The 70,860-nt window shown below is 44.0% G+C and overlaps 4 protein-coding genes, 1 long non-coding RNA gene, 1 pseudogene and 2 gene segments (V, D, J or C); 4 read left to right on the forward strand and 4 right to left on the reverse strand.

The window, feature by feature from the left end:
- Positions 1–2,565: 2,565 nt before the first annotated feature.
- LOC129838924 (zinc finger protein 34-like) lies at positions 2,566–9,199 on the reverse strand. Of its 3 annotated transcripts, none has more exons than XM_055906194.1 (7): positions 8,776–9,199; positions 8,315–8,517; positions 8,145–8,225; positions 7,583–7,678; positions 7,383–7,493; positions 7,092–7,212; positions 2,566–6,857 (listed from the first exon to the last, which is right to left on the reverse strand). In XM_055906194.1, exons 1-7 carry the CDS (start codon positions 8,804–8,806, stop codon positions 5,164–5,166), a joined length of 2,337 nt encoding a protein of 778 aa, XP_055762169.1. In that variant the 5' UTR covers positions 8,807–9,199; the 3' UTR covers positions 2,566–5,163. The 3 variants fall into 3 exon arrangements, with proteins under 3 accessions (XP_055762169.1, XP_055762168.1, XP_055762167.1); XM_055906193.1 differs by having other exon boundaries at positions 7,583–7,675; positions 8,770–9,199; XM_055906192.1 differs by having other exon boundaries at positions 8,770–9,199.
- A 266-nt stretch (positions 9,200–9,465) lies between these two features.
- On the reverse strand, positions 9,466–15,206 carry LOC129838923 (zinc finger protein 135-like). Of its 2 annotated transcripts, none has more exons than XM_055906191.1 (7): positions 15,092–15,206; positions 14,615–14,817; positions 14,448–14,528; positions 13,863–13,958; positions 13,663–13,773; positions 11,737–11,857; positions 9,466–11,466 (listed from the first exon to the last, which is right to left on the reverse strand). In XM_055906191.1, the coding sequence occupies exons 1-7, from the start codon at positions 15,120–15,122 to the stop codon at positions 9,728–9,730; spliced, it is 2,382 nt and encodes a 793-aa protein (XP_055762166.1). In that variant the 5' UTR covers positions 15,123–15,206; the 3' UTR covers positions 9,466–9,727. The 2 variants fall into 2 exon arrangements, with proteins under 2 accessions (XP_055762166.1, XP_055762165.1); XM_055906190.1 differs by having other exon boundaries at positions 15,086–15,206.
- A 48-nt stretch (positions 15,207–15,254) lies between these two features.
- On the forward strand, positions 15,255–19,972 carry LOC129838926 (uncharacterized). The gene is made up of 3 exons (XR_008756933.1): positions 15,255–15,338; positions 15,603–15,640; positions 17,518–19,972. It is a non-coding gene; the product is annotated as an uncharacterized LOC129838926 (long non-coding RNA).
- LOC129838921 (zinc finger and SCAN domain-containing protein 2-like) lies at positions 15,533–20,019 on the reverse strand. Its single transcript, XM_055906189.1, has 7 exons — positions 19,862–20,019; positions 19,320–19,522; positions 19,078–19,170; positions 18,858–18,953; positions 18,645–18,755; positions 18,347–18,476; positions 15,533–17,724 (listed from the first exon to the last, which is right to left on the reverse strand). The coding sequence occupies exons 1-7, from the start codon at positions 19,893–19,895 to the stop codon at positions 15,983–15,985; spliced, it is 2,409 nt and encodes an 802-aa protein (XP_055762164.1). The 5' UTR covers positions 19,896–20,019; the 3' UTR covers positions 15,533–15,982.
- A 7,234-nt stretch (positions 20,020–27,253) lies between these two features.
- On the forward strand, positions 27,254–28,423 carry LOC129838494 (uncharacterized; annotated as a pseudogene).
- Positions 28,424–31,551: 3,128 nt separating this feature from the next.
- LOC129838495 (uncharacterized) lies at positions 31,552–42,712 on the forward strand. The gene is made up of 7 exons (XM_055905486.1): positions 31,552–37,402; positions 37,588–37,695; positions 37,867–37,923; positions 38,102–38,269; positions 38,404–38,560; positions 38,653–38,753; positions 39,797–42,712. Exons 1-7 carry the CDS (start codon positions 37,391–37,393, stop codon positions 39,938–39,940), a joined length of 747 nt encoding a protein of 248 aa, XP_055761461.1. The 5' UTR covers positions 31,552–37,390; the 3' UTR covers positions 39,941–42,712.
- On the forward strand, positions 42,554–44,820 carry LOC129838382 (Ig kappa-b4 chain C region-like). The segment is given in 3 exon segments: positions 42,554–42,569; positions 42,956–43,072; positions 44,245–44,820. Coding segments are annotated over 3 exon segments (450 nt in total).
- A 22,995-nt stretch (positions 44,821–67,815) lies between these two features.
- Positions 67,816–68,702, reverse strand: LOC129838705 (Ig kappa chain V region K29-213-like). The segment is given in 2 exon segments: positions 67,816–68,447; positions 68,581–68,702. Coding segments are annotated over 2 exon segments (366 nt in total).
- Positions 68,703–70,860: the final 2,158 nt, after the last annotated feature.

The following is a 70,860-nucleotide window of genomic DNA, read 5'->3' on the forward strand; positions in this document are numbered from 1 at the left end:
ACGCAAGTATAAACACCATGGCACCACGTACCCGTAATACCGCTCAGGAAGGAGACGCGTTATGTCTCCTAGAGGTGAACATACTTTGGTGCGAAAAGTGCAAATCAATCCCAGAAAAGCAGCAAAATACCTTGTGAAGATGCTGGAGGAAACAGGTAGAAAAGTATCAATATCCACAGTAAAACGAGTCCTATATCGACATAACCTGAAAGGCCGCTCAGCAAGGAAGAAGCCACTGCTCCAAAACCGCCATAAAAAAGCACGACTACAGTTTGCAACTGCACATGGGGACAAAGATCATACTTTTTTTGGTCTGATGAAACAAAATAGAACTGTTTGGCCATAATGACCATCGTTATGTTTGGAAGAAAAAGGGGGAGGCTTGCAAGCAGAAGAACACCATCCCAACCGTGAAGCACGGGGGTGGCAGCATCATGTTGTGGGGTGCTTTGCAGCAGGAGGGACTGGTGCACTTCACAAATAAATGGCATCACGAGGCAGGAAAATTATGTGGATATATTGAAGCAACATCTCAAGACATCAGTCAGGAAGTTAAAGCTTGGTCGCAAATGGGCCTTCCAAATGGACAATGACTCCAAGCATACTTTCAAAGTTGTGGAAAAATGGCTTAAGGACAACAAAGTCAAGGTATTGGAGTGGCCATCACAAAGCCCTGACCTCAATCCTATAGAAATATTGTGGGCAGAACTGAAAAAGCATGTGCGAGCAAGGAGGCCTACAAATATGACTTAGTTACATCAGCTCTGTCAGGAGGAATGGGCCAAAATTCACCCAATTTATTGTGAGGAGGTTGTGGAAGGCTACCCAAAATATTTGACCCAAGTTAAACAATTTAAAGGCAATGCTACCAAATACTAATTGAGTGTATTTAAACTTCTGGCCCACAGGGAATGGGATGAAATAAATAAAAGCTGAAATAAATCATGCTCTCTATTATTATTCTGACATTTCACATTCTTAAAATAAAGTGGTGATCCTAACTGACCAAAGACAGGGGATTTTTACTAGGATTAAATGGCAGGAATTGTGAAAAATTGAGTTTAAATGTATTTGGCTAAGGTGTACGTAAACTTCCTACTTCAACTGTATATGCTACATATAACACTCATGTGTAACTTTAGGTATGTTCTCTGAACAACAGTGTTGTTTTCTATGTTTACTAAATGACCATGCCTTATGGTAGCCTAGTGGTTAGAGCGTTGGGCCAGTAACTGAAAGGTTGCTGGATTGAATCCCCGAGCTGACAAAGTAAAAATCTGTCATTCTGCCCCTGAGTAAGGCAGTTAATGTGGACATTGATTTAAGGCAGCCACCGCACCTCTCTGATTCAGAGGGGTTGGGTTAAATACGGAAGACACATTTCAGTTGAATACATTCAGTTGTACAACTGACTAGCTATCTCCCTTTCCCTAATGGGAAGTGACATACTTCAGTACAAACACCAGAGAATTAAGGACCCCATGGAAGCAAAACAAATATCAGGACAGTCCACCTGTTGGTTCTGGCATGAGCAACCGATCCTGTCGGTATTGTAGCTCAAAGACTTGTATGACTTTTAATAGGGTATAGTTTGAGATTTTTGCAATTAAGCCCTATTTTCTATTTACCCAGAATCAGATTATTTCATGGATACAATTCTTATATCTGTGTGCAGTTTGAAGGAAGTTAAAGGTCAATTTGTTTCTGGAGCCATTGCTAACTAGCGTTAGCACAATTACTGAAAGTCTACAAGGAGCACGTAGCATGCTACCTTCAACTTTTAACTTTTAAAAGGGTTTAGTTGCCAAAATCTTGAATAATGCCTTTAAACCATGTTAGTAAAAATGATGGCTCAATAGTATGTGTTATCTACACTACAACCTGTAACTTTGCATATTTCCCAGATGGGACATAGTACTTACTCCATGTCATACTCATAATCCAATGTCCGTCTGCACCTCCACCCACTCTTCATGGATGCTTCTGTAGGCCTCTGGAAATTATGTGCCAAATGCCATGGTTCCAAGAACAATCCTCAAAACAGGATGCATTTTGACTTGAAGAAACCAGCCTTTTACTTTGGGATCAACAACTGCAGGTTTGGGCTTTTTCTGGTCTGTAAGAAAAGGCAGATGGAAGTCAGTGGTTATCACTTTTAGATAGGTACGGTATAGTTATTTTCATGGTAACACAACTCCACAATAAAGTATTTTGATTTAAGCTAGGATTTATTTTAGCTAGGATTGCTTTTCTCCGATTTGATTTCGAGTGAGCTCAAACCTCTGGTGATTTACATTTAAAAAAATTAAATAGTCATGCTTGCTCAAAAAACTATTGAGATAAACTTATTTTAAATTCTTACCATAACATTTGATGACTATAAAGAATGTAACTAAAATCCCCCAAATAACAAAGGGGATCATCAATGTTGAATATTTTGAAGGGTTCTGCCATTTGTATTTATTTCTGTATTTGTTGATGAGTGTGTGTACTTTCCATCAAATGTGAAGCCATCCGTAACAAGAGCTACTCATGAGAAACAGCAATCAACAATTGAATCAGTCAAACATCTACAGTACCTTCCAAAGGTATTCATACCCCTTGGATTTCTTCACATTTTATTGTTACAAAGTGCGATTAAAATATATTTGTCAACAATCTACTCAAAATACTCTGTAATGTCACATTGTAATAATTTACATTGTAATTTACATTACATTTACATTGTAAAGATCAATACAAATTTGATAACTAAAATACAGTCGCTGCATACGGTAAGTATGAAGCCCCTTTGTTCAGACAAGCCTAAATTAGTTCAGGAGTAAAATTTGGCTTAACAAATCACATAATACGTTTCATGGAATCACTCTGTGTGGAAAAAAATGTAATGTACCGGGACATGTTTTATTGACTTACCCTTCCTCTGTCCCCCATGCATACAATATCTGTAAGGTCCCTCAGTCATGCGTTGAATTTCAAGCACAAATTCAATTGCAAAGACTTGGGAGCTTTATGCGGCTTTCAAAAAGAAGGGCAGTGATCGGTAGATGAGTAACAATAACAAATCAGACCAACACTGAGATGCAGTGCCGTAGACCGCTGCGCCACTCGGGAGCCCCTACACCTCAATTAGTTTGATGTAAATCCCTATCATAAATTTTAGTGTCATTTCTTTATATAGCCTTCACTTTCTTGTTCAGAACGTAAACGTGGGTGGGATAAGCACGGGTGTGGTTTCGTGACAATGACCGAAAGAGCAGCCAATCAGTTATTTGATAAACTCTTCCACCAGAAAGGCTGTGCTTTGTTGGCGAACAAGGCTTAAGCCTACTGTCGATTTAATTGAATCCTGACCTTTTGTTCGTATGAGGAATGCATGTGATTGCATTCATAGTTGTTATAACAATTTAAGTCATGTGTAATAGCGTTATTTATTAGGAATTCATACTTTTCAAAATAAATGACTATCAGACTCACTGCCCTTCCTCTTGGAATGAGGAATGACATGAGATTAAACAAAAAGATGAGGGATTGGGAGTTGGAGAACAACATTCAACAAGATCAAAATGTAATCTGTTCAATTCTGAAAAATAACGTATTCCTGTATTACAAACAAAAATACTTTCACAAAGACGGCTGGAATTCTGTCGGACCTGCATTGCAGTACAGTAGGGTACCGTAGCTCTTTTTCGCCACACACAAATAAATAATGTATGACCTAGCCTATTAGATTTCCCTCACAGGTAGATGCTTACAGTTTCCAGAATAACGCATGTGTGCGCACATGTTTTCTTAGTTTTGTTGCCTGCAAGTGTAGTTTGACTATTTTTTTGCCAGAGAAATGTGTGAAATAAATTCAAAAATAGATATTAGTCGGTAGTTCATATTTGGAGTGAACCAACATTTCACAGAAAAATAACAGACATCTGTTGCAATCTTGTTAGCTATAACTTAAAACAATATTAACTTAGTGTATTGCATACCACAAAATATTGTTGATGTCAAAAGACTGATGAGGCAAACTGACATCCACCGGATAAATCTCATGATTCATTAAAACATATAAATGACAACTCCAGCATAGCCATAACACGTATGTTCACACAATTTCTGATGTGCCTCCAAGAAGGGTAATGCTGCATCTGGAAGAAAAAACGGTCTCTGACGGTTTAAATGGCAGCTACAGGAAATACATGTTGCAGAACAGGAAACGTGTGGAACACGTTTCTTTGGAGACTGTTTTATGTCCAAAATAAACACCACAAATGAATGTAGCCTATAAGCTTTTGAATTAAACAAGAACATTGCGATAGAACAAGAAGCACAAATTGAACTACACTCTGTTGGAGTTTGGACCCTAAGATGGTCACTGTACCCCGCAAATACACCTGCAAACCTGTACATCTGACTATCAAACACTGATGATTATACTGCGAAGGAAGCCATGAGACTGTTTCCAAACCAGGGTTGGAGTCAACGACATATCAATTCAGTCAATTCAGGTAGTAACTGAAATTATTTTCTATTAGCAAGATCCTGAATTAAAATGTAGTTGACCCCCAATCCTGATCCAAGTCAACAGATTAAAACCACATTCTCTTGAGAGCATACTGCACCTGACAGTGGTTGTTTCACTGGTTTACTAGCACACCTCACTGAACATAGTTCCACAGATTCACAATATGAATTGCAAGTCCACAGATTTTCTGGGAGCCTTCAGACGCACAACCGGTTTCGTATGCATGGCTGTTAGGACTGCAAAGCTGGTACCTCCCAAAATAGACCATGTATGACATCCCATGATTTTAAATGACTTTAGAACCTGAACTTGATATGCTGTGTATCATGTTATAAGGGCCTGTATAGTCCCAGTATGTCTGATCAGAGGAGGGAGGATCATAGAGGAAGGGAGGAAGCTAAACTCAGTGAGCAGCAGTCCTGAACAGCAGAGATCCTCTTCGCCATTCAAGTCAATTATCTCACCACCCCAGAGATGTGACAGAATGGGGGAATGGTGGGATAATGCAGCATTCCTAAGACAACACAGAGGAACCCTGGGCTGCCCTACATAACAACCCTACAGCTAATTACATGGAATTGACAAAGTTGAATACTGTTGTATATTACTGTAGCCACAGTAAAGGGTGTGCAGATGTGAGAAAATCAACTCCTTTTGGAGGAATGTCTCCTGCGACGGCTGGTGTGACTGTTTCGTCGCGTGAGCTCAGATGGCTCGGAGTGCGATCGCTCGTGCGCCTTCAGGAGACGCAGGTACCTGAAGGCTTTTCCACACTGGCCACAGGTGTGGCCCTCCCCCGTATGTTTAAACTTGTGCTCCCTCAGGTGCGTGTGTAGTTTGTAAGTCTTCCCACACTCGTCGCAGCTGTAAGGGCGTTCGTTCGAGTGCAGCCCCCGCTTGTGTATGCGGAGGCCCCCGCTGTCTTTAAAGGTCTTGTCGCATATGTCGCATCTGTAAGGTTTCTCTGAAGAGTGCCTGCGTACGTGGGCCTGGAGTAGGCTGTTGTTGCCAAACATCTTCTGGCAGACGGGACAGGGGAGTTTGGGACTGGGGTCATGGTCTTTTTGGTGTCTCTTTAGGTCAAACTCATAGACAAAGGTCCTTCCGCACTGGGCACACAGGAACTGGCGGTTCCCGATGTGATAGCCCATGTGTCTCTTTAACAAGCTTGGCATAAAGAAGCGCAACCCACACTGCTCACAGGCGTACGGGCGGTCGCTGGTGTGCCAGCGCTGGTGGGCGGACAGTTGGAATTGGGTTGGGAAACTCTTCGGACAATGAGTACAGAAATAGGTATTCTCACTTGTATGACAATCCATGTGTCTTTTGCAGTACTGTACTTGCGTGAAACCCTTTCCACAGATGGTGCATTTGTATGGTCTTGCATCCGTGTGGACGCGATGGTGATTCTGAAGGCCAACCTTTCTCCGAAAGCACTTGCCGCACTCGTCGCAGCTAAAGGGCCGCACGTCAGAGTGAATTTTCATATGGTTGGTCAGGAGTGCCAACGTCCTGAAGAACCTGCTACAATCGGTGCACTTGAAAGGTTTCTCTCCGGTGTGTATGCGGAGGTGATCCTCCAGCCGTCCCCGAGACAGAAAACGCTTCCCACACTCTTGGCAGGAGTTGGTTGCAGGGTTTCTCCTTTTAGAGCACGCTACTCGTAGTGGCTTTTGCACCCTCTTCCTTTGGATAATGGAACTCTCAAAGAGATCGACCTCTGTTTCCTGACCCCCGATCACCACACTGCTTCCGAGACCTGTGTCGGCCGACTCCATCTCCTTGTCCAAATTATCATTTTGTGGAAGGGGTGGCAAGGAATGGAGTGATAAAGTGTAACTGGCAATATGGGAGACCCACTGGTCGACACTCGTTAGCTCGACCGGCTGGTTATCCGTGGCAGGGAGGACTATCTGTGAAGGAGAGGCTTCAGTGATGGAAGTACTCATCAGTGATACAAGCTGTTGCTGTCTCATCGTTTGCAGCATACTCCTTACTGTTGGTGCCCCTTTTGATGGTGCCCCTCCCACCAGTCCGCTAACACCTTGAGGACTAGAGCAGACCACAGCGCTCTCTGGCAGTGAATTCTCTTCTTCACCGCCACGCACTGCATCCTCTTCTCTCTCCACAGTACTATCTTCTGCAGCATGTGGCGAGTCATCTGACATCATTCCCAGATCCTCCAAGTCACTGAAGGAGGCAGGGTTCATGAGGCTTAGAGTGGCTTCTAATGATTCTGATCGCTTGTCAAGATCTGGCTCCATTGATGGCATTCCACAGGCGAGGCGGAAGGACAGCGAGGACAGCACACAGTCACCCACAGAAGACGTGACAGGTACTGAGGAAAAGGAAGGAACAAATATAGAAAAATGACATTCTGATTGGTTAAATTTGAAAGGAATGAGCATGTTTACATTAATACCATTGAAAAACTATTTCACAATCCTGTAAATACAGCTGGTTCAAAGTGATCCATGACAGTTTGGGGAAAAATACATTGTTCTTTGTTTATCTGTTGATAATTCTACTTAACATTAACAGGAAGGAGAATATATAATTAAAGTAAGCCTACCAAACAGAATCTTATTTAGCAGGTTCTGGTGCTGGAGGAGGATCTTCAGGTGCTCAGGATCAGACACAGACTGTCCACACTCCTCCAGGTCAGAGGGGGCAGCACTGATCATGGATGCTATCTGAGAAGGAGAGGTAGAAGCTAAGATCAGCAACCAGGGGGTTTCTTAGAGTGCGCAGGATGAAAAATATTATGGCATGTGTTGACACATATACATTTGTCTAACAATGTCAACATTAGATATAATTGGTGAATTGATAGTTATAGACTTGTTGTTTACCAGTTTATTACCTGGGAGAGATCTGGCACAGATAGCAGTCGTTCCAGTCTGAGGATCAAGCCTCCCACAAGGGCCTGCAGTGCTGTGTCATACTTGGAGCCATAATGTGTATGGAACTCCTCCTACAGGGAAGGAAAGAAAAAGTTAAAGTCAGTGTCTATGACATGACAAAGTGGACAGTGTGAGAGGAAAGGGAGAAACCCTGCCGAACCTGGAAGAAGTGCTTCCTCTCGTAAGGGTTTTTCAGCAGGGTTTGGACCAGCGCCACAAAGTTAGCCTGTGACTCATCCACTTCTGCATCTTGCTGCTGTAACACAAATTGGGAATCATTTGATACAAAGTACAGCCACTTCCGTCATCAGAATTACATGCTACTAAAAAGAGGGGTATTGAGTGTATGGGTGACAGGGTCTGTAGAAGTCACAAGTCTAGCCTGAGAACAACTTTTATCTCTTACCCTATCCATGTTTGCACTTTGCAGATCTATGGAATCAGATAGGTGACAGCAAAGCAAGACAGATGGCAGAATGCTCCCGCAACCCCACTGGAAGGTGTTAACACTTGTCGTTTACACTTATCCAGCCCCCTCAGATTTGTACACTGCAGAACTAAAGGCTATTTTCAAACCAGACCAACATCCAAATGTTACTTCTTTTAAGTAGTCGTCCGAGAATGGTATTGACAGCAATATTTTTGAATGCTGTGTTACAGGTGTGTTGTGAGTTTGTGCCACGGTATGGGGCGGAATTTTCACACAGGAGAAATATTCTTACCCCCAAGATGTTCATCTTTTCCAGGAGACGTTGGATGTCCTGAAGGTTGGGTGGGTCCTTGCGGAACAACTCCAAGATCATCTAAAATAATGGGACAAAAATTGTATATGATTTTTCTAATACACAGTTTCAAAACCACCCCTCCCATGACCACACAACATGTCACTCACCCTTGCTCTCAGGCCCAGGATGAGTTGAGCCCTCTGTTTGTAACTCAGCAACTTTGGAACGGCTTCAGTCACCACAGTTACAAACTCCTCGACCTTCCCATAGTGCATCACATTGCGTTGTTTCACCACATGCCATACAAATGAATACATCAGCCGCAGGGGAGAAACCAATAGTCGCAAAGAGGAGAGAGGAAGTGGGGGACCTATAGTAAGACGATAGAACAACATGTTAGCTTGTGTGGCTTCATCCTCTTTCTTTAGCAACATGGCTAATTAGCTAGCAAACTTAATTTAGAAGGCAAGCCGAAACGGACATTAGCTTTATACTTAGCTACCCATTGAAGATAGTCGCTAGCGCTCTGCACTGCAGTGACTTGGGTCTAGCCAGGTTCACATTTGTAAAATGGGTTAGATTGCTAATATATGGCTAGTAAGTGTCATATAATGTAACCTACCCGTACCGGCTGTACTCTTCTTGACTCGTTTGTCCATACCGGAATGTTACCAATGATGTACTATAAGCAGAAATCTAACAGTAAAGGTAACTAGCATGATAGATAGCTATCATCAACTCACTGACGAAAAATTATGAAAATGGCGACAACAACAGATGGAAAAGGAACCAAAACCAGAACAGTTTTGACCGGACTATTAACAATAATTTTGGCAGTTTAGCATCATTACCGCCACCTATCGTGCTGGAATAAGAGCCACAATTGAAACCTGCTCTTTTCTTGAAATTACATTTTAGGTAAAAACACATTACATTTACATTTAAGTCATTTAGCAGACGCTCTTATCCAGAGCGAATTTCATAATTTTTCTGTATATATATTTGGTTGAGTATGGATCTTTATTTTGTGGCTTAATTAACTTTTGTGGTTTAATGAACACTTTAAATGTATTATAAAATGTCATCACACAGTACAATTCTAGCATACATTTGGTTTCCCATGCTGTGAATGCTGCAAAACAAGAAAGTAGTGGCACACAATTTTGACTTTATTTGCCTTTATCCAACACCAAATGTTGTGCTTATTTTTTTGTAAAGGCTCCCTGCAATCATTGACTACTCTCAAAAAGAGAAATAAGCGAGTAGCTATCAATTTACATCTTGTGTCATTGGAATTTCAATAACCTATCCAAAAAAAGAAAAGCATCACAAACAAATGTTTTAATGACACAATCATTCATTGTTATCCAACAGGATATATGCTTGTTGCTGCATTAATTAAGCCAGATATTATACTATTTTTCAATGTTCAGTCTATTAAGGGAATCCTGAATTCTGGTCCAAAATCTAAAGTCTACAACAAAAAAATAGAAATATTATTACAGCTAATGGCAATTTGTCAGGATATTAAAACTAGCATCCCAGTCGGTGTCTGTGGAGGGCAGCCACTGTGCAGTAAATCAACTCATTTTGGAGGAATTTCTCCTGCGACGGCTGGTGTGACTGTATTTCCTTGTATGCTCAGATCGCTCTCCTGAGTGCAACCGCTCATGCGCCTTCAGAAGACGTCGTAACTTGAAGACCTTTCCACACTGGTCACAGGGGTGCCCCTCCGTCGTGTGGTGGATAATTATGTGCTCCTTCAGGTGCTGATTCAGCTTGTATGTCTTCCCACATATGTCGCAGTGGTAAGGGCGTTCGCCCGTGTGCAGACGTTTGTGACTGCTCAAGCTGCTGCTCTGTTTAAAGGTCTTGTCACATATGTCACATCTGTAAGGTTTTACAGAGGTGTGCGTAAACATGTGGGCCTTAATGAGTCCGTTGCTGCCAAACACCTTCTGGCAGACAGGGCATGGGATCTTGGGCTTGGGGCCATGGTCCCTTTGGTGTTTCTTCAGGTCAAACTCATAAACAAAAGTCTTTCCACACTGGGCACACAGGAACGGGCGGTTCCCAATGTGATAGCCCATGTGCCTCTTCAGCCCACTGGGATGAAAGAAGCGCATCCCACACTGCTCACAGATGAACGGGCGCTCCATGGTGTGCCAGCGCTCGTGGACAGACAGCTTGTATTGGGTTGGGAATCTCTTCTGACAATGGGTGCAGGGAAAGTTATTTTCACTTGCATGAGACTGGATGTGTATTCTGCAATAGAATGCTTGGGTGAAGCCCTTTCCGCAGATGGTGCATTTGTGTGGTTTCGCACCCATATGGATGGGCTGATGCTTCTTCAGGTCAGCCTTTTTCCGAAAGCCCTTGTCACACTTTTCACACTTAAATGGCCGCGCTTCAGAGTGATTTTTCATATGAGTGGTCATACCTCCTAAGGACCTGAAGGCCCTGCCACACTCAGTGCATTTGAAAGGTTTCTCTCCTGTGTGAATGCGGAGGTGATTTTCCAGCTGAGACGAATAGACAAAACTCTTTCCACACTCCAGGCAAATGATGGTTGCCTCAGGGATTTTCCTCTTCGAGGGTACCGTTATTCTTTGTGGTTTGGGCAGTCTCCTTCGGATAACAGCCCTCTCAAAGAGATTGACTTCTGTTTCCTGCCCCCCAATTTCCACACTGCTTCCAAGACACGTGTCACCTGACCGGATCTCCTTGTCTACATCATTGTTTTGTGGAAGGGGTGGCAAGGAAGGGAGCGAGATCGAGTTACTTGCAATATGGGAGACCCACTGGTGGACACTCGCTAGCTCGACCGGCTGGTTATCTGGCTGGTTCCCATTGGTGACCGTGGCAGGGGTGACAATATGTGAAGGAGAGGCTTCGGTGATGAAAGTATTCATCAGTGTTGCAAGCTCTTTGTGACTCTCTGTTGGCAGCATGCTCTCTACTGTTGGTGCCCCTCCCACTGGCCTGCTTACACTTTGAGGAGTAGGTGAGACTATGTCGTTCTTTGACAGTGCATTGTCTTCTTCACTGTCGAGTACTGAATTTTTCACCCGACCTCCGTTATCCCTGGCATTCTGGTCTTCTCTCTCCACAGTAGTTACTGCTCCAGCGTGGTCCGATTCAACTGACATCATTCCCAGATCCTCCAAGTCACTGAAGGAGGCAGGGCTCATGATGCTTAGAGCAGCTTCTAATGATTCCGCTGGTTCGTCAAAATCTGTCTGCATGGACTGCATTCCACAGGTTAAGCGGAAAGACAGCGAGGACAGCACACAGTCCCCTACAGAGGACGTGACAGGTACTGAGAAAAAGGGACAAATACAGAAAAATCTATGAATATTTTATATTACACCACATTCTGATTGTTTGAATTTGAAAGTATTGGGCATGTTTAGATTAATACCATTTCAAAATAATTCAAATTCCTGTAAATACAGCTGGTTCAAAGTTATCAATAGATTGAACCATGGCAGTTTGACAAAAAGGGAAAATTACATTGTTCTTTGTTCAGCTGTTGATAATTCCACTGAACATTAACATGGAGAAGATATACTAATTAAAGTAACCCTACCCAACTGAATCTTATTTAGCAGGTTCTGGTGCTGGAGGAGGATCTTCAGGTGCTCAGGGTCAGACACAGACTGTCCACACTCCTCCAGGTCAGAGGGGGCAGCACTGATAATGGATGCTATCTGAGAAGGAGAGGTAGAAGCTAAGATCAGCAACCAGGGGGTTTCTTAGAGTGCGCATTATGAAAAATATTATGGCATGTGTTGGCACGTATACTAACGTTCAAATGTTTAGGGTCACTTAGAAATGTCCTTGTTTTTGAAAGAAAAGCAGATTTTTTGTCCATTAAAATAACATCAAATTGATCAGAAATACAGTGTAGACATTGTTAATATTGTAAATGACTATTGTAGCTGGAAACTGATGATTTTTAAAGGAATATCTACATAGGCGTACAGAGGTACATTAACAGCAACCATCACTCCTGTGTTCCAATGGCACGTTTTGTTAGCTATTCCAAGTTTATCATTTTAAAAGGCTAATTGATCATTAGAAAACCCTTTTGCAATTATGTTAGCACAGCTGAAAACTGTTGCTCTGATTAAAGAAGCAATAAAACTGGCCTTCTTTAGACTACTTGAGTATCTGGAGCATCAGCATTTGTGGGTTCGATTACAGGCTCAAAATGGCAATAAACAAATAACTTTCTTCTGAAACTCATCAGTCTATTCTTGTTCTGAGAAATTAAGGCTATTCCATGTGAGAAATTGCCAAGAAACTGAAGATCTCGTACAACGCTGTGTACTACTCCCTTCACAGAACAGAGCAAACTGTCTCTAACCAGAATAGAAAGAGGAGTGGGAGGCCCCGGTGCACAACTGAGCAAGAGGACAAGTACATTAGTGTCCAGTTTGAGAACCAGACGCCTCACAAGTCCTCAACTGGCAGCTTCATTAAATAGTACCCGCAAAACACCAGTCTCAACGTCAACAGTGAGGAGGCGACTCCAGGATGCTGGCCTTCTAGGCAGAGTCGCAAAGAAAAAGCCATATCTCAGACTGGCCAATAAAAATAAAATATTAAGATGGGCAAAAGAACACAGACACTGGACAGAGGAAGATTGGGAAAAAAGTGTTATGGACAGACAAATCTACATTTGAGGTGTTTGGATCACAAAGAAGAACATTCGTGAGATGCAGAAAAAATTAAAAGATGCTGGAGGAGTGCTTGAAGCCATCTGTCAAGCATGGTGGAGGCATTGTGATGGTCTGGGGCTGCTTTGGTGGTGGTAAAGTGGGAGATGTGTACAGGGTAAAAGGGATCTTGAAGAAGGAAGGATATCACTCCATTTTGCAACACCATGCCATACCCTGTGAACGGCGCTTAATTGTAGCCAATTTCCTCCTACACCAGGACAATGACCAAACGCATAGCTCCAAACTATGCAAAAACGATTTAGGGAAGAAGCAGTCAGCTGGTATTCTGTCTATAATGGAATGGCCATCACAGTCCCTGGATCTCTTGCCTAGTTAATAAAGGTTACCCATCTCAACCCTATTGAGCTATTGTGGGAGCAGCTTGACCGTATGGTACGTAAGAAGTGCCCATCAAGCCAATCCAACTTTTGGGAGGTGCTACAGGAAGCATAGGGTGAAATCTATTCAGATTACCTCAACAAATTGACAACTAGAATGCCAAACGTCTGGCTGTAATTGCTGCAAATGGAGGATTCTTTGACGAAAGCAAAGTTTAAAAGGACAAAATTATTATTTCAATTAAAAATCCTAATTTATAACCTTGTTAACATCTTTACTATATTTCCTATTCATTTTGCAACTCATTTCATGTATGTTTTCATGGAAAACAAGGACATTACTAAGTGACCCCAAATTTTTGAACGGTAGTGTATATAGTTGTCTAACAATGTCAACATTAGATATGACTGGTAAATTGTTAGTTATAGACTTGTTGTTTACCAGTTTATTACCTGGGAGAGATCTGGCACAGATAGCAGTCGTTCCAGTCTGAGGACCAAGCCTCCCACAAGGGCCTGCAGTGCTGTGTCATACTTGGAGCCATAATGTGTATGGAACTCCTCCTACAGGGAAGGAAAGAAAAAGTTAAAGTCAGTGTCTATGACATGACAAAGTGGACAGTGTGAGAGGAAAGGGAGAAACCCTGCCGAACCTGGAAGAAGTGCTTCCTCTCGTAAGGGTTTTTCAGCAGGGTTTGGACCAGCGCCACAAAGTTAGCCTGTGACTCATCCACTTCTGCATCTTGCTGCTGTAACACAAATAGGGAATCATTTGATACAAAGTACAGCCACTTCCGTCATCAGAATTACATGTTACTAAAAAGAGGGGTATTGAGTATGGGTGACAGGGTCTGTAGAAGTCACAAGTCTAGCCTGAGAACAACTTTTATCTCTTACCCTATCCATGTTTGCACTTTGCAGATCTATGAAATCAGATGGGTGACAGCAAAGCAAGACAGATGGCAGAAAGCTCCCGCAACCCCACTGGAAGGTGTTAACACTTGTATGTCATTTAAACTTATGCAGTCCCCTCAGATCTGTACACTGCAGAGCTAAAGGCTATTTTCAAATCAGAGTACAGCACATATTTTACCCTCTTTTAAGTGATGTCGCTCCAGCCTTGGTTTTTCTGGTTTAATGGTATCGACAGTCATTCTTGAATATGTTGTGTTACATGTGAGTTGTTCACTGGTATGGGGTGGAACTTCCACACTTTCACACAGGAGAAATATTCTTACCCCCAAGATGTTCATCTTTTCCAGGAGACGTTGGATGTCCTGAAGGTTGGGTGGGTCGTTGCGGAACAACTCCAAGATCATCTAAAATAATGGGACAAAATTGTATATGATTTTTCTAATACAGTTTCAAAACCACCCCTCCCATGACCACACAACATGTCACTCACCCTTGCTCTCAGGCCCAGGATGAGTTGAGCCCTCTGTTTGAAACTCAGCAACTTTGGAACAGCTTCAGTCACCACAGTTACAAATTCCTCGACCTTCCCATAGTGCATCACATTGCGTTGATTCACCACATGCCATACAAATGAATACATCAGCCGCAGGGGAGAAACCAATAGTCGCAAAGAGGAGAGAGGAAGAGGGGGACCTATAGTAAGACGATAGAACAACATGTTAGCTTGTGTGGCTTCATCCTCTTTCTTTAACAACAAATACCTCCAGCAACATGCCTAACTAGCTAGCGAACTTAATTTAGAAGGCAAGCCGAAACGGACATTAGCTTTATACTTAGCTACCCATTGAAGATAGTCGCTAGCGCTCTGCACTGCAGTGACTTGGGTCTAGCCAGGTTCACATTTGTAAAATGGGTTAGATTGCTAATACATGGCTAGTAAGTGTCATATAATGTATCCTACCCGTACCGGCTGTACTCTTCTTGACTCGTTTGTCCATGCCGGAATGTTATCATAGCTATCAACTCATTGACGATTTTTTGTGTGAAAATGGTGACAACAACGGGACAGAGGGAAACGGAACCAAAACCAGAACAGAGTTTGGACCTGACTATTAACAATAAGAGTGGTAGCATAACAACATTACCGCCACCTACCGTGCTGGAATAAGAGCCGCAAGTGAATCCGGCTCTTTTCTTGAAAATATACATTTGAGGTAAAAACATAAATTTCATATTTTTTCTGTATAACGTTATATATCTGGATGAGTATTAATCTTTATTAATGAACTTTTGTGGCTTAATACAATCTTTAAATGTATTATAAAAAGTAATCGCACAGGACCATTCTAGCAAACATTTGGTTTCCCTTGCTGTGAATGTTTTCAACTTAAACAGCAAAACAAATGAGTAGTGGCACACAATAATGACTTTATTTGCCTTTATCCAACACCAAATGTTGTTCATATTTTTTTGTAAAGGCTTCCGGCAATCATTGACTGCTCTCAAAAAGAGATATGTAAGTAGCTGTCAATTTACATCTTATGTCATTGGAATTGCAACCTATCCAAAAAAAAGCATCACAAACAAATAGGTTTTAATGACACAATCATTCATTGTTGGTATCTAACAGGACATATGTTTGTTTCTGCATGAATTAAGCCAGCCATTCTACCATTTGTCAATGTTCAGTCTAGGGAATCCTGGATTATGGTCCAAAATTGTCAAGTTTATAACAAAAAAAACCAAGAACATGATTACAGCCAATGGCATGGCATTGTGACAAAGCTAAACTTGTGCAGAACAATAAAACTAGCATCCCAGTCAGTGTGTGTGTGGAGGGCAGCCACTGTGCAGAAAATCAACTCCTTTTGGAGGAATGTCTCCTGCGCCGGTTGGTGTGACTGTATTTCCTTGTCTGCTCAGATCGCTCTCCTGAGTGCAACCGCTCATGCGCCTTTAGAAGACGTGGTAACTTGAAGACCTTTCCACACTGGTCACAGGGGTGCCCCTCCGTCGTGTGGTGGATAATTATGTGCTCCTTCAGGTGCTGATTCAGCTTGTATGTCTTCCCACACATGTCGCAGTGGTAAGGGCGTTCGCCTGTGTGCAGACGTTTGTGACTGCTCAAGCTGCTGCTCTGTTTAAAGGTCTTGTCACATATGTCACATCTGTAAGGTTTTACAGAGGTGTGCGTAAACATGTGGGCCTTAATGAGTCCGTTGCTGCCAAACACCTTCTGGCAGACAGGGCATGGGATCTTGGGCTTGGGGCCATGGTCCCTTTGGTGTTTCTTCAGGTCAAACTCATAAACAAAAGTCTTTCCACACTGGGCACACAGGAACGGGCGGTTCCCAATGTGATAGCCCATGTGCCTCTTCAGCCCACTGGGATGAAAGAAGCGCATCCCACACTGCTCACAGATGAACGGGCGCTCCATGGTGTGCCAGCGCTCGTGGACAGACAGCTTGTATTGGGTTGGGAATCTCTTCTGACAATGAGTGCAGGGAAAGTTATTTTCACTTGCATGAGACTGGATGTGTATTCTGCAATAGAATGCTTGGCTGAAGCCCTTTCCACAGATGGTGCATTTATGTGGTTTTGCACCCGTGTGGATGAGCTGATGCTTCTTCAGGTCAGCCTTTTTCCGAAAGCCCTTGTCACACTCATCACACTTAAATGGCCGCGCTTCAGAGTGATTTTTCATATGAGTGGTCATACCTCCTAAGGACCTGAAGGCCCTGCCACACTCAGTGCACTTGAAAGGTTTCTCTCCTGTGTGAATGCGGAGGTGATTTTCCAGCTGAGACGGATAGACAAAACTCTTCCCACACTCCTGGCAAATGATGGTTGCCTCAGGAATTCTCCTTTTCGAGGGTACCGTTATTCTTTGTGGCTTGGGCACCCATCTCCTTCGGATAACAGCCTTCTCAAAGAGATTGGCTTCTGTTTCCTGACCACCAATTACCACACTGCTTCCAAGACATGTGTCACCTGACCGGATCTCCTTGTCTACATCATTGTTTTGTGGAAGGGGTGGCAAGGAAGGGAGCGAGATCGAGTTACTTGCAATGTGGGAGACCCACTGGTGGACACTCGCTACTTTGACCGGTGGGTTACACGGTTGGTTCCCATTGGTGACCGTGGCAGGGATGACTAATTTGACTATCTGTAAAGGAGAGGATTTGGTGAAGGAACTATTTATCAGTGATACAAGCTGTTGGTGTCTCTGTGTTGGCAACCTACTCCTTACTGTTGGTGCCCCTTTTGATGGTGCCCCTCCTACTAGTCCGCTAACACCTTGAGGACTAGACACGCTCTCTGGCAGTGCATTGTCACACACTGCATTTTTCACCCCATTTCCGTTATCCCTGGCATCCTCTTCTCTATCTACAGTACTATCTTCTCCAGCATGTGGCGAGTCATCTGACATCATTCCCAGATCCTCCAAGTCACTGAAGGAGGCAGGGTTCATGAGGCTTAGAGTAGCTTCTAGTGATTCTGATGGCTTGTCAAGATCTGGCTCCATTGATGGCATTCCACAGGCGAGGCGGAAGGACAGCGAAGACAGCACACAGTCACCCACAGAGGAAGTGAGAGGTACTGCGAAAAAAAATAAAAAAAATAACAATATTTAAGGATATTCTGCTAATTAAAAAAAATCCTACGCTTTTTTTTTTACATTCCTGTTTAAAAAAATCATAAAATGGTTCGTAATGAGCTGAAAGGTCCCGTATGTAGTTTTGTGTGCAACCCAACCAAATGTACATAGAAATGTGAGTTATAGATCTGTCTTTCTCATTGTAAGCAAGAATGAAAAGTGCTATATCAGTGTTATGCATGCTATTTCTATGCCTTCCATCCTTAAGTTTAGCTTTTTAATCTTTTTATTTAAGGTTTTGTAAACTAAATTCATACAGCTAAAAATATTATATTCATGATCATTGAAAATATATTTCACAGTGGTTCATATTGTACAGCCATTATTTAAATTGCTTTTTTTGTCACATACTGAAAGTAGGAGAACATTACAGAATTTTACCAACCAGGTAATGGCTGAGCGATTTCTCCACATTGTACTTTAAATTTTCTATGTCAAAAATAAAACTTGTAAAGTTTTTTTTTTATAGCTGTTTATAAATCTACTGTACATACACAGAGAGGATAACAGATACTGATTGAAGTAGAGACTCCAAAGCTTTCTATGGACTGTTTTCAAGCCTACCATTTTTGTTTAACTGGATTTTATTTAGCAGGTTCTGGTGCTGGAGGAGGATCTTCAGGTGCTCAGGGTCAGACACAGACTGTCCACACTCCTCCAGGTCAGAGGGGGCAGCACTGATAATGGATGCTATCTGAGAAGGAGAGGTAGAAGCTAAGATCAGCAAAGGTGGGGTGGCTTAGCATGTGAGGTCAAGACAATAATATGGCATGTGTTGACATAAACTGTTATCTAATAATGACAAAATTAGGTATGATCAGTGAACTGTTAGTTATAGACTTGTCATGTACCAGTTAATTACCTGGGAGAGATCTGGCACAGATAGCAGTTGTTCCAGTCTGAGGACCAAGCCTCCTACAAGGGCCTGCAGTGCTGTGTCATACTTGGAGCCATAATGTGTATGGAACTCCTCCTACAGGGAAGCAAAGAGTGACAGTGTCTGAGAGAAGCTACCTGAATGATGAGCCGCTAAAATCAAGTCAGACGAAAGGGAGAGAGAGAAAGTATGTCAAACCTGGAAGAAGTGCTTCCTCTCATAAGGGTTTTTCAGCAGGGTTTGGACCAGCGCCACAAAGTTAGCCTGTGACTCCTCCACTTCCATATCTTGCTGCTGTAACACAGAATGTGAATAATTTGATACAAGAATAACTTATCTGGTTATCTGAATTGAGCTATTAAAATGAGCAGCTGTTACATCCTTTGAATGTATGCAGGAGAGAGAAAAATATTCTTACCCCTGCGGATGCACTGATGTTAATCTTTCCCAGGAGACGTTGGATGGCCTGAGGGTTAGGTGGACAATCGTTGCGGAACATCTCCAAGATCATCTAATTAATGGGAATCATGGCGATATTGAGTAAACTTGCAACTTCCCTGCCCTCCTTACACACATATAGTTTCTACTGGCATTGTTATAAATGTGTCAATCAAAGCATAATCAACTACTCCTCCCATGACCACACATCATGTCACTCACCCTTGCTCTCAGGCCCAGGATGAGTTGAGCCCTCTGTTTGAAACTCAGCAACTTTGGAACGGCTTCAGTCACCACAGTTACAAATTCCTCGACCTTCCCATAGTGCATCACATTGCGTTGATTCACCACATGCCATACAAATGAATACATCAGCCGCAGGGGAGAAACCAATAGTCGCAAAGAGGAGAGAGGAAGAGGGGGGCCTATGGAAAGAAGAGGGACCCAATAAATATTTAGGCTGTACTGGTTGTTGCATAACAAAAAATCATATTCGTCTACAACATCAAGGCTATACAAAATATTATGATAAGACTATACCACAGATGAGAGTTGTAATCTTTGGTTTTACTATATTTAGCAGCAATAGCTAGCTACATTTAGAAAGAAAGCCAACATGATATTAACATGAAACGAATGTAGTTAGCTATGTTACTTTACAGTTCACTTGGGGCTGCCTGTATGTTGAATTTGAGCTACTCTAGCTTACGTTAGCCAGGGTTAATAGCATAGACTGTAACGTTACTTTTAGAAACAACCCCTACCCGTACTGGCAGCCGCTTTGACGCGTTTGTCCATGATGGAAAAGTTGTTATCAAAAGTATGTATGGATAATTAACAGCATACAACTGTATATCAACATGCAATAAAATAAATGTGGAACTGGAAACAACAACCGTACATTCAGAAAGTAATTAGTGTCTCGTCAGCAACACTAGAAAAGTATTTCCGGGTCACTGTTTCGGGAAATTTCAAAATAAAAGTAACCACGAAATAGTAAAAAAAGTAATTCACCTCTATTTCAGTGGCGATTTTAGCATGTAAATCTTGGTGGGGCAAACACATTTTTGGGGGGATGCATGCCAGCAAAGCCACTACACAACTCAACACTAAACAATACATGAATTGCACTATAACGGTGACAAACAGTGCCCACAAACTGTTAGGGCCGATATCAAGCTGTCCCAACAGCAGTCCCGACACCTTAGCACTGCTACACCTTGCTTTCAGCGGAGCCTTGTCTGGCAGCGAAACAGTTCATTCAGACTCATTTACTGCCTTTAAAAAAAACATTGCTGATATGGCTGATTTGCCTAAACAAATGTGATTTCTACTGACAATTGAGATGTACACACTATGGCATAAGGGGAGGAAAAGCGGATAAGAGGCAATCCATAATTTCGATTAAGACATGAATGAGCGAGTGACAACAGACGTAGTCAATATAACTATTTGTTCAGCCTTTTTGAAATGTGCAGCGACTGAATTCAGAACATGGGCCGTTCTTACAGTGTACTCCCTGTACAACATGTCAGAACCGTAGGATAAATAAAGGGGGCATATAAACAGACAATTAAATGATTTAATGATTTACTCGATGATTACATTTCTCTAAAACAGGTTATAGGCTACATGTGCATCACCATCTTAGAATAGTAGGGGAAATTAAGAGGTGGAAATAGACCAAATTATTAGGGTGAGGCACATTGAATGCCATTTGGGCTCCCGAGTGGCGCAGCGGACTAAGACACTGCATCTTAGTGCTAAAGGTGTCACTATAGACACCCTGGATCGAATCCAGGCTGTATCACATGATGGACGGTGTAGGACGTCATTGTAAATCAGAATTTGTTCTTAACTGACTTGCCTAGTTAAATAAAACAAAAATTGTGTCTTTGCGTGTCAAAAAACATACATGTCATATAAGACAATTTGACATGTTAAATAACACAATTCTATTATATAATGTTGTTTGGCTGAATTTGCACATGCAAGCCAAGCACCACCACTGCTATCAGTAGCACTGTCAAAGCTGTACAAAAAAAGTTGTCAAACAAGCACACACCGGCCACGAACGATGTGTTTACAATACCACGTTGGTGAAATTAGACTACCGTACATTTTCAGGGTTAGCCACATGGGCTACTAACAGCTTACTACACTTAGTATTACTTGCTTAGCTACAGTATACATACAGTTGAAGTCGGAAGTTTACATACACTTAGGTTGCAGTCATTAAAACTAATTTTTCAACCACTCCACAAATTTCTTGTTAACAAACTATAGTTTTGGCAAGTCGGTTAGGATATCTACTTTGTGCATGACACAAGTAATTTTTTCAACAATTGTTTACAGACATATTATTTCACTTATAATTCACTGTATCATAATTCCAGTGGGTCAGAAGTTTACATACACTAAATTGACTGAGCCTTTAAATAGCTTGGGGAAATAATGTCATGGCTTTAGAAGCTTCTGATAGGCTAATTGACATCATTTGAGTCAATTGGAGGTGTACCTGTGGATGTATTTCAAGGCCTACCTTCAAACTCAGTGCCTCTTTGCTTGACATCATGGGAAAATCAGCCAAGACCTCAGAGAAAAATGGTAGACCTCCACAAGTCTGGTTCATCCTTGGGAGCAATTTCCAAACGCATGAAGGTACCACGTTCATCTGTACAAACAATAGTACGCCAGTATAAACACCATGGGACCACGCAACCATCATACCGCTCAGGAAGGAGACGCGTTCTGGGATCCTAGAGATGAACATATTTTGGTGCGAAAAGTGCAAATCAATCCCAGAACAACAGCAAAGGACCTTGTGAAGATGTTGGAGGAAACAGGTACAAAAGTATCAATATCCACAGTAAAACAAGTCCTACATCGACATAACCTGAAAGGCGCTCAGCAAGGAAGAAGCCAGTGCTCCAAAACCTCCATAAAAAATTCAGACTATGGTTTGCAACTGCACATGGGCACAAAGATCGTACTTTTTGGAGAAATGTCCTCTGGTCAGATGAAACAAAAATATAACTGTTTGGCCATAATGACCATTATGTTTGAAGGAAAAAGGGGATGCTTGGAAGCCGAAGAACACCATCCCAACCGTGAAGCACGGGGGGTCGCATCATCATGTTGTGGGGGTGCTTTGCTGCAGGAGGGACTGGTGCACTTTACAAAATAGATGGCATCATGAGTATGGAAAATGATGCAGATATATTGAAGCAACATCTCAAGACATCAGTCATGAAGTTAAAGCTTGGTCGCAAATGGGTCTTCCAAATGGACAATGACCCTAAGCATCCTTCCAAAGTTGTGACAAAGTGGCTTAAGGACAACAAAGTCAAGGTATTGGAGTGGCCATCACAAAGCCCTGATCTCAATCCTATAGAAAATTTGTGGGCAGAACTGAAAAAGCGTGTGGGAGCAAGTAGGCCTACAAACCTGACTCAGTTACACCAGCTCTGTCAGGAGGAATGGGACAAAATTCACCCAACATATTGTGGGAAGCTTGTGAAAGGCTCCCTGAAATGTTTGACCCAAGTTAAACAATTTAAAGGCAATGCTACCAAATATTAATTGTGTTTGTAAACTTCTGACCCACTGGGAATGTGATGAAAGAAATAAAAGCTGAAAATCATTCTCTCAACTATTATTCTGACATTTCACATTCTTAAATTAAAGTGGTAATCCTAACTGACCTAAAACATGGAATTTTTACCAGGATTAAATGTCAGGAATTGTGAAAAACTGAGGTTAAATGTATTTGGCTAAAGTGTATGTACATTTCCGACTTCAACTGTATCTCCCTTGAATTTTACATAATATATGCAGTAGCCGACAAGACATTTTTGGACTCACCTTGTGAAGGTGGCACAGCGGTCCTTTGTGGGAAAATTCTGTCATCAAACTTTGTCATCAAAGTCTGGCATTCTCTGCATTTTTGGTGGGAACTCTGACAAAAAACACACAGCCACTCTGTTGAATAGCAGGATAACGTTAATTGTTGCTTTGCAATGCTTGCAGTTAGCCACTGATTCCTTCCAAACTACTCATTGTTGAGTTTGCTATTTCCAACTTGTTGTGTAATCTTTATGTCCAATGGCCGATGAGCACCGATACGTTTTATCTATAATTTCTCTTCCTTATTTCTCTTCATTTGACAAGGATTAAAAAGGATTTGCCAGTAGATTGTCGACTTTATTCATGATGATGATTGCCAGCTAATACTTTGAAAGGAAGATGTTGACTTGATCAGTCCAATCAAAGCTACTGTACATATAACGTGATTTTACATAATTTTATCTTTTGCCAATGACCTTGAGCCAACTTGGAATGGCACTTGTCATATAACTCTATGGCAGGACCCCAAGGGCTGAAATTTTGGATGTCTACCATTATCAAGGACTTAAACCTGGCGATGACGTACTTTCCCCATGATTGACAGAACACTAAGCCAATCACGGTTCAATGCTCCTATTTGCTGCTGGCTCTCCCCACCACCACTACAGAAAGCACTGAGCTTGGCTGAAATACCTGCATTTTTGAGCTGCCTTACTCAAGAAAACAAAAAAGAGACCATGTGTGTATGCAGCTTTATTAACTGAATGACATGTATCTATTTTTTACATTGTTTGCAAACTGATATGTGACACGTATTAATTCCAAAATAACATGCAAAACGGACAAGCTAAAAAAACACATATACACTACTCAAAAAAATAAAGGGAACACTAAAATAACACATCCTAGATCTGAATGAATGAAATATTCTTATTAAATACTTTTTTCTTTACATAGTTGAATGTGCTGACAACAAAATCACACAAAAATGATCAATGGAAATCAAATTTATCTACCCATGGACGTCTGGATTTGGAGTCACACTCAAAATTAAAGTGGAAAACCACACTACAGGCTGATCCAACTTTGATGTTATGTCCTTAAAACAAGTCAAAATGAGGCTCAGTAGTGTGTGTGGCCTCCACGTGCCTGTATGACCTCCCTACAACGCCTTGGCATGCTCCTGATGAGGTGGCGGATGGTCTCCTGAGGGATCTCCTCCCAGACCTGGACTAAAGCATCCGCCAACTCCTGGACAGTCTGTGGTGCAACGTGGCGTTGGTGGATGGAGCGAGACATGATGTCCCAGATGTGCTTAATTGGATTCAGGTCTGGGGAACGGGCGGGCCAGTCCATAGCATCAATGCCTTCCTCTTGCAGGAACTGCTGACACACTCCAGCCACATGAGGTCTAGCATTGTCTTGCATTAGTAGGAACCCAGGGCCAACCGCACCAGCATATGGTCTCACAAGGGGTCTGAGGATCTCATCTCAGTACCTAATGGCAGTCAGGCTACCTCTGGCGAGCACATGGAGGCCTGTGCGGCCCCGCCAAAAAATGCCACCCCACACCATGACTGACCCACCGCCAAACCGGTCATGCTGGAGGATGTTTCAGGCAGCAGAACGTTCTCCACGGCGTCTCCAGACTCTGTCACGTCTGTCACATGTGCTCAGTGTGAACCTGCTTTCATCTGTGAAGAGCACAGGGTGCCAGTGGCGAATTTGCCAATCTTGGTGTTCTCTGGCAAATGCCAAATGTCCTGCACGGTGTTGGGCTGTAAGCACAACCCCCACCTGTGGATGTCGGGCCCTCACACCACCCTCATGTTTCTGACCGTTTGAGCAGACACATGCACATTTGTGGCCTGTTGGAGGTCATTTTGCAGGGCTCTGGCAGTGCTCCTCCTGCTCCTCCTTGCACAAAGGCGGAGGTAGCGGTCCTGCTGCTGGGTTGTTGCCCTCCTACGGCCTCCTCCACGTCTCCTGATGTACTGGCCTGTCTCCTGGTAGCGCCTCCATGCTCTGGACACTACGCTGACAGACACAGCAAACCTTCTTGCCACAGCTCGCATTGATGTGCCATCCTGGATGAGCTGCATTACCTGAGCCACTTGTGTGGGTTGTAGACTCCGTCTCATGCTACCACTAGAGTGAAAGCACCGCCAGCATTCAAAAGTGACCAAAACATCAGCCAGGAAGCATAGGAACTGAGAAGTGGTCTGTGGTTAACACCTGCAGAACCACTCCTTTATTGGGGGTGTCTTGCTAATTGCCTATAATTTCCACCTGTTGTCTATTCCATTAGCACAACAGCATGTGAAATTTATTGTCAATCAGTGTTGCTTCCTAAGTGGACAGTTTGATTTCACAGAAGTGTGATTGACTTGGAGTTACATTGTGTTGTTTAAGTGTTCCCTTTATTTTTTTGAGCAGTGTATATTTATATATATATATATGCAGTCATAGTAAGTAAAAAAAAATCTCAGGAAAATAGCTATCAGCAAGTCAGTGTCAAGTGCTAGTGTTAGTTAACAAAAGTATTTTAAGGGGGGATTATTTAAAATACTAATTGAAGAGGTAGGGTTTAAGATGTTTTTTGGAAGATGGGCAGGGACTCTACTGTCCTAGCTTCAGGGGGAAACTGGTTCCACCGTTGGGGTGCCAGGACAGAGAAGAGCTTGGACGGGGCTGAGTGGGAGCTGCTCTCCCGTGGGGTTGGAAGGGCCAAGAGACCCAGAAGTGGCAGAACAGAGTGCTTGGGGTGTAGGGTTTGAGCATAGCCTGAAGGCAGTGCCTCTTGCTGCTCCGTAGGCAAGTACCATGGTCTTGAAGTGGATGCGAGCTTCGACTGGAAGCCAGTGGAGTGTGCGGAAGAGTGGGGTGACATGGGAGAACTTGGAAAGGTTGAACACCAGGCAGGCTGCAGTGTTTTGGGTAAGTTGCAGGGGTTTGATGGCACAAGCGGGGAGCCCAGACTACAGTGAGTTGCAGTAGTCCAGACAGGAGATGACAAGTGCCTGGATTAGGACCTGCATTGCTTCCTGTGTGAGGTAGGGTCGTACTCTATGGATGTTGTAGAGCATGAACCTGCAGGAGCGAGTGACTGCTTTGATGTTTGCAGAGAACGACAGGGTGTTGTCAAGGGTCACGCCATGGTGATTTTCACTCTGGAAGTGGGACACCACTTCCAGCCATGATAAAGAGGTGAAATAGATATCTGCCAGGCATGCAGAGATGCGTGTCACCACCTGAGTGTCAGAAGGGTGGGGGGAGAAAAGTAGTTGAGTGTCTTCCGCATAGCAATGATAGGAGAGACCATGTGAGGATATGACGGAGCCGAGTGACTTGGTGTATAGACAGAAGAGGGCCCAGAACCAAGCCCTGGTGGACATCGGTAGTGAGAGTACGTGGTGCAGACAAAGATTGTCTCCATGTCACCTGGTAGGAGCTGCCTGCCAGACAGGATGCAATCCAAGACTGTACAGAGCCTGAGACACCAAGCTCTAAGAGGGTGGAGAGCAGGATCTAATGGTTCATATTTTCGAAGGAAGAGGATAGATCTAGAAGGATGAGAACAGAGGAGAGAGAGTCAGCTTTGGCAGTGTGGAGAGCCTCCGTGACACAGAGAAGAGCAGTCTCAGTTGAGTGACCCGTCTTGAAGCCTGACCGGTTTGGGTCAAGAAGATCATTCTTAGAGAGACAGGGAGAGAGTAGGTCTGAGACAGCACGCTCAAGTGTTTTGGAAAGAAAATCAAGAAGGGATGCCGGTCTGTAGTTTTTGAGGTCAGAGGTGTCAAGTGTTGTTTTCTTGAGAAGGGGAGCAACTCAGAACATTTTGAAGTCACAGGGGACGCAGCCAATGGTCAAGGATAAGTTGATGAGGGAAGTGAGGAGTGGGATAATCAAATCAAATCAAAGTTTATTTGTCACGTGCTCCGAAAACAACAGGTGTAGACCTTACAGTGAAATGCTTACTTACAGCCTGTAACCAATAGTGCGAAAAAAAGGTATATATATATGTGTGTGTGTGTGTGTGTGTGTGTGTGTGTGTGTGTGTGTGTGTGTGTGTGTGTGTGTGTGTGTGTGTGTGTGTGTGTGTGTGTGTGTGTGTGTGTGTGTGTAAAAAAAAAAAAAAAAAGTTAAAAAAAGTAAAAAAAAAAAACAGCAGTAAAAACACATTTGAAAATACCAGTAGCAAGGCTATATACAGACACCGGTCAGTCAGTCTTATTGAGGTAGTATGTACATGTAGTAACCTGGTATGTTTATGTTTACCAATAGATGGCAGTATTGACTCAAGACAAGGGTTTGCTTCCCGCTATCCGTAGCTATTTCCTATGTCTACCTATTTAACTGTGATTAAGAAAGCTTCAGGTAGTTTAAGCCAGGTGCATAAGATAATGTAAATCTAAGTTACAATTAAATACTAAACCGTACGTAAGTCTCATGAGTCGTAATTCTAAGAAGCCTTTAAGGATACTACATATTTGGCGATGAGGATAACTATGGAGAACTGCGTTGGATTTTTTTTGCCACGAAGTTAACGGAGTGTTTGGCGTGCGACGCGGGAGGTGAGACTCAAGTGAGCGGTGGAAGATTCTGAAGGATTGATTCCCTGGATACGGGTAGGACAAATTATTGACTGTGTGAGGGGAGAAAGAATCGGAAAATATGGCTTTGGCAACAATAGGCTCGCTACCACCATTTGATCCTAAAAATCAGGAATGGGAGGAGTACTGTGAAATAATGGAACATTTCTTTGCTGCTAATGAAATAACTGATGCGGGTAAACAGAAATCCATACTCATAAGCGTTGTCGGTGCGTACAGCTTAATGAGGAACCTGTTGAGCCCAGATACACCAGGAGAAAAGTCATTCATAGATTTAGTCGAGCTATTAAAAAATCACTTCAACCCCAAACCCAGTGAGATAGTACAAAGATTCAAGTTTGATTCACTCATGAGAAAACCTAACGAATCAGTGGGGGAATATGTGGCTGAGTTGAGAACTAGCATTGGACTGTAACTATGGGAATACATTATCGCAAATGCTACGCGATCGGCTGGTGTGTGGGATTAATGATGACAGGATACAAATACAATTGTTATCAGAGCCTAATCTCACGTTTGAGAATGCACTCAAACTGGCTCACGCCATGGAGTCCGCAAATAGAAATGCACTGGATTTGCAGGCAAGGGGGGCAACTGCGTGCCATACAATAAAAGAGAGCAGCGCTTAGAATTTCAAAGAACAGAAAGCTGTGGTGCAGCAGCCAATAGAGACTGTTATCGTTGCAAAGGCAAACACGCAGCGTTTGACTGTAAATTCAAACACGAAAAGTGTTATGCATGTGGGATAATAGGCCACATTGCGACGGCGTGCCGCAATAAAAAAAAAAGCCACAGGCTGCAGAAAAGAGGTCTGACAGAAAACCGAATACCTCCAGACGCTCTAGCTACCGCTCTAATCAAGTGATAGAAAGTGAAAGTGAGTGCGCAGACGCAGAGCAAGCATTCTCAATGTACAGTGTACAGGGGGCGAATATGAAGAAGGTGGAGCCTTTCATTGTGGAAATGGGAATAAATGGATTGAAGGTACCGTTTGAACTAGACACAGGATGTAGTGTCACTCTGATGAACAGGTCCCAATTCTATAGGAAGTGGAAAACCGTTGAAGTGCCTAAACTGAGAGACACCCCCATTAAACTCAGAACGTACACAGGGGAGAAGATCACTGTGATTGGAGTTGCTGATGTTCAAGTGGAATATCATGGACAAAAGAAAAATCTGCCTCTCTTAGTAGTGGAAGGTACTGGCCCCAGCTTACTAGGAAGAGGGTGGTTGGAGGAAATAAAATTGAACTGGGATGAAATCAAACATGTCACCACAGAGACATTGACACTACAGCAGGTGCTTTCAAAGCATGAGTGTGTTTTCAAAGAAGAGCTAGGGACATTAAAAGGGGTCCAAGCTACCATTCATGTTGCTGCTGATGCTACTCCCAGATTCTATATGCCAAGATCAGTTCCATATGCCATGAAGCCTAAAGTGGATGTGGAAATTGACAGACTCTTAGCAGAGAATATAATTGTACCTGTCAAGTTTTCTGAGTGGGCAGCACCAGTTGTTCCCATACTAAAACCAGATGGTTCAATCAGATTATGCGGTGACTATAAACTGACTGTAAATAGAGTTTCTTCTCTGGAGCAGTACCCAATACCCAAAGTGGAGGATTTGCTTTCAACGTTAACCGGAGGGCAACAGTTTACAAAACTGGACATGAGTCACGCATATCAGCAAGTGCTAATGGATAAAGCTTCACAGAAGTACCTGACCATAAACACCCACAGAGGGATGTTTACCTATAAACGCTTACCTTTCGGGGTGTCTTCTGCACCAGCTATCTTCCAAAGAACTATGGAGGGAATTCTGCAGGGGATACCCAAGGTAGTAGTTTACCTCGACGACATTCTTGTCACGGGGGTCATGAAGGAGGAACATCTCAGAAACTTAGGTGAAGTTTTGAGGAGGATGGAGGACGCCTGTCTCCGGCTGAAGAGGAGCAAGTGTACACTGTTGGCTGATGAAGTGCAGTACCTGGGTCACAAGGCGGATGCCAAGGGGTTACACACTGTCAAAGCTAAAGTGAGGGCTGTTGTGGAAGCTCCAGCTCCGACAAACGTTACAGAGCTGAAAGCCTATCTAGGCTTACTGAACTATTACAATCGCTTCCTCCCGAACCTCTCTACCCTCTTAGCTCCTCTACATCAACTGCTAAGGAAGGATGTGGCCTGGAAATGGTCAGAAAGACAGGAAGAAGCTTTTGCAAAGTCAAAGGTGTTACTGCAATCAGCTGAAGTGCTAGTGCACTACTCAGCAGACAGAGATCTCATCTTATCGTGTGATGCCTCATCGTATGGTGTGGGGGCGGTGCTATCCCACAGGATGGAGAACGGTGCAGAGAAACCTATCGGGTTCATGTCAAGAACGTTGTTGCCAGCGGAGAAAAAGTACTCTCAGCTGGACAAGGAAGGACTGGCTGTCTTATTCGGAATACAGAGATTCCACAAGTACTTGTATGGGAGAACATTCACTATTGTGACGGATCATAAGCCTCTGATCTCTCAGTTCCATGAACAAAAGCCAGTACCACAATGGTCTCTCCAAGAGTTCAACGTTGGAATGTGTGGCTCAGGGCCTACGAGTACAGAATAATTTACAAACCAGGTAGATACCATGGGAATGCTGATGCTCTGAGTAGGCTGCCTGTTCCAGAAATCATCATTCAGGAAGAAGAAAATGACCAGGTTTTGATGATCGATGTGTTGGACGATGCACCGGTGAACACAGCACAAATCAGGCAATGGACTTCAAAGGATGTGACGTTATCACAAGTGCATGAATTTATCCTGAAAGGATGGCCTACAGTGACAGAGCCTCAGATCATGCCTTACTACACTCGCCGCTTGGCATTGAGTGTTCGAGATGGATGTGTTCTGTGGGGTTCAAGAGTAGTTATCCCACCACAAGGTCGGGGGTTGCTACTGAAGTTGTTGCATCAGTCGCATCCAGGTATGTCGAGAATGAAAGGCCTAGCGAGGTCATATGTCTGGTGGCCAAAGATGGACCATGATGTGGAAAATGAGGTTAGCCGGTGTGAAGATTGTCAGAGTAACAGGAAGTCACCCCCCACCGTGCCATTACATCCTTGGGAATGGCCAGAAAAACCATGGACACGACTACATGTGGACTATGCTGGACCTTTCCTAGGGAAAATGTTCCTGGTGCTGATTGATTCTCATTCAAAGTGGATGGATGTTTATCCCGTGAACACGTCAACATCGTACACTACGATTGAGAAGTTGAGACAAAGCTTCAGTGTTATGGGATTGCCTCAAATGTTGGTTAGTGACAATGCTACTTGTTTTACAAGCACTGAATTCACAAGTTTCATGAAACAAAATGGAATTCAGCATGTAAAGTCGGCCCCTTTTCACCCATCTTCAAACGGATTAGCAGAGTGTGCGGTTCAGACCTTGAAGGAGGGGATGAGGAAGATGCAAGGGCCCAGCATTGAAACAAAGGTGTCAAGATTCTTGTTTAGCTACAGGATTACTCCTCAAGCTACGACTGGGTTGTCACCTGCAGAAATGTTGATGTCAAGGAGGTTAAGGTCAACCTTGGATCTCATCAGACCAGACCTGAAAATACAACAAAAGCAATGGAAGCAAAAATGTAATCATGACACCCGAGCCAAACTCAGAAGTTTCTCACCTGGAGATGATGTCTATACAAGAAACTATGGGTTTGGTCCTAAATGGATTCCAGCTACCATTGAGGATTGCTCAGGACCAGTATCTTATACTGTGATCATCGGAAGTGGACAAAGACTAAGGAGACACGTGGATCAGATCCGAGCTCGAATTCCAGTTCCATCCGGAGATCTGGATCAATTCTTAAATGAGCAGGACAGGACATTGGAACGTTCCCCAGAGCTGCAGTTGGACAAACCACCTGAGACCAACAATGCTCAACTTCCTGAGACCACCAGTCCGGGACGACCTCCTCCTGTGAAGTCTCCACAAAAGGACTTTGTTTCATAATCAAGGGGTGAAGATCTAGTGGCACCAGCTACACCACCTCTGAGACGCTCTATTAGAGAGAGACGTCCGCCAGACTTTTTCAGATCCTAAAGCTGATCATTTAAAAAAAAAAATGTAATTAAGAATATAGCATAGCTCAGACATGAATTAAATTGGGTTATTAGCTTTAAAGGGGGGGAATGTAGTAACCTGGTATGTTTATGTTTACCAATAGATGGCAGTATTGACTCAAGATGGGGGTTTGCTTCCCGCTATCCATAGCTATTTCCTATGTCTACCTATTTAACTATGATTAAGAAAGCTTCAGGTAGTTTAAGCCAGGTGCATAAGATAATGTAAATCTAAATTACAATTAAATACTAAACCGTACGTAAGTCTCATGAGTCGTAATTCTAAGAAGCTTTTAAGGATACTACAGTACATGTAGGTATGATTAAAGTGACTATGCACATATGATGAACAGAGAGTAGCAGTAGCGTAAAAAGAGGGATTGGCGGGTGGTGGGACGCAATGCAGATAGCCCGGTTAGCCAATGTGTGGTAGCACTGGTTGGTCGCGCCAATTGAGGTAGTATGTACATGAGTTAAAGTGACTATTCATATGTGATAAACATAGAGTAGCAGCAGCGAAAAGAAGGTTTGGGGGGTGAAAACAATGCAAATAGTCCATTTGGTTACCTGTTCAGGAGTCTTATGGCTTGGGGGTAAAAACTGTTGAGAAGCCTTTTTGTCCTAGACTTGGCACTCCGGTACCGCTTGCCATGCGGTAGTAGAGAGAACAGTCTATGCCTGGGGTGGCTGGGGTCTTTGACAGTTTTCAGGGCCTTCCTCCGACATCGCCTGGTGAAGAGGTCCAGGATGGCAGGCAGCTTAGCCCCAGTGATGTACTGGGCCGTACGCACTACCCTCTGAAGTGCTTTGCGGTCAGGGGTCGTGCAATTGCCGTACCAGGCAGTGATGCAACCGGTCAGGATGCTCTTGATGGTGATGCTGTAGAACCTTTTGAGGATCTCAGGACCTATGCCAAATCTTTTTAGTTTCCTGAGGGGGAATAGGCTTTGTCGTGCCCTCTTCACGCCTGTCTTGGTGTGTTCGGACCATTCTAGTTTGTTGTTGATGTGGACACCAAGGAACTTGAAGCTCTCAACCTGCTCCACGACAGCCCCGTCGATGAGAATGGGGCGTGCTCAGTGCTCCTTTTCCTGTAGTCCACAATCATCTCCTTAGTCTTGGTTACGTTGGTTGTTAGGTTGTTATTCTGGCACCACCCGGCCAGGTCTCTGACCTCCTCCCTATAGCCTGTCTCGTTGTTGTCGGTGATCAGGCCTACCACTGTTGTGTCGTCTGCAAACTTAATGATGGTGTTGGAGTTGTGCCTGGCCATGCAGTCGTGGGTGAACAGGGAGTACAGGAGTGGACTGAGCACTCACCCCTGGCGAGCTCCAGTTTTGAGGATCAGCGTGGCAGATGTATTGCTACCTACCTTCACCACCTTGGTGCGGCCCGTCAGGAAGTCCAGGATCCAGTTGCAGAGGGAGGTGTTTAGTACCAGGTTCCTTAGCTTAGTGATGAGCTTTGAGGGTACTATGGTGTTGAACGCTGAGCTGTAGTCAATGAAAAGCATTCTCACATAGGTGTTCCTTTTGTCCAGGTGGGAAAGGGCAGTGTGGAGTGCAATAGAGAGCATCATCTGTGGATCTGTTTGGGCGGTATGCAAATTGGAGTGGGTCTAGGGTTTCTGGGATAATGGTGTTGATGTGAGCCATGACCAGCCTTTCAAAGCACTTCATGGCTGCATACGTGAGAGCTACGGGTCGGTAGTCATTTAGGCAGGTTACCTTAGTGTTCTTGGGCACGGGGACTACTCTGCTTAAAAGATGTTGGTGTTACAGACTCAGACAGGGAGAGGTTGAAAATGTCAGTGAAGACAATTTCCAGTTGGTCAGCGCATGCTCACAGTACACGTCCTGGTAATCCGTCTGGCCCTGCGGCCTTGTGAATGTTGACCTATTTAAAGGTCTTACTCACATCGGCTGTGGAGAGCGTGATCACACAGTTGTCCGGAACAGCTGGTGCTCTCATGCATGTTTCAGTGTTATTTGCGTCGACGCGAGCATTGGAGTAGTTTAGCTCGTCTGGTAGGTTTGTGTCACTGGGCAGCACTCGTCTGTGCTTCCCTTTGTAGTCTGTAATGGTTTGCAAGCCCTGCCACATCCGACGAGCATCGGATCCAGTGTAGTAAGATTCGATCTTAGTCCTGTTTTGAAGCTTTGCCTGTTTGGTGGTTAGTCGGAGGGCATAGCGGGATTTCTTATAAGCTTCCGGGTTAGAGTCCCACTCCTTGAAAGCGGCAGCTCTAGCCTTTAGCTCAGTGCGGATGTTTCCCTTAATCCATGGCTTCTGGTTGGGGTATGTACATACGGTCACTGTGGGGACGACGTCATCGATGCACTTATTGATGTAGCCAATGACTGATGTTGTGTACTCCTCAAAGCCATCGGAAGAATCCCGGAACATATTCCAGTCTGTGCTAGCAAAAGAGTCCTGTAGCTTAGCATCTGCTTCATCTGACCACTTTTTTATTGACCAAATCACTGGTGCTTTCTGCTTAATTTTGAGCTTGTAAGCAGGAATCAGGAGGATAGAATTATGGTCAGATTTGCCAAATGGAGGGCGAGGGAGAGCTTTGTACGCATCTCTGTGTATGGAGTAAAGGTGGTCTAGAGTTTTTCCCCCTCTGGTTGCAAATTTAACATGCTGATAGAAATTTGGTAAAATGGATTTAATTTCCCTGCATTAAAGTTCCCGGACACTAGGAGCGCCACCTCTGGATAAGCTTTTTCCTGTTTGCTTATGGTGGAATACAGCTCTTTTTGTGGGGTCTTGGTGCCAGCATCGGTCTGTGGTAGTACGTAGACAGCTACAAAAAATACAGATGAAAACTCTCTAGGTAGATAGTGTGGTCTACACCTTAAGATGAGATACTCTACCTCAGGCGAGCAAAACATTGAGACTTCCTTAGATATCGTGCACCGGTTGTTGTTTACAAATATACTGTACATAGTCCTTCCCTACTTGTCTTACCAGATGCCGCTGTTCTATGCTGCCGATAAAGCGTATAACCAGCCAGCTGTATGTTGACAATGTTGTCGTTCAGCCATGACTCCGTTAAGCATATGATATTACCATTTTTAATGTCCCGCTGGTAGTTTAATCTTCCTTGTAGGTCGTGGATTTTATTTTCCAATGATTGCATGTTAGCTAGTTGAACGGAAGGCAGTGGGGGTTTGTTCGAATGCCATCGAATTCTCAGAAGGCAGCCGACCTCCGCCCTCTTTTTCTCCGTCTTCTCTTCATGCAAATGACGGGGATTTGGGCCTGTTCCCGGGAAATCAGTATGTCCTTCATGTCAGGCTCTTCGGACTCGTTAAAGGAAAAAAAAGCTTTTTCCAGTTTGTGGTGAGTAATTATTGTTCTGATGTCCAGAAGTTATTTTCTGTCATAAGAGATGGTACCAGCAACATTATGTACAGAATAAGTAAAAAAATAAGTTACAAACAACAAAACAAAACAAAAAAAACACATTTGTTTAGGAGCACGTAAAACTTCAGCCATCTTCTCCGGAGCCATGATACAATCGCCATCAGGCGCCATCCTCGACTTTCGTCGGCAGTCAGTTGCTTCATCCTTACCACTCAAGCAAGACCATTAACATTTTATATTCATCCAATGTTTGCTATATTTTTGGATGATGTCGTCGCTGCTCATGAATGTGATGTTGGTGACCCAGTGGATTCTGCTGAGGGGCGGCTCATAATAATGGCTGGAACGGAGTTTTTGGAATGACATCAGACACATGGAAACCATTTCACTAATTCCGCTCGAGCCATTACCACGAGTCCATCCTCCCCAATTAAGGTTCCATGAAACTCCTGTGGTTGGTCCATATAAACTGGATGCAACCCGTACAGACAGTCCATGAAGCGGTGTATGTGAACGTGAGTAGATTACCTTGATAACAATGGTCGGACGTCTTGGACGTTGTCCCCAGTTCTTCTTATACCTCAGTGATCCAGGTAGTGTTGCTGCCGTGAATCAGAAAATATTTTAAACATCCAACCAGAAGTTTTTTTCGGGCAGCATAGAAGCTGGCAGCATTACCGCCACCTAGCGTGCTAGAGGATTTTTGGCGCGTAGACTACGAAAAACATTGAAAATCCTATAGCGCAGGGTAGGCCTACTCTTGAATACACATATACTTTTTAGGCCTACACAAATGTCTGGATGGTTTGTACAATTTGCACACTGTCAGTGTTAATTGTCTGTGTTCTGTTTGGACCAACCTTACCTAAATAGGCATAAACATACCCACAAATAGGCATATTAACTGATATTATATTCAAATTGGGCCTTGACCTTACCTGTGTTTGTCATGATAATCCTTGTCATGATAAATGTTAATATTTTATTTCAACACAACATTTGTGAAAGCTCCCAGTAAGCAGATTTAGATCACTTTCTCTACAGCTGAGGGAGGTTTGTGTACGGCTCTGTATCACTGTGTGAACGGAGTAGCTTCATGTTGCTGACAGTAGTAATCTCCTGCATCTTCAGGTTGAACTCCACTGATGATCAGAGGGAAATCAATATCATATCCAGTGCCATGATATCGACCAGATGTTAAACCTCTGTCAAAGTTGATGATGAATTTAGGAGCTTCTCCAGGTTTCTGATGGTACCAGAATAAATCATCGTCAATATCGTCATATGTAAATGGAGAAACAGTCTGATGATACATGATACCTGTGATATGAAGTCTGTTGACAAATCATCAGTGAGATTACCAGAAGTCTTGTGTGGTTTATTTATTCATAAAAAAAAGCAGTATCAATACTGTCCCATATTGTAAGACAGATACTAATATTGTCTAGATAAAACATTGTCTAGATATATTTTTGTTCACTTTAGAGTTACAGTATTTCCCTTCCCTTGTAAATACATCTGGCCCCTATTGGCTCCTAATGTCCTACACAGACAAAATGTACTTTTCTAAGTCACCTTGTGTGTGCCTGATCAAAACCTTACAACAAGTAACAAGTGAGTGATTTGTCACGAGTTGTACGTTCATCCACCTCCATGTTGTCTGACTCGTATATGCTATCAACCACTCTCAAAGAGCAGCTTTTGTTGTCACACTCTCTCTCTCACTCACTCACTCACTCACTCACTCACACACACACACACACACACACACACACACTCACACTCACACTCACACTATGTGACTGGTACACAATACTGTCCTTGTGCTGTACACAAAAGGTCAGATGAATCAAAGCATATGAATCACAGACAGCTGTCTCTCCTCTCAGGCTCTCAGACGCACTTCTAATCCACATCACAGCCAAATATCCTCCTCATTTTCTTGGATACTACACTGGATATTGATTCACAATCCATTTGACAATATTCATGATAAATATTTAGCTGGAAATGTTAGCGAAACAGCACAGAGACGTTTTTGTGAGATGAGGGCATGGTGCTTGAAGAGGCTCAGGGCAGGTTATGAATGGATAGGGGACTACAACTCTTTAAAAAGAAAGTTATGTCCTCATTTAGAACACAAAAATCAAACAAGTAAGAGTTTTTAAAATGTGTGTGTGTGTGGGGGTGAGTGTATGAATGGTAGTGACAGACAGTAGTGCCCGTAGGCGGCCCTTGCCACATTAGTCCGCCGGACCCTGGTCTATAGTATTTACTGTACATATCATCATGACAAGTCCTCTGCCTGAAGGAAGAAACATTGGATTTCAAGTCTTCCTTATTAACTTCTCAAGTTCCATATGAAGAGCAAAGTGAGTAGAAATCCATATTATTATCAGATTTTCCTGAATATAAATATATATTTTTTAGAACGTTTCTAGAATTAACTTGAGGGTTGATGAGAAAGTGAAGCCATATACAGATTTAGAAAAGAAAGCCATGTACGGAGGGGCTGGGAAAGGAAAGTCTTCCCTTTCTGATGTGCTTCCTCTGTCAGATTCGGACGACCACGTGTGTCCTCCTATTTCTATTCACACGTCTTGGAGTAGGCTCCGGAGGATTTGGGAATCCTGTCACAGATGACGTGAGCAGGCTGATGTTATTGGTAAGAACTTCTACATACTCTAACCTGAACTGTACTATGCAAAACTAGTCTGGTGATTATTTAGAGTTTATTTAATCATTAAAACTACTTTAAATCTCTTCCTTTGGTACAGAAAATGTGTAAAACTGGGCAAAAAATAAATGACCAAATAATCCTAATTTATTTTTACAGAAACACAATATTCCAAAGGATTATAACATTTCTATAAATTATCTTCCCAAAGAGAGGGTGAGTAGAATTTCTCAAAAACAAAACATCATGCAGAAACTTTTAGAAGGAGAGAACTTGTGCTGGGTGGTCTTAAACTTTGGCAGCATTTTTGTTGATGAACATTTTTGTTTTATCCGGAATCTGTAGATTGGAAATATATGTAACCTAGTCGGTTTTCTCCCTTTTCTTACTCCAGAGTGGTGTGTGCTGGGTTCTACTGAATATCTACCCACTGGAACAAAGCCTTAGGGAACTGGCCCGGGTGTTTGGTGCCATTTCTTCCAACAAAGACAATATTATGATCTTCATCACCATGCTGCAAAATCTACGCTTCCAATTTGATCATGAGGAGCTGGTAATGCCTGTCAGTTCTCCCAAATGTAGATCCAGTTACTTTAAACCCAGTTACTGTATACCCATTTACTGTAGACCCAGCTAATTGTCTGTATTAAGTGGTGCAACCATCCTGATGTTTACTTTGTTTGTCTGTACTTCCAGGAGGCAACAATGCAAGTCTTTAAATGCCACTGTAGGGCGGTCAAATGGCCATCTGGGCAGTATTTTGACTATATCAGAGACATTTTGAGTTCTGCAGCTCAGGGAGAAGGAGGATTCCGCTGTGTGCCTCCACCCTGCCCTGCCCCTACTACAGCAGGTAAGAAACACGCCCCAACACACAGTATCCATTCAGCCCCCACATACAGCATTCACAAGTCTCTTCCTCACAGAGCGTGTTGTCGTTCTCAGGAAGTGAAGCACAGGACCATGAACAGACTCGGTCCAGGGGGGGTCTGCTGTCCCTGCTTCCGATCCCAGTCACAGCCTGCGTGTTCCTCATTGTGTGGGTGGTAAGTTAACAATGTGGATGGCTTGCTCAGGCTGTATGACAGTGTCTGGTCCAGAAGACCTACAGGGTATGTAGACTCTTGTTCCAGCCCAGCACTACTACTACGCACCTAAATCAACACTTCAACTAATCATCAAATGTGTTAGTACTCACCAACAAACTAAAATGGTCAAAGCACATCAAGACAGGCGTGAAGAGGACACGTCAAAACCTATTCCCCCTCAGGAGACTGAAAAGATTTAGCATGGGTCCTCAGATCCTCAAATGGTTCTACAGCTGCTCCATCGAAAGCGTCCTGACTGGTTGCATCACTGCCTGGTACGGCAACTGCTTGGCCTCCGACCACAAGGCACTACAGAGGGTAGTGCATACGGCCCAGTACATCACTGGGGCCAAGCTTCCTGCCATCCAGGACCTCTATATCAAGCGGTGTCAGAGGAAGCCCCTAAAAATTGTCAAAGATTCCAGCCACCCTAGTCACAGACTGTTCTCTCTGCTACCGCACGGCAAGTGGTACCGGAGCGCCAAGTCTAGGTCCAAGAGGCTTCTAAACAGCTTCTACCCCCAAGCCATAATACTTCTGAACACCTAATCAAATGCCAACCCAGACTATTTGCATTGCCCCCCCCCCCCCTATTTTACACCGCTGCTACTCTCTGTTGTTATCATCTATGCATAGTCACTTTAATAACTCTACCTACATGTACATATTACCTCATCTAACCGGTGCCCCCACACATTGACTCTGTACCGGTACCCCTCTGTATATAGTCTCGTTATTGTTATTTTACTGCTGCTCTTTAATTGCTGGTTGCTTTTATTTCTTATTCTTATCTGTATTTTTTAAATGCATTGTTGGTTAGGGACTCGTAAGTAATCATTTCACTGTAAGGTCTACACCTGTTATATTCGGCGCATGTGACTAATACGATTTGATTTGATACTTGGCTAGAACAAAAGCCTGCACACTGGCTCTCCAGGACTAGGACTGAAGAGCGCTGGTGTATGGTATTGGATGCTTCAACATGATACTCTGTTCCACAGATTAAATCTAGAAGAGGAGGCTCCCCAGAGAGTAATCTAGAGAGAGGCCATAGAAGGCTGTCCACTAATGTGGAACGGACCATAAACATCCCTATTCCACCAGTCACCAGTACAACTGACACACCAATAATGGGGGAAGCCTGATCACCACTGAGGGAGCAAATGAAGCCAACATCAAGAACTGCATAGAGAGCAGAAAGCTCCCCGTCTGGACTGGTGTCACTCTGGACTGGTGTCACTCTGGACTGGTGTCACTCTGGACTGGTGTCACTCTGGACTGGTGTCACTCTGGACTGGTGTCACTCTGGACTGGTGTCACTCTGGACTGGTGTCACTCTGGACTGGTGTCACTCTGGACTGGTGTCACTCTGGACTGGTATCACTGATTCTTCTTGGGTGATATCCCTGAGAGAACAGAGCTGAAATCTTTTATTTGGTACCTTTGACATATCGGAGCTGATATCTCTAAAATATGTGGGCTGATATAGGGGTCTCACTTAAACAAGGGACAACGGTGATAAGACATGAATCAACCGCTTCCTAGAACTATATAATTTGGACTGTCATATATTTTGACACAACACCATGTATCACAGGTTTCTACCTTGTCTATGTCTGTCTAATCAGAGATTTTGACATGACAACATATCAGAGACATTCTCTACTGAGACTAGACTTTGTTGTGGGATAAAGATCTATTGCTGCTGTGTGGCCACAGAGTGTGTGCTGTCTCACCCCTTCTTTGAGTCACATCATCAGTGTGTGTGTGACTACAGTATGACAGTTTAACTGCCAGCTGTTTGTGTGTGTGTGTGAGTAAGCTACCCTGCTCTGGATGATCTCAGTGAGGGCCATAAGAGGGGCTTGTTCTCGCCACAAAGGAAAAGAGCCGTAGGCTGAAGGAAATACCAGTTCCATGCTAACCGACAGAGACAGATCCTTATGAATCAAAAACCGTTTGATCTTCAATCCCCAGACAGCAGAAAATCAGGATTATCTGCCATCTCCTCTCATGCTGCACTATCACACGCATTATGAAGCCTTCTTACTGGGCACAGACGTCAATTCAACGTCTATTCCACGTTGGTTCAACTTAATTTTAATGAAACGATGTGGAAACAACGTTGATTCTACCAGTGTGTGCCCAGTGGGTTAGGACTAACTGATTTCAAGCATAAGTTATGGCTGCTTTTTAACTCTCCTCTAGTGGTCAGATAGTTAATTACACTTGATTCCCTCAGAACCTGCAGTAGGTCCCAGCTGAAGCAGTACAGTCACTGTGCAGTCTGACTGAGGGAGGTTTTTGTATGGCTCTATATCACTGTGTGAACACCTAGACACTTTGTGTAGATAGTGTGTGTAGTCTAGCGTAGATATTGTGTGTAGTGTAGATAGTGTAGATAATGTATGTAGTGTAGATAGTGTTTGTACTGTCGATAGTGTAGATAGTGTATGTAGATAGTGTACAGTACATGTGTCTCATGTTTGAGTCCAGCATCATTCACAGATCTAACGGTCAGTAATCCGCTCATAAAAGAGTGAATATAATGCTAGAAGATCACATCCATTTAAATCAGACATTTGGTTGAGGTCCATATGAGGGCTTGTTTTGGGGGCTGAAGTGATTGTAACTTTGAAGTAATGTTGAGACCATAACAACTTTTGTTTTACTTCTGGAGATCTTGCTTTACATATGGACAGGAATTGTGTTTCAAAACTTCAAATAACTTGTATATATATACACTTTCAGACCATGATGAAAAATAATATACCGTAAGTTATAACCATGATGATAATGTTAATAATGTTCATGTGATCTGAATAATGTCCAACCATATTGTCACATGTCACAGTTGACCTCATCTAGTGACCAGTGTTCCATGTCACTGTCTCTTCCCTCTCAGACACTGCAATCTGACTGAGGGAGGTTTTTGTACAGCTCTTTATCACTGTGTAAACACATTGGGATTGTGGTAACTCTGACAGTAGTAATCTCCTGCATCTTCAGCCTGGACTCCACCGATGGTCAGAGTGAAGTCACTCCCAGATCCACTGCCACTGAATCTAGATGGAATCCCAGACTGAAGTGTTGTAGCCAAGTAAATAAGGAGTTTAGGAGCTCCTCCAGGTTTCTGTTGATACCAGGCTAGGTAGATATTACCATGGACATTACTGCTGGTTTTACAGTTCAGAGAGACTGACTGTCCTGGGAGAACAGCTTTCACTGCAGGAGTCTGAGTCACAGTGTACTGTCCTCTGGATTCTGAAAAATTTAATAAAAACATTTATATGAATGAAATATTACATATAGTAATGAATAGTTCTGAATATAAATATTATTATTGATATACATTACTGTGGTATAGATTGAATTAATTTTCAACAATAAATTCAGAAAATGTTAACCTTGAAAGCAGACAGCCAGTGTCCAGATGAAGATGGTGATAAAAGTCATGGTTGTTGTGGGTTCTGTTGTCATGAAGGACAGCTCTCAGTCATGAAGTGTTCATCTCACAGGGATATAAATGCTCTCAGAGCAGCGGGGCAGATGCATTATGCAAATGAATGTTTCAAATTTATTTCCGTTTCCAGGAAGGCTCACATCTTTAGAATGTATTTTATCCTGCATGTGCTAATTTTAATAACATCAAACAGCAACTTTTTAATCACATCACTAATGTATGACGTTTTTTAGGCACACCACCACTGTATTTTGATTCTGATGATGATCAAATATAATGAACTGTCTGTTCACTCATGCTTGGTGTCTCATGTAAGTTCCTCTAATCAGTTAGTGAACACTTCTCTAAACTAAAGCTGGTAGGATTCCTCTGGTAGTGTTGTCTGTGCTCTGTGACTTTACCACCACTGTTAAATCTGAGATCAACATGTTTAATAAAGGAATATACAACATGATCACTACTGCTGCAGCTGTTGTCTTTCATATGGACAATATGGAGGAATACTAGCAACACTGATCTAATGCTGGACTGTACCTACAGACTAGGAGAACACCTGATACACAGAGGAAGGAAAACATACTCATATCTGGATTTAAGATACAATTCATTTGTATTATCTAGAAACAGCTTATATGAAGTGTTTGTTCTACCTGGAAGATGGTCAAGTGTATTAATGTTGATTATGATTCTCTATGAGTGATCTTCACTGTAACAGCTGCAGCATCACAACACAGAGAGGTTTTTGTACCAGCAGTAATATGGAATGTATCACTGTGGTGGACTTTTGGTAGCGGCACCAGGCTAGATGTTGGAAGTAAGTAAACAACTAAATTAACTGTTTTGTTCACCTTTTGATGTCGTGTTTCAATATTTCTATAAATTTAGCCTCAATATTGAAGATTTTTTAATTTACCTTTTCTAAATGTTTTTGGGGAACAATATACAAGACCTACACATTATATGGGCATTTAGAATATGAATGTTATTACTTCTAATAAGATTTGACCTGCCTTTAAACGATGAGAGTGATTAGCCTACATTCTAGATTAGGTGTATAAATAAACATACTGCACCTTGTAGGAAATAAACAGTAGTTTCAGCAAATTCTTTGGGAAAACAAAACAAAAACACTTTATTTCTAATGAACAAGATAAAATCATCTTTGGCAAGTATTCATACCGTATTAGAGTCAATGATTTGAACCACAGTCTAAAGGAATTCAGCTTGTCCAATGGTCAGGAGGTTTTTGTACCAGCAGTAATAGGGATTGTATCACTGTGGTACACTTTTGGTAGCGGCACCAGACTAGATGTTGGAAGTAAGTAACAAGCTCTCTTCATATTTCTTTCTGAATACACTAAGTATATTATTATTACACTCTGTCTCAATGAAAATATTGCGATTTTAGATTTTCTAAATGTTTTAAATGCTTTTGACTGTGCCTTCTTTCAACTAACATTTTATTGACTCAAAATTTTTAATTGTAGGTTTATTTATGTCTGATTTGTATGCAGAATATAACTCTTAGTTCTGGTATGACAATTATTTAATAATATTGGATATAGTAGTCATTATTGATGGATTGAGTTCATGGTAGCCTTCACTGTTAGTGTGAAGACAAAAGGTCTCAGTTATGTTGGTAACTAACTTCATGAACTAACATGGTTGATATGTGATTAAAAATAATTTTGGCTCAAATTCTGCAAATACTATGAATATGACTAGGCCATTCTCATCAGATCCATTCCTAAATAATATCTGTATGACATGTATAACAGACGTCGTATAACTTGTAACTCTGCTTATTTAATACTTGTTCGGTTCATAAATCTGCTTTATCATATTACTAAACAATCTAACTTGTACATTCATATTTAGAGGGCATTTCCAATTCACTTTATTTTGATGTGTACTTTGCTGAAGATGAGCTCTTACTGTAGTTGTACTTGATGTAGTTAATAAGTTAATGTCTTCTGTTTGTTCCAGGTAACAGTGCCCCCACCCTCACCGTCCTGCCCCCATCTAGTGAGGAGCTGTCCAGTACAACAACAGCCACACTGACGTGTCTGGCCAACAAGGGCTTCCCCTCAGACTGGACCATGAGCTGGAAAGTGGACGGGACCAGCAAGAAGCAGGAGGCCAGTCCCGGGGTCCTGGAGAAGGATGGCCTGTACAGCTGGAGCAGCACCCTGACTCTCTCTGCCCAGGAGTGGACCAAGGCAGGAGAGGTGACCTGTGAAGCCCAGCAGAAATCTCAGACTCCAGTCATCAAGATCCTGAGGAAGGCTGACTGTTCTGGGTAGGACCCACCAGTCACACACCCCTGTGGAGAGAGATTGCTGGTTCCTCTGCTTTGACTTGCTTCGTTCTCTGATTTAGTGATCGCTCTCGTATTGAATAACAGGGGGCTTGGCTTGAGTTCATGTGTCAATCCAATCTGTAGACTGAGATTTTGTTCGTTTTAGATTTGATGTGATCTGTTTTATTCACTCTCATGTTTGCTTTGATGCTTCAATTATGTAATAATGGATTCAAATAAAGATGTATTGTTGCAATCCATAATTGTGTTGTTTCTATTAGTTAACTGGATCATAGATATATTTGTAATATTCTGGAAAAATAAATGTAATCAGTAAGGCTGATTCATGGTGTCTTTGAAAACTGTCAGGCCTAAACCTCATTCTCACTTAACATCATCATTGACCAGTAATTAATACCATCTCAATATGCTATGATATAATAGAAGAGGCTCTGCCATGGTAGTAGTTAATGACTGTCTTTACTCATCAGGATACTGAGTCTGTGTCAGACATGTTTAACTTGACAGACTTTACAGCAATAAAATAATAACTATCACACAGTCTACGGGTGTCTTGGACGTGTGTTATAGTCTGTGATTTGAAGTTAAATACATTGTTAAAATGACTAATATTGCAAGTGCCACTACTTCAAGATAGAAAGTAGAGTTATAGTCTTCTCTATCTCCAAGCCCCTGGGGACAGGGTGAACATCTGGTGACAGTGCTGCTCTATTCTGGGACAAGCAGAACCACCGAGCCCTGTCTATGCAAATCTGTTTCACTCCGACAGCTACCAATCTAGTTTCAGTTTCACTGCCTGGACTGGGCCAGATGTGAGTGGGTTGACTAGTTTTACTGTAACCTCTATGGTGGATTCAACGAGTGGGACTTTCTTACAATGAATAAACCAGCATGTAATAGATTACATGTAAAATGGGTATTTTTTTAATTTTCTTTTATTTAAATTATTATTTATTTTTTACCCCCCCTTTTCTCCCCAATTTCGTGGTATCCAATTGTTAGTAGTTACTATCTTGTCTCAACGCTACAACTCCCGTACGGGCTCGGGAGAGACAAAGGTCGAAAGCCATGCGTCCTCCGAAACACAACCCAACCAAGCCGCACTGCTTCTTAACACAGCGCGCATCCAACCTGGAAGCCAGTCGCATCAATGTGTCGGAGGAAACACTGTGCACCTGGCGACCACCACTGCGCTGGTGCGCGATGAGACAAGGATATCCCTACCGGCCAAACCCTCCTTAACCCGGACGACGCTAGGCCAATTGTGCGTTGCCCCACGGACCTCCCGTGGGTATTACTTAAGATGGGTATTACTAAAGACATGACTGCTAAGCAGCAAGATGGCGGACTGAACACAACAGTGCAAATTACCTCAAGATAAAAACGTAATATTCAATATCTGTAAGTTAGACTCAATATTAGCACTGGATCTGGATAACTGGATAACAATCTGGATAACAACACAAAACAAATCATAAGGCTAGAGAAATGTATCTACAAATATTAGGGAAACAAGCAAAACCCAAACATGATGGAGAGTAAACAAGGAGAACCAATCTCCAAAAGAAAACGCCACTCCTCGATGGATACAGACGATTTAAGCTTTAACCCCCGGGTATGGTAAGGGTGGAAACTGATCTGTTAATAAATGAAAAACTGGGCATAATTGAACTACCCATTAATGATACAAATGAGTTGAAGGCGAGCCTTGAGATGAGGGACGAAAAAGCTGTGACAATGGAGAAAGAAACAAACAAGCTAAAAGGGACAGTCAATAAGATTGAAATGGACATTAATTTCTTATGGGGAGGTGGGATGGTAGCGTCCTACCTGGCCAACATCCGGTAAAATTGCAGAGCGCGAAATACAAACTACAGAATTATAAATATTTAACTTTCATAAAATCACAAGTGTAACACATCAAAATAAAGCATAATTTCTTCTTAATCCAGCCACTGTGTCAGATTTCAAAAAGGCTTTACGGTGAAAGCACACCATGTGATTATCTGAGAACAGTGCCCCGCATACAAAACCATATAAAACCACATATTTCAACCAGGGAGGTGCAACATGAAAGTCAGAAATAGCGATATAATAAATGCTTTACCTTTGATGATCTTCTTCTGGTGGCACTCCAAAAGGTCCCAGTTACATCACAAATGGTCATTTTGTTCGATAATGTCCTTCTTTATATCCATAAAAACTCAGTTTAGCTGGCGCGCTTCAGTCAATAATCCACCCAGTTTCCCTCCATCAAAATGCATACAAAATTAATCCCAAACGTTACTAACAAACTTGACTAATAAAGTCAAACATATATTTACATTTATAATCAAACCTTAGGTACCCTAATACGTAAATAAACGATACAATTTAAGACGGAGAATCGTTATTGTCTACACCGGAGGAAAGTACCAAAGAACGTGCACTCATTCACGCGCTTGGAAACACTACAGCCAAAATGGGAGCCACCTAGAAATACTACAATTTCTGGCTCATTTTTCCAAAAACCAGCCTGAAACTCTTTCTAAAGACTGTTGACATCTAGCCCTAAGAACTACAACCTGGGAGGACTTTGCCTTATAATAAAAGTGACAGCCATTGAAAATAGTGGTAGGCTGAATTATTATTTTTTGGGGATGGTTTGTTTTCGGGGTTTCGCCTGCCATATCAGTTCTGTTATAGTCACAGACATTATTTTAACAGTTTTAGTAACTTTAGAGTGTTTTCTATCCAAATCGACCAATTATATGCATACCCTAGCTTCTGGGCCTGAGTAACAGGCAGTTTACTTTGGGCACGCTTTTCATCCGGAAGTGAAAATACTGCCCCCTACCCAAGAGAGTTTAATGAACTTAAAAGGAGAACATCTTTATGAGAGAAGCCTTACTTGACATACAGACTAGAACTATGAGAGAAAATCTGTTAAGAAGGAGTCGGTGAGAAAGAAGGAGAAATTCCTGAGGGTGTAGTGAGGGAGTTCCTCCTTACAGCGCTTCGGATCCCACACGAAGCTGTCGACAAAATCCAACTCGAAATGTACAAGGTTTCAGACAGAGAGGACAGAGATATGAGCGCCCAATCGTTGCCAAATTTGTTTTCTTTAAAGATAAAATAATGGTTAAAAGCCTGGATAAAAGACTTGCTGGCATGAAAATAGGCATGAATGAAGTTGCAGAACGCCGCAAAGTTCTGTACCCAGTCTTCAAGGAGAAAAGATTAAAAGGGAAACGTGTAGCTCTTGTAGTCGATAAACTGTATATTGATAGCCATGGACTAGTCTTTGGTCCAAGACACAAAGACTAGTCCATGGCTATGCTAAATGTTACACAGTTCCCATAGAGGACTCAAATAATGCAACACCCAATACTAGCCATGTTAGGGATTGTAATAAAAATATATATAGACAAGCAAAAAATACAATATTTGTTAAAGAAATAAACTACAGCTATGCTATACCATTCTAGATAGGGGGAATGTTGGAAAATAATTAGTATTAGACTTTCTGTTTATAGTATTTCATAAATTGATAAGACAGCCTTAGAAGAAAGGATAATTAGCGAAATAATGCATTTTTAAATATAAGGAACTGAAACACAAAAGTACTCAATCAACATGGTAGAGATAAAACACAGCAAACAGAGGACATAGAAGGCACAGTATGTGGGTATGTGTCACAGTGTGCGCAACTGGTCGAATGAAGTCAGGTGCAGGAGAGCAGAGATGGGTGAACAGGCACACTTTATTCAGTCAGAGGAAAACAGCCGTACGCAACTGCGTCACAACACTCTGGCCCATGGAAAAAGTGATAGCGCACAAATACAGAAATAGGTACAAATAACAAAACCACGGGTTACAACAATACCCGGCGCAAAACCAGCCTGTAGCGTCACACACGTAACGAACGAACAATACCACACACAGACATGGGGGAACAGAGGATAAAATACATGTAGAGTAATGAGGGGATGTAAACCAGGTGTGCAGGAAAACAAGAGAAAACAAATGGAAAATGAAAGGTGGAGCAGTAATGGCTAGAAGACCGGTGACTTCGACCGCCGAACGCCGCCCGAACCAGGAGAGGGACCGACTTCAGCGGGAGTCGTGACAGTACCCCCTCTTGACGCGCGGCTCCAGCAGCACGCCGACACCGGCCTCGGGGACGACCCGGTGGGCGAGGTGCAGGGCGATCCGGACGGCGACTGTGGAACTCCTGCAGCAGTGAAGGGTCCAACACGTCCTCCACCGGAACCCAGCATCTCTCCTCCGGACCGTACCCCTCCCACTCCACGAGGTACTGAAGGCCCCTCGCCCAACGCCTCGAATCCAGTATGGAGCGAACGGAATATGCCGGGACCCTCGATGTCCAGAGGGGCGGAGGAACCTCCCGCACCTCAGACTCCTGGAGCGGGCCAGCCACCACCGGCCTGAGGAGAGACACATGGAATGAGGGGTTTACACGGTAATCGGGGGGAAGCTGTAACCTGTAACTAACCTCGTTCAGTCTCCTCAGGACTTTAAATTGCCCCACAAACCGCGGCCCCAGCTTCCGGCAGGGCAGGCGGAGGGGCAGGTTTCGGGTCGAGAGCTGTGCTGGCTTTCTGGCGCAGCACGGCCCGCTGAAGGTGAACATGGGTGGCGTCCCATGTCTCCTCCGCACGCCTGAACCAGTCGTCCACCGCAGGAGCCTTGATCTGACTCTGATGCAAAGGCGCCAGAACTGGCTGGTACCCCAGTACGCACTGGAAGGGGGAGAGGTTAGCGGAGGAGTGGCGGAACAAGTTCTGAGCCATCTCGGCCCAGGGCACGAACGCCGCCCACTCCCCCGGCCGGTCCTACCAATAAGACCGCAAGAACCTACCCACATCCTGGTTCACTCTCTCCACCTGCCCATTATTCTCGGGGTGAAAACCCGAGGTAAGGCTGATCGAGACCCCCAGACATTCCATGAACGCCCTCCAGACCCTCGACGTGAGCTGGGGACCGCGATCAGACACTATATCCTCAGGCACCCCGTAGTGCCAGAAGACGTGCGTAAACAAGGCCTCCACAGTCTGTAGGGCCGTAGGCAGACTGAGGAGTGAGGAGACGGCAGGACTTAGAGAAACAATCCACAATGACCGGTGAGGAAATCGACCGACAGGTGCGACAATGGCCGTTGTGGAATGGGTAAGGAGTGTAGCTTACCTCTGGGCAAGTGCCTAGGAGCCTTACACTGGGTGCACACCGAGCAGGAGGAAACATAAACCCTCACATCCTTGGCCAAGGTAGGCCACCAGTACTTCCCACTCAAACAGAGCACCGTCCGACCGATGCCTGGATGACCAGAGGAGGGTGACGTGTGGACCCAATAGATCAACCGGTCACGGACAGATGGAACGTACAGACGCCCAGCGGGACACTGGAGGGGAGCGGGCTCTGCACGTAACACCTGCTCAATGTCCGCATCCAGCTCCCATACTACCGGCCCCACCAGGCAGGAGGCCGGGAGGATGGGGGTAGGATCCATGGGCCGCTCCTCTGTGTCATACAGCCGGGACAGTGCGTCTGCCTTCACATTCTGGGAACCTGGTCTGTAGGACAGGGTGAAAACAAAACGGGTAAAAAACATGGCCCACCTTGCCTGACGAGGATTCAGTCTCCTCGCTGCCCGGATGTACTCCAGGTTGCGGTGGTCAGTCCAGATGAGAAAAGGGTGTTTAGCCCCCTCAAGCCAATGTCTCCACGCCTTCAACGCCTTGACAACAGCCAACAACTCCCGGTCCCCCACATCATAGTTTCGCTCCGCCGGGCTGAGCTTCCTCGAGGCGAAGGCACAAGGGCGGAGCTTCGGTGGCGTGCCCGAGCGCTGAGAGAGCACGGCTCCTATCCCAGCCTCGGACGCGTCCACCTCTACTGTGAATGCCAAAGAGAGATCCGGATGGGTCAGCACGGGAGCCGAGGTAAAGAGAGCCCTTAGGTGACCAAAAGCCCTGTCCGCCTCAGCCGACCACTGTAAACGTACCGGGCCCCCCTTCAGCAGTGAGGTAATGGGAGCCGCTACCTGATCAAAACCCCGGATAAACCTCCGGTAGTAATTGGCAAACCCTAGAAACCGCTGCACCTCCTTTACCGTGGTTGGAGTCGGCCAATTACGCACGGCTGAAATGCAGAAACTCTCCATCTCCACCCCTGATGTGGAAATGCGGTACCCTAGGAAGGAGACGGACTGCTGGAAGGACAGGCATTTCTCAGCCTTGACGTACAGGTCATTCTCCAACAGTCGACCAAGCACCCTGCGCCCCAGGGACACATGCTCGGCGCGTGTAGCGGAGTATATCAGAATGTCATCGATATACACCACTACACCCTGCCCGTGCAGGTCCCTGAAAATCTCGTATACAAAGGCTTGGAAGACTGATGGAGCATTCATCAACCCGTACGGCATGACGAGGTACTCATAATGCCCTGAGGTAGTACTGAACGCCGTCTTCCACTCTTCTCCCTCCCGCACCAGGTTGTAAGCGATCCTGAGATCTAGTTTGGTGAAGAAGCACGCCCCGTGCATTGACTCAATCGCTGTGGCTATAAGAGGTAGCGGGTAACTGTACTTCATAGTGATCTGGTTTAGGGCTCGATAGTCAATACACGGGCGCAGACCTCCCTCCTTCTTCTTCACAAAAAATAAACTCGAGGAGGCGGGTGAAGTGGAGGACCGAATGTACCGCTGACGCAGGGATTCGGAGACATATGTTTACATAGCCGCCTTCTCCGCCTGTGACAGAGGATACACGTGACTCCTGCGAAGTGCGGCGTCTACCTGGAGGTTTATCGCACAATCCTCCCGACAATGGGGTGGTAATTGAGTCGCCCTCTTCTTAGAGAAGGCGAGAGCCAAATCTGAATATTCGGGGGGAATTCGCACGGTGGAGACCTGGTCTGGACTTTCCACTGTTGTAGCACCAACGGAAACCCCTAAACACCTCCCGAGCCCTCTCGCGACCACCCCGTGAGAGCCCTCTGTTGCCATGAAATAGTGGGATCATGACAAGCTAACCAGGGAAGGCCTAGCACCACGGGAAACACAGGACAGTCAATGAGGAAGAGACTGATTCTCTCCTCGTGACCCCCCTGCGTCACCATGCCCAGGAGAGTTGGCCTCCCTAATCAACCCAGACCCCAATGGTCAACTGTCCAGAGCGTGAACTGGGAAGGGCCTAACCACTGGAACAATAGGGATCCCTAAACTATGGGCGAATGCTCTGTCGATAAAATTCCCAGCCGCGCATGAATCGTCGAGTGCCTTATGCTGGGAATGCGGGGACAACTCAGGAAAGTTAACATGCAAAAACAGGTGTGCAACAGAAGGCTCTGGATGAGAATGGTGCAGGCTCACCTGTGACCAGAGGTTGTGCCAGAGAGCTTTCAATTTTCTGCAGATATGAGATATACATTTTCAAATAAATTATAAATATTGTTTATTTATTTATTGTTCTATCCTGATGGAATGGTCCCCAACCCTATACCATGGACACCCACCTGAGCAACCCATACACTAAGGAGAAGTCCTTATCTGTTTCATGGGCCTGCTGTAAGTACCCTATACGCAGCCAAATCAGAAAGATGAATGTGGTCAGAGACCTACTAAAGCAACACCGCCCCCTCAAAATTCTGAGCCTGCCTGGCAGGGTTGGTCCTACAAAGCCAAAGCCCCCTGATGGGAGAGCATAATATACAAGGAAATTCTCAAAGCTGCTAATGAGAACCTTTACGACCTTGTACCTAGCCGGTGGGGATTCCGGTGGGGTGCCCCCACCCAGGTAGTGGCAGTGCTGGCAACACTATCTGCAGTAACCCATGGGGAGGGTGTCACACTCGTACATTCAGAGAGGGGGCATATTATTGTTGCCCTGGTGGCACAAAATAATCAAAGGTCTGACTGCACAGAGATGCTTGGGAAAATGGTCACAACGGGGAACCCTTGTGTGTGTGTTTCAGGGGAAGGGGGTGTATCTGATCTCAGTTACCTAGTACTTGACAGTGGTTAATCAAATCTCCCAATTTTCTCCAGTTTTTACTCAATTTTGTATGCCTTCTCAAACATCTGCAACTGTATATGCATTCGTAAATCAAGTCTTTTCTTGAGTTGGGCTCTGGGATGGAACAACTGTTGAGCATCTGAGTTCATGGTTGTTTGTGGGGGAAAGGGGTTGAGTGTGTATGAGTGTTTGTGTGTGTGTATGTATCCCACAACTGTTGCTAGGGAGTAAAGATGTTAGGGACAATATAGGATGAATCTCAATAATTGTTTGCTAAAATAATAATTTCTTGCCAAAAATGTAATTTTTGTAATGGCAATCCTGGTTACAGGTAACAATCCTTAGCATGAACTGCCTACATTATTTTCGAAAATGATTTGTTCATTATGGAAATTAACAAACCTCCAAATGAGCTTCAATGCCATACAACACTCCTTCCCGTGGCCTCCAACTTTCTTTTTTTGCTGAGTTTGTTTATGTTTCATTTCTAATATGGTGACAGTGCTGCTCTCTTCTGGGACAAGCAGAACCACCCTGTCCTGAAGTAGGTCCCAGCTGTAGCAGTACAGTCACTGTGCAGTCTGACTGAGGGAGGTTTTTGTACGGCTCTGTATAACTGTGTGAACACATATTTACTATTGGGGATGTATAAACTCTGACAGTAGTAATCTCCTGCATCTTCAGCCTGGACTACACTGATGGTCAGAGTGAAGTCACTCCCAGATCCACTGCCACTGAATCTAGATGGTATGCCAGAGTCACGGGTACTAATGAAATATGTAAGGAGTCTAGGAGTGTCTCCAAGTTTCTGTTGATACCAGGCCAACCTCTGTCTATGTCCGCAAATGATTACAGCACTGCTGGTCTTACAGCTGAGACTGACTGAGTGACCCACTGAAACAATGTTCACTGCAGGAGACTGAGTCACAGTGATCTGTCCTCTGGACTCTGAAACAGTGATGTATAGTAGTTAGCATTCAATTGTTAATTAATTTGTCCAGGACTGTATAAAATAATAACTTTATATTCTCAGGGTAATTTTCTGTAAATTGTATTACCTTGAAAGTAGAGGGCAAGTGTCCAGATAAAGATGATGACAAAAATCATGGTTGTTGTGGGTTCTGTTGTCATGAAGGACAGCTCTCAGTCGTGAAGTGTTCAACTCACAATGTCCTCTCTATGCAAACATACCTTCATGATCCCAGAGGGACACTGGCTGCGTCTACACAGACAGGCCAATTCTAATCTTTTTCCCACTCATTTGTCTTTTGACCAATCACATCAGATCTTTTGACATCAGCGCTGATTTAATTGGTCAGAAGACCAACGAGTGAAAAAAAGATCTGAATTGGGCTGCGCAGACCAGTTGGCTGGAGTGTTTACGGACATATTCAATCTCTCCCTATCCCAGTCTGCTGTCCCCACTTGCTTGAAGATGTCCACCATTGTTCCTGTTCCCAAGAAAGCAAAGGTAACTGAACTAAATGACTATTGCCCCGTAGCACTCACTTCTGTCATCATGAAGTGTTTTGAGAGGCTAGTTAAGGATCATATCACCTCCACCTTACCTGACACTCTAGACCCACTTCAATTTGCATACAGCCCCAATAGATCCACAGACAACGCAATCACCATCGTACTGCACACTGCCCTATCCCATCTGGACAAGAGGAATACCTATGGAAGAATACTGTTCATCGACTACAGCTCAGCATTTAACACCATAGTACCCTCCAAACTCATCATTAAACCCGGGGTCCTGGGTCTGAACCCCGACCTGTGTAACTGGATCCTGGACTTCCTGACAGCCCCCCCCCCCCCCCCCCCCCAGGTGGTGAAGATAGGAAACAACACCTCCACTACGCTTATCCTCAATACAGGGGCCCCACAAGGCCCAGCAAGGAAGAAGCCACTGCTCCAAAACCGCCATAAAAAAGCCAGACTACGGTTTGCAACTGCACATGGGGACAAAGATTATACTCTTTGGAGAAATGTCCTCTGGTCTGATGAAACAAAAATAGAACTGTTTGGCCATAATGACCATCATTATGTTTGGAGGAAAAACGGGGAGGCTTGCAAGCCGAAGAACACCATCTCAACAGTGAAGCACGGGGGTGGCAGCATCATGTTGTGGGGGTGCTTTGCTGCAGGAGGGACTGGTGCACTTCACAAAATAGATGGCTTCATGAGGAGGGGAAACTATGTGGATATATTGAAGCAACATCTCAAGACATCAGTCAGGAAGTTAAAGCTTGGTCGCAAATGCGTCTTCCAAATGGACAATGACCCCAAGCATACTTCCAAAGTTGTGGCAAAATGGCTTAAGGACAACATAGTCAATGTATTGGAGTGGCCATCACAAAGCCTTGACCTCAATCCTATAGAAAATGTGTGGGCAGAACTGAAAAAGTGTGTGCGAGCAAGGAGGCCTACAACCTGACTCAGTTACACCAGCTCTGTCAGGAGGAATGGGCCAAAATTCACCCAACATATTGTGGAAAGCTTGTGGAAGGCTACCCGAAACGTTTGACCCAAGAGAAACAATTTAAAGGCAATGGTACCAAAAACTAATTGAGCGTATGTAAACTTCTGACCCACTGGGAATGTGATGAAAGCTGAAATAAATAATTCTCTCTACTATTATTCTGACATTTCACATTCTTTTTTATTTTTTATTTCACCTTTATTTAACCAGGTAGGCTAGTTGAGAACAAGTTCTCATTTGCAACTGCGACCTGGCCAAGATAAAGCATAGCAGTGTGAACAGACAACAACACAGAGTTACACATGGAGTAAACAATAAACAAGTCAATAACATAGTAGGAAAAAAAATTAAAATAAAAAAGAGAATCTATATACAGTGTGTCCAAAATGCATGAGGAGGTAGGCAATAAATAGGCCATAGGAGCGAATAATTACAATTTAGCAGATTAACACTGGGGTGATAAATCATCAGATGATCATGTGCAAATAGAGATACTGGTGTGCAAAAGAGCAGAAAAGTAAATAAATAAAAACAGTATGGGGATGAGGTAGGTAAATTGAGTGGGCTATATACCGATGGACTATGTACAGCTGCAGCGATCGGTTAGCTGCTCAGATAGCAGATGTTTAAAGTTGTTGAGGGAGATAAAAGTCTCCAACTTCAGAGATTTTTGCAATTCGTTCCAGTCGCAGGCAGCAGAGAAGTGGAAGGAAAGGCGGCCAAATGAGGTTTTGGCTTTAGGGATGATCAGTGAGATACACCTGCTGGAGCGCGTGCTACGGGTTGGTGTTGCCATCGTGACCAGTGAACTGAGATAAGGCGGCGCTTTACCTAGCATAGCCTTGTAGATGACCTGGAGCCAGTGGGTCTGACGACGAACATGCAGCGAGGGCCAGCCGACTAGAGCATACAGGTCACAGTGGTGGGTGGTATAAGGTGCTTTAGTAACAAAACGGATGGCACTGTGAAAAACTGCATCCAGTTTGCTGAGTAGAGTATTGGAAGCTATTTTGTAGATGACATCGCCGAAGTCGAGGATCGGTAGGATAGTCAGTTTTAGTAGGGTAAGTTTGGCGGCGTGAGTGAAGGAGGCTTTGTTGCGAAATAGAAAGCCGACTCTCGATTTGATTTTGGATTGGAGATGTTTGATATGAGTCTGGAAGGAGAGTTTGCAGTCTAGCCAGACACCTAGGTACTTATAGATGTCCACATATTCTTGGTCGGAACCATCCAGGGTGGTGATGCTAGTCGGGCGTGCGGGTGCAGGCAGCGAACGGTTGAAAAGCATGCATTTGGTTTTACTAGCATTTAAGAGCAGTTGGAGGCCACGGAAGGAGTGTTGTATGGCATTGAAGCTCGTTTGGAGGTTAGATAGCACAGTGTCCAAGGAAGGGCCAGAAGTATACAGAATGGTGTCGTCTGCGTAGAGGTGGATCAGGGAATCGCCCGCAGCAAGAGCAACATCATTGATATATACAGAGAAAAGTGTCGGCCCGAGAATTGAACCCTGTGGTACCCCCATAGAGACTGCCAGAGGACCGGACAACATGCCCTCCGATTTGATACACTGAACTCTGTCTGCGAAGTAGTTGGTTAACCAGGCAAGGCAGTCATTAGAAAAACCGAGGCTACTGAGTCTGCCGATAAGAATATGGTGATTGACAGAGTCGAAAGCCTTGGCCAGGTCGATGAAGACGGTGCACAGTACTGTCTTTTATCGATGGCGGTTATGATATCGTTTAGTACCTTGAGCGTGGCTGAGGTGCACCCGTGACCGGCTCGGAAACCGGATTGCACAGCGGAGAAGGCACGGTGGGATTCGAGATGGTCAGTGATCTGTTTGTTGACTTGGCTTTCGAAGACATTAGATAGGCAGGGCAGGATGGATATAGGTCTGTAACAGTTTGGGTCCAGGGTGTCTCCCCTTTTGAAGAGGGGGATGACCGCGGCAGCTTTCCAATCCTTGGGGATCTCAGATGATATGAAGGAGAGGTGGAACAGGCTGGTAATAGGGGGTGCGACAATGGCGGCGGACAGTTTCAGAAATAGAGGGTCCAGATTGTCAAGCCCAGCTGATTTGTATGGGTCCAGGTTTTGCAGCTCTTTCAGAACATCTGCTATCTGGATTTGGGTAAAGGAAAAGCTGGGGAGGCTTGGGCGAGTAGCAGCGGGGGGGGGGGGGCGGAGCTGTTGGCCAAGGTTGGAGTAGCCAGGAGGAAGGCATGGCCAGCCGTTGAGAAATGCTTGTTGAAGTCTTCGATTATCACGGATTTATCGGTGGTGACCGTGTTACCTAGCCTCAGTGCAGTGGGCAGCTGGGAGGAGGTGCTCTTGTTCTCCATGGACTTTACAGTGTCCCAGAACTTTTTGGAGTTAGAGCTACAGGATGCAAATTTCTGCTTGAAAAAGCTGGCCTTTGCTTTCCTGACTGACTGCGTCTATTGGTTCCTGACTTCCCTGAACAGTTGCATATCGCGGGGACTATTCGATGCTATTGCAGTTCGCCACAGGATGTTTTTGTGCTGGTCGAGGGCAGTCAGGTCTGGAGTGAACCAAGGGCTATATCTGTTCTTAGTTCTGCATTTTTTGCACGGAGCATGCTTGTCTAAGATGGTGAGTCATTCTAAGATGGCGGTCATTCTTTTAAATGACCAGGCATCCTCAACTGACGGGATGAGGTCAATATCCTTCCAGGATACCCGGGCCAGGTCGATTAGAAAGGCCTGCTCGCAGAAGTGTTTTGGGGAGCGTTTGACAGTGATGAGGGGTGGTCGTTTGACCGCGGACCCGTAGCGGATACAGGCAATGAGGCAGTGATCGCTGAGATCCTGATTGAAGACAGCAGAGGTGTATTTGGAGGGCAAGTTGGTCAGGATAATGTCTATTAGGGTGCCCATGTTTACGGATTTAGGGTTGTACCTGGTGGGTTCCTTGATGATTTGTGTGAGATTGAGGGCATCTAGCTTAGATTGTAGGACTGCCGGGGTGTTAAGCATATCCCAGTTTAGGTCACCTAACAGAACAAACTCTGAAGCTAGATGGGGAGCGATCAATTCACAGATGGTGTCCAGGGCACAGCTGGGAGCTGAGGGGGGTCGGTAGCAGGCGGCAACAGTGAGAGACTTATTTCTGGAGAGATTCATTTTTAAAATTAGAAGTTCGAACTGTTTGGGCATAGACCTGGAAAGTATGACAGAACTTTGCAGGCTATCTCTGCAGTAGATTGCAACTCCTCCCCCTTTGGCAGTTCTTTCTTGACGGAAAGTGTTATAGTTGGGTATGGAAATCTCCGAAATTTTGGTGGCCTTCCTAAGCCAGGATTCAGACACGGCAAGGACATCAGGGTTGGCAGAGTGTGCTAAAGCAGTGAGTAAAACAATCTTAGGGAGGAGGCTTCTGATGTTGACATGCATGAAACCAAGGCTTTTTCGATCACAGAAGTCAACAAATGAGGGTGTCTGGGGACATGCAGGGCCTGGGTTTACCTCCACATCACCCGAGGAACAGAGGAGTAGTAGGATGAGGGTGCGGCTAAAGGCTATCAAAACTGGTCGCCTAGAGCGTTGGGGACAAGGAATAAAAGGAGCAGATTTATGGGCGTGGTAGAATATATTCAGGGCATAATGTGCAGACAGGGGTATGGTGGGGTGCGGGTACAGCGGAGGTAAGCCCAGGCACTGGGTGATGATAAGAGAGGTTGTATCTCTGGACATGCTGGTTATAATGGGTGAGGTCACCGCATGTGTGGGAGGTGGGACAAAGGAGGTATCAGAGGTATTAGGAGTGGAACTACGGGCTCCATTGAAAACTGAAACAATGATAACTAACCTGAACAACAGTATACAAGGCATATTGATATTTGAGAGAGACATTTAAAGTAAGGCATAAAGTAATCGCAGGTCTTGATTGGGAGAGCTAGTTAAAACAACAGGTGAGACAACAGCAGCTAGTCAGCTAACACAACAACAGCAGGTAAAATGGCGATGACTAGGCAGAGAGGGTCAGATTAACTACACACAGAGCCTGAGTTCGCGGCTGGGGCCGACAGATAAACACAAATAAACAGAATGGAGTACCGTGATTAATGGACAGTCCAGCAGGCATCAGCTATGTAGCCAAGTGATCGTAGTGTCCAGGGGGGAGCAGTGGATGGAACAGGGAAGCCGTCACCACGCTAGCACGCGGCGTTTAAAGTTAGTAGCCCGGGGGTGGTCTGCTCAGACGGAGGCCGGTTGAGGGCACAGCGGATGGAGTATTCGTCGGCAGACCAGACGTGGTGGTGCGGCGGGGCGCCGTGTCGACAGAGAATCCAAGCCAGATGGCGAAAGAGGTATTGTAGAATTTTGTTTGCTAACTGGTGCTAGCTTCGTGGCAGTGGCGTTAGGGGATAGCTTCGGTACTGGGTGCCACGGAGGGTGCAAGCTAGCTGTGAGCTAGCTAGCTGCAAGCTGTGAGCTAGCTAGCTGCAAGCTAGCTGTGAGGATCAGAAGTAGTGGCTCAAGGATTACGGCAGGAATCCGGCTTTGTTGTGGAGAGACAGTCCGATGCTGGTAGATTGGCGAGTAATATCCAGGCTAAGAACAGGGCTGGTGTCTTTGCAGAAGGTAAAAGCCGCTAGCAGTGGCTAAAAATGACTAAATAGCTTGTAGCTGATTAGCTGGTTAGCTACTGGAGGTTCTTGAAAGTGTTCCAAAGTAAAAAAATAATAGCGATTCCGTATCACATTGGGTGAGGCAGGTTAACGGAAGGTATAATCAAATAAAAAATCGAAAAGAGATAGAATTAAAAAAATATATGTATATACAAAAAATATGTAAAATACAAAAGTACAAGGGAGGACGAACAAAAACACGCCTACACTGCTACGCCATCTTGGATGTCATAGAAAGTGGTGTTCCTAACTGACCTAAGACAGGGAATTTTTACTAGGAATAAATGTCAGGAATTGTGAAAAACTAAGTTTACATTTATTTGGCTAAGGTGTATGTAAACTTCCAACTTCAACTGTATATATATATATATATATATATATATATATATATATATATATATATACCAGTCAGAAGTTTGGACACACCTACTCCTTCCAGAATTTTGCTTTATTTTTTACTATTTTTTACTTTTTAGCTTTTTTAATAGTGAAGACATCAAAAATATGAAATATCACATATGGAATCATCTAGTAAGCAAAAAAGTGTTTGTCACACCAGTCTTTGCTTTGGCTCCCCCTCCTGTCCAGCTCAGGCATTCGGCGTTGCCGACCTGCTGCTTGCAAACGCCCTTCACTCAATAACCCCGGACTTGTCTCGTCATCATTCCACACACCTGGTTCCAATCCTCACTCTATCACTGTATATATACTCCCTCTGTCATTTGTCTTTGTCGCTCATTGTAAATGTTGATTGTTTTCCTGAGAGGAATCTCTCCTACTATTTCCTGAATACTTTGTTATTTTGCACTTTTGGTTTAGTCCAGTTTTTATATATGGTGCTTTAATAAATTCAGTAGTTCTAAACCTGCAACTGCCTCCTGCCTACTCCTACCTACACTTGTGACAGGGTCTCCGTTATGTTTGTATCAAAAATATTATAAATTTGAGTATTCTGATCAGATACGTTCCTAAAAAAATGTCTGTTTGACAAAGTAATGTTTAAGTTAAACACGTCATACCTATATCTTTTCTGCTTGTATACTTTATTACTTTAATCTGATTTATATTAAGTTACTGTTTTCTTCACATCTTTTAGCAATATAACTGTTATATTCATATACAGTTTTAGAAGTCATTTCCAAAGTGCTTTATTTTGATGTAGTTGATGTGTTGTTTCTCCTTGGTAACAGTTTCCCCACCCTGACTGTCCTGCCCCCCTCTAGTGAGGAGCTGTCCAGTAAGACAACGACCACACTGATGTGCCTGGCCAACAAGGGCTCCCCTCAGACTGGATCATGAGTTGGAAAGTGGACTGAACCACCAAGAAGCAGGAAGCCAATCCTGGAGTTCTGGAAAGGGATGGCCTGTTCAGCTGGAACAGCACCCTGACTCTCACTATCCAGGAGTGTATTCAAAACAGAGGTCATATTCAGGGATTTTGATTATTGTATTGTCAACAAAACAAAGGGGATGATCGTGGACTTCAGGAAACAGCAGAGGGAGCACCCCCCTATTCACATCGACGGGACAGTAGTGGAGAAGGTGGAAAGTTTTAAGTTCCTCAGTGTACATACACATCACGGAAAAACTGAAATGGTCCACCTACACAGACAGCGTGGTGAAAAAGGCACAACAGCGCCTCTTCAACCTCAGGAGGCTGAAGAAATTTGGCTTGTCACCGAAAACACTCACAAACTTTTACAGATGCACAATTGAGAGCATCCTGTCGGGCCGTATCACCGCCTGGTACGGCTACTGCTCCGCCCACAACCGTAAGGCTCTCCAGAGGGTAGTGAGGTCTGCACAAAGCATCACTGGGGGCAAACTACCTGCCCTCCAGGACACCTACACCACCTGATGTCACAGGAAGGCCGAAAAGATCATCAAGGACAACAACCACCCGAGCCACTGCCTGTTCACCCCGCTATCATCCAGAAGGCGAGGTCAGTACAGGTGCATCAAAGCTGGGACCGAGAGACTGAAAAACAGCTTCTATTTCAAGGCCATCAGAGTGTTAAACATTCATCACTAACATTGAGTGGCTGATGCCAACATATTCACTCAAATCTCTAGCCACTTTAATAATAAAAAATTGGATGAAATAAATGTATCACTAGTCACTTTAAACAAAGCCACTTTATATAATGCTTACATACCCTACATTACTCCTCTCATATGTACATACTGTACTCTATACCATCTACTGCATCTTGCCTATGCCGCACGGCAATCACTCATCCATATATTTATATGTACATATTCTTATTCATTCCTTTACACTTGTATATATAAGGTAATTGTTGTGAAATGTATAGTTTACTTGTTAGATATTACTACACGGTCGGAACTAGAAGCACAAGCATTTCGCTTCACTCGCACTAAAATCTGCTAACCATGTGTATGTGACCAATGAAATTTGATTTCTTTTCAGATTGGTTGATGGCTTTCCTTGAGTTACTCAACAGAGTCAACATGTGGTTAATGATCAAGTGGAACATTTTGTGATCAGTTATGATGTAAGGTCTTCTAGACACAGCTCTAGTTTGACTCTATTGTTGTTCATCTCTACTACACACTGTGTCATTGTACTGGATCATCTCCTCCCCTCAGCACCTGCAGTAGGTCCCAGCTGTAGCATTACAGTCACTGTGCAGTCTGACTAAGGGAGGTTTTTGTACGGCTCTGTATCACTGTGTGAACACATATTTACTATTGGGGTAGTGGAAACTCTGACAGTAGTAATCTCCTGCATCTTCAGCATGGACTGCACTGATGGTCAGAGTGAAGTCACTATGAGTTCCACTGCCACTGAATCTAGATGGAGTCCCAGACTGAAGTGTTTTAGCAGAGTAAATAAGGAGTTTAGGAGCTCCTCCAGGTTTCTGTTGATACCAGGCTAGACGGGGATAAGAGGTCCCTGCATCATACACATTACTGCTGGTTTTACAGTTCAGAGAGACTGCCTGTCCTGGGAGAACAGCTTTCACTGCAGGAGTCTGAGTTACAGTGAACTGTCCTCTCGATTCTAAAAAATATAATAAAAGCACAATTATTGAATACACTGAATATACATATTAAAGCCATATATATGATTATTTCATGTAGCTTCAATGATATTTTCTATAATACGAAGAACAAAAAAATGGTACCTTGAAAGCAGAGTGCCAGTGTCCAGATGAAGATGGTGATGAAAGTCATGGTTGTTGTGGGTTCTGTTGTCATGAAGGACAGCTCTCAGTCATGAAGCGTTCAACTCACAGGGATATAAACACTCCCAGAGCACTGAAGCATGTGCTGTCTATGCAAAGTGTCCTCTCTATGCAAACAGATCAGCTTGACTGTGGGATCTGTGAAGAGAGACAGCAGCAGATTCATTTGAGTAATTTAGCAGATGCTCTTCTCCAGAGCAATTTACAGTAGTGAGTGCATACATTTTCGTACTGGTCCCACAATGGAATCAAACCAACAACCCTTGAGTTGCAAGCGCCATGCTCTACCAACTGAGCCACACGGGACCAGTTAACTTCTTTCTACATAGACAATCCTGGAACCAGAGGGTGGCTATTTAGGGTTCAGGTGATGTTTAGACTTGAGGGTCTTTGTACTCTGGTTTATGGAGTTTATTACTCATTTATAACATCAATAAATATGGTTGAAATCTTGATTGAAATGCACTATTCAGCAGGGGGACATGACTGGGGTATTTATTCTGAATCAATGTGAGACATTATTATTACACACATAATTATGCAGTCCATTCAATGTATTGCACATTATTGCATATAATGAAATGTTTGCATTGGATTTTTCAAAGCAGATGTGGAATAATCAATTATGAAATGGGTGAACGTTGTAGGAACTAGGGGAAAATGATCAAGGTGGTTAAGACTTTCTATAGATTATCTAATTCCTAGACATTTATAAAAATGTATGTGCTGCCACTGATGGGTTACCACTTCAGGAATGCTTTGGTGACAGTATATGGGTTACCACTTCAGGAATGCTTTGGTGACAGTATTTGGGTTACCCCTTCAGGAATGCTTTGGTGACAGTATATGGGTTACCACTTCAGGAATGCTTTGGTGACAGTATATGGGTTACCACTTCAGGAATGCTTTGGTGACAGTATATGGGTTACCACTTCAGGAATGCTTTGGTGACAGTATATGAGTTGACAGATTAAGTTTCACTGATAAATTTAGCTCAGTGTATTTTAGTTCAGTCAGTGTTCCAGTTCACTGTCTCTTCCTCAGCACCTGCTGTCATACCCAACTAGTGCAGTTACTGTGAAATCTGAAGGAGGTTTCTATACGTCTCTATAGCACTGTGTGAACACATGTTCATCATTGTGAAGGTGTAAACTCAGTAGTAATCTCCTGCATCTTCAGTCTAGACTCCACTGATGGTCAGAGTGAAGTCACTCCCAGATCCACTGCCACTGAATCTAGAGGGAGTCCCAGAGTTAGGGGTACTAATGAAATATGTAAGGAGTTTAGGAGTTTCTCCATTTCTGTTGAAACCAGCCCAACCTTTGTCTATGTCCATAAATGATTACAGCACTGCTGGTCTTACAGCTGAGACTGACTGAGTGACCCACTGAAACAGTTTTCACTGCAGGAGACTGAGTCACAGTGATCTGTCCTCTGGACTCTGAAACAGAGATGTATAGTAATTAGCATTACATTTGTCCAGTACTGTATAAAATAATAACTTTATATTGTCAAGGTAATTTTCTGTAAACGATATAACATTGAAAGCAGAGCTAAAGTGTCCAGATGAAGATGGTGATGAAAGTCATGGTTGTTGTGGGTTCTGTTGTCATGAAGGACAGCTCTCAGTCATGAAGTGTTCAACTCACAGGGATATAAACACTCCCAGAGCACTGAAGCATGTGCTGCCATTACAAAGTGTCCTCTCTATGGAAACACAATTTCATGATCCCAGAGAGACACTGGCTGCATCTATACTGGCAGGCCAATTCTGATCTTTTTCCCACTCATTTGTCTTTTGACCAATCACATCAGATCTTTCGACATCAGAGCTGATTTGAAAAAAATATCTGAATTGGGCTACGCAGACCAGTTGGCTGGAGTGTTTACGGACATTTTCAATCTCTCCCTATCCCAGTCTGCTTTCCCCACTTGCTTCAAGATGGCCACCGTTGTTCCTATACCCAAGAACGCAAAAATAACTGAAATAAATGACTATCACTCACTTCTGTCATCATGATGTGCTTTGAGAGGCTAGTTTAAGGATCATATCACCTCCACCTTACCTGACACCCTAGACCCACTTCAATTTGCATACCTCCCCAATAGATACACAGACATTGCAATCACCATCGCACTGCACACTGCCCTATCCCATCTGGACAAGAGGAATACCTATGTAAGAATACTGTTCATTCACTATTGTTCCGCCGTCAACACCATAGTACCCTCCAAGCTCATCATTAAGCTTGGGGCCCTGGGTCTGAACCCCAACCTTGACACTGAATAGTAAATCTGAATCTGTTAAATGCATGTCTTTGTGGACTTAGGGGCAGTTTCCTGGACACATTCATCCTAGTCCTGGACTAAAAGCAAGCTCATTGGATAATCTTCATTGAATGTTCTTTTTAGTCTCGTACTAGTCTTCATCTGTGTCCAGGAAACCCCCCTCCTAGTGTTTTGTTGCTCTTGGTGGGCTAAACTGTAGAGCATGAATATAACATACATTTATCTGATGGATTGTTTTGTCTTAATATATTTTCAGAGTTTCTTTTTGCCTTTATCTTTATAGATTGATTGTTATGTTGTTGTCGGTTGTTTTCGGTACTGTAGCTAATTGTTTATCTTATGTGTATTGCCTCTCTCTCTCTCTCTCTTTCTCTCCTCTCCAGCTGGTCTCTCTGTCAGGCCCACAGTGTCTCTGCTCCCCCCGTCCTCTGAGCAGCTCTCTGGGGGCTCGGCCACACTGGCCTGCCTGCTGAGCACCCCCAGGGGGCGATGGTGAGCTCGGATATGGACGGGGAGGAGGGAAGGAGGGGGTCCTGACCACCACAGAAGAAGAGAAGGGCGGCCGCTACAGCCGAAGCAGCTCCCTGACCCTGAGCAAGGCATGCTGGGAAGAGGGAGAGGTGTACAACTGCAGGGTCGCCCATGACGACATCAGTTATGACACCAGTTATTCGACAACCTTCCGGAGAAGTCATTGAGGAGTACACCACATCAGTCACTAGCTTTATCAATAAGTGCATCAAGGACGTCGTCCCCACAGTGACTGTACGTACATACCCCAACCAGAAGCCATGGATTACAGGAAACATTCACACTGAGCTAAAGGGTAGAGCTGCCGCTTTCAAGGTGTGGGACTCAAATCCGGAAGCTTATAAGAAATCCTGCTATGGCACAACCCCAACACCATCATTAAGTTTGCAGACGACACAACAGTCCTAGGTCTGATCACCGACAACGACGAGACAACCTATAGGGAGGAGGTCAGAGACCTGGTCGGGTGGTGCCAGAATAACAACCTATCCCTCAACGTAACCAAGACTAAGGAGATGATTGTGGACTACAGTATGAGGAGGACCGAGCACGCCCCCATTCTCATCGACGGGGCTATAGTGAAGCAGGTTGAGAGCTTCAAGTTCCGTGGTGTCCACATCAAGAACAAAGGCCACAACAAAGCCTATTCCCCCTCAGGACACTAAAAAGATTTGGCATGGGTCTTGAGATCCTCAACAGGTTCTACAGCTGCAACATCGAGAGCATCCTGACTGGTTGCATCACTGCCTGGTACAGCAATTGCTCGGCCTCTGACCGCAAGGCACTACAGAGGGTAGTGCGTATGGTCCAGTACATCACTGGGGCTAAGCTGCCTGCCATCCAGGACCTCTACACCAGGCGGTGTCAGAGGAAGGCCCTAAAAAATGTTGAAGACCACAGCCACCCAAGTCATAGACTGTTCTCTCTACTACCACATGGCAAGCGGTACCGGAGTGCCAAGGCTAGGACAAACAGGCTTCTCAGCAGTTTTTACCCCCAAGCCATAAGACTCCTGAACAGGTAATCAAATGGCTACCTGGACTATTTGCATTGTGTTCCCCCCAAACACTTATTTTTACGCTGCTGCTACTCTCTGTTTATCAAATATGCATAGTCACTTTAACTATACATTCATGTACATACTTCCTCAATTGGGCCGACCAAACAGTGCTCCCGCACATTGGCTAACCGGGCTATCTGCATTGTGTCCCACCACCCACCACCCACCACCCGCTAATCTCTCTTTTACACTACTGCTAATCTCTGTTCATCATATATGCATAGTCACTTTAACCATATCTACATGTACATACTACCTCAATCAGCCTGACTAACCGGTGTCTGTATGTAGCCTCGCTACTTCTATAGCCTCGCTACTGTATATAGCCTGTCTTTTTACTGTTGTTTTATTTATTTACCTACCTATTGTTCACCTAATACCTTTTTTGCACTATTGGTTAGAGCCTGTAGGTAAGCATTTCACTGTAAGGTCTACTACACCTGTTGTATTCCAGGTTTTAGCTTTATTTTTTACTTTTTTACTTTTTGTAAAGTGAAGACATCAAAACTATGAAATAACACATTTGGAATCATGTAGTAACCAAAAAAGTGTTTTTCACGCCAGCCGTCGCTTTGGCTCCCCCTCCTGTCCTGCTCAGGCGATTGGCGTCGCCGGCCTTTTAGCTGCTGACAAACCTGCAGCTTGCAACAACGTTCACTCATCAACCCCGAACTTGTCTCGTCATCATAACACACCTGGTTCCAATCCTCACTCTATAACTGTTTATACTCCCTCTGTCATTTGTCTTTGTCTCTCATTGTAAATGTTGCTTGTTTTCCTGAGAGGAATCTCTCCTACTATTTGCTGAGTACTTTATTATTTTGCACTTTGGGTTTTGTCCAATTTTTATATATGGCGCTTTAATAAATTCAGTAGTTCTAAACCATGAGCTGGAAAGTGGATGGGACCACCGAGAAGCAGGAAGCTAGTCCTGGGGTCCTGGAGTAGGATGGCCTGTTCAGCTGGAGCAGCACCCTGACTCTCACTTTCCAGGAGTGTATTCAAAACACAGGTCATCTTTAGGGGTTTGATCATTGTATCATCTCTATTCAGATTGGTTGATGATTCTCATTGAGTTACTCAACAGAGTCAACATGTATTAAATGATCAGCAGAAACATTTAGTGATCAGTTGTGATCTAAGGTCTTCTAGACACAGCTCTGGTTTGACTCTATTGTTATTCAGCTCTACTACACACTGTGTCATTGTACAGGATCATCTCCTCCCCTCAGCACCTGTAGTAGGTCCCAGCTGTAGCAGTACAGTCACTGTGCAGTCTGACTGAGGGAGGTTTTTGTACGGCTCTATATCACTGTGTGAACACTGGACCACTGTGTAAACTCTGACAGTAGTAATCTCCTGCATCTTCAGACTGGACTCCACTGATGGTCAGAGTGAAGTCACTATGAGTTCCACTGCCACTGAATCTAGATGGAGTCCCAGACTGAAGTGTTTTAGCAGAGTAAATAAGGAGTTTAGGAGCTCCTCCAGGTTTCTGTTGGTACCAGGCTAGAAAGTTATTGTTATACACATTACTGCTGGTTTTACAGTTCAGAGAGACTGTCTGTCTTGGGAGAACAGCTTTCACTGCAGGAGTCTGAGTCACAGTGTACTGTCCTCTGGATTCTAAAAAATATAATAAAAACACAATTATTAAATACACAAATAGTTCTGAATATACATATTAAAGCCATATATATGATTATTTAACGTAGCTTGAATTATATTTTCTATAATACGAAGAACAAAAAAATGGTACCTTGAAAGCAGAGTGCCAGTGTCCAGATGAAGATGGTGATGAAAGTCATGGTTGTTGTGGTTCTGTTGACATGAAGGACAGCTCTCAGTCATGAAGTGTTAAACTCACAGGGCTATAAACACTCCCAGAGCACTGAAGCATGTGCTGCCAATGCAAAGTGTCTTATGTAAATAGTGTTACTGGTAGTACCCACATTCATAACTGTTAGCTATTTAACTATACACAGAGTATACAGATGCATAATATTTGACCATGTTTTAAATACCTTATGCTGTAAATCAGTGATCCAATATCAAAATGTATTTATCTAAGTGTGTCAGTGGAATATACTCATAACCCACAATTATCAGCCCCTATTGTATTATTCTATTACTTCAGAACTATCAGTCCCTATTGTGTTATACTAGTACTTCAGTTCTATCAGTCCCTATTGTGTTATACTAGTACTTCAGTTCTATCAGTCCCTATGGTATTATACTAGTACTTCAGTACTATCAGTCCCTATTGTATAATACTAGTACTTCAGTACTTTCAGTCCCTATTGTATTATACTAGTACTTCAGTTCTATCAGTCCCTATGGTATTATACTAATACTTCAGTACAATCAGTCCCTATTGTATTATACTAGTACTTCAGTACTATTCATGCTGTCCCTAGGAGAGGTGCGTCACTTGAGTGGGTTGAGTCACTGATGTGATCTTCCTGTCTGGGTTGGCGCCCCCCCTTGGTTTGTGCCGTGGCGGAGGTCTTTGTGGGCTATACTCTGTAACGGCAGTCTAGCTCTTCCTCCTCCTCAGACGAGGAGAGGCGAGAAGGATCTGAGGACCAATGTGCAGCGTGGTAATTTTCCATGATGAATTTAATAGACAAGACGAACACTGACACGAAAATACACTTGAATAATTTACGAAACAACAAACGACATTAAACAGACCTGAACATGAGAACTACATAAAACGAAGAACGCATGAACAGGAAAAGAACGAACGACACGAGACAGTACCATGTGGTGCAACTAACACAGACACAGCGACAATCACCCACAAACAAACAGTGAGAACAGCCTACCTTAATATGGTTCTCAATCAGAGGAAACGTCAAACACCTGCCTCTAATTGAGAACCATATCAGGCAACACATTAACCCAACATAGAAACACAAAACATAGACTACCCACCCAGCTCACGTCCTGACCAACTAAACAAAGTAAAACAAAGGAAAAACAGGTCAGGAACGTGACAGAACCCCCCCCCCCCCCCCTCAAGGTGCGAACTCCGGGCGCACCCCTAAAACTCAAGGGGAGGGTCTGGGTGGGCATCTGTCCGCGGTGGCGGCTCCGGCGCAGGACGAGGACACCACTCCACCATTGTCTTTGTCCCCCTCCTTAGCGTCCCTTGAGTGGCGACCCTCGCCCCCGACCCTGGTCCAGGAACCTTCACCAAGGCCCCTCCTAAATAAAGGAGACAACTCAGGACAGAGAGGTAGCTCAGGACAGAGAGGTAGCCCAGGACAGAGAGGTAGCTCAGGACAGAGAGGTAGCTCAGGACAGAGGGGTAGCTCAGGACAGAGGGGTAGCTCAGGACAGAGGGGTAGCTCAGGACAGAGGGGTAGCTCAGGACAGAGGGGCAACTCCGGACTGAAGGGCAGCTCCGGACAGAGAGGCAGCTCTGGACTGAATGGTTGCTTCGGACTAGATGCAGCTCCGGACTATATGGCAGCTCATGACTGGAGGGCAGCTCATGACTGGAGGGCAGCTCATGACTGGAGGGCAGCTCATGACTGGAGGGCAGCTCATGACTGGAGGCTAGCTCATGACTGAAGGGCAGCTCATGACTGAAGGGCAGCTCATGACTGGAGGGCAGCTCATGACTGGAGGGCAGCTCATGACTGGAGGGCAGCTCATGACTGTAGGGCAGCTCATGACTGAAGGGCAGCTCATGACTGGAAGGCAGCTCATGGCTGGTGGCTCTGGCAGCTCCTGACTGGCTGGCGGCTCTGGCAGGCTCCTGACTGGCTGGCGGCTCTGGCAGCTCCTTACTGGCTGGCGGCTCTGGCAGCTCCTGACTGGCTGGCGGCTCTGGCAGCTCCTGACTGGCTGGCGGCTCTGGCAGCTCCTGACTGGCTGGTGGCTCTGGCAGCTCCTGACTGACGGACGGCTCTAGCGGCTCCTGACTGGCGAACGGCTCTGATGGCTCGGGACAGACGGGCGGCTCTAATGGCTCGGGACAGACGGATGGCTCAGATGGCGCTGGGCAGACGGATGGCTCAGATGGCGCTGG

The sequence above is a fragment of the Salvelinus fontinalis genome, chromosome 39, assembly GCF_029448725.1.
Source record: "Salvelinus fontinalis isolate EN_2023a chromosome 39, ASM2944872v1, whole genome shotgun sequence".
Taxonomy (NCBI): domain Eukaryota; kingdom Metazoa; phylum Chordata; class Actinopteri; order Salmoniformes; family Salmonidae; genus Salvelinus; species Salvelinus fontinalis.

Bases quoted from the DNA above. Each gene is read 5' to 3' on its own strand.
- LOC129838921 (XM_055906189.1), bottom strand. From the start codon at position 19,895: ATGGACAAACGCGTCAAAGCGGCTGCCAGTACGG. The intron at 19,523-19,861 runs GTAGGGGTTGTT...TTCTTTCCATAG, and splicing joins CAAAGCGGCTGCCAGTACGG to GCCCCCCTCTTCCTCTCTCC. The intron at 18,756-18,857 runs GTTTGACATACT...GCTTCCCTGTAG, and splicing joins AGAGGAAGCACTTCTTCCAG to GAGGAGTTCCATACACATTA.
- LOC129838924 (XM_055906192.1), bottom strand. From the start codon at position 8,806: ATGGACAAACGAGTCAAGAAGAGTACAGCCGGTACGG. The intron at 8,226-8,314 runs GTGAGTGACATG...CCATTATTTTAG, and splicing joins TCCTGGGCCTGAGAGCAAGG to ATGATCTTGGAGTTGTTCCG. The intron at 7,494-7,582 runs GTTCGGCAGGGT...CCTTCCCTGTAG, and splicing joins AGAGGAAGCACTTCTTCCAG to GAGGAGTTCCATACACATTA.
- LOC129838495 (XM_055905486.1), top strand. The intron at 38,270-38,403 runs GTCAGTTCTCCC...CTGTACTTCCAG, and splicing joins ATGAGGAGCTGGTAATGCCT to GAGGCAACAATGCAAGTCTT. The intron at 38,561-38,652 runs GTAAGAAACACG...TGTCGTTCTCAG, and splicing joins CCCTGCCCCTACTACAGCAG to GAAGTGAAGCACAGGACCAT.
- LOC129838923 (XM_055906190.1), bottom strand. From the start codon at position 15,122: ATGGACAAACGAGTCAAGAAGAGTACAGCCGGTACGG. The intron at 14,529-14,614 runs GTGAGTGACATG...CCATTATTTTAG, and splicing joins TCCTGGGCCTGAGAGCAAGG to ATGATCTTGGAGTTGTTCCG. The intron at 13,774-13,862 runs GTTCGGCAGGGT...CCTTCCCTGTAG, and splicing joins AGAGGAAGCACTTCTTCCAG to GAGGAGTTCCATACACATTA.